The 72089-nt window shown below is 32.1% G+C and overlaps 3 protein-coding genes across 8 annotated transcripts; all 3 read right to left on the reverse strand.

Annotated features, from left to right (window-relative positions):
• Positions 1-16406: 16406 nt before the first annotated feature.
• LOC120074206 (putative membrane-associated kinase regulator 4) lies at positions 16407-18106 on the reverse strand. The gene has a single exon (XM_039027257.2). It carries the CDS (start codon positions 17983-17985, stop codon positions 16810-16812), a length of 1176 nt encoding a protein of 391 aa, XP_038883185.2. The 5' UTR covers positions 17986-18106; the 3' UTR covers positions 16407-16809.
• Positions 18107-27946: 9840 nt separating this feature from the next.
• On the reverse strand, positions 27947-48253 carry LOC120073830 (uncharacterized). 5 transcript variants are annotated; one of them, XM_039026694.2, is made up of 18 exons: positions 47703-48253; positions 47248-47466; positions 47011-47106; positions 46647-46699; positions 46370-46466; positions 46211-46284; positions 43814-43928; positions 43499-43609; positions 42534-42610; positions 41132-41201; positions 32761-32826; positions 29848-29955; positions 29587-29717; positions 29364-29430; positions 29182-29246; positions 29003-29096; positions 28714-28781; positions 27947-28587 (listed from the first exon to the last, which is right to left on the reverse strand). In XM_039026694.2, exons 1-18 carry the CDS (start codon positions 47856-47858, stop codon positions 28206-28208), a joined length of 2049 nt encoding a protein of 682 aa, XP_038882622.1. In that variant the 5' UTR covers positions 47859-48253; the 3' UTR covers positions 27947-28205. The 5 variants fall into 5 exon arrangements, with proteins under 5 accessions (XP_038882622.1, XP_038882623.1, XP_038882624.1 ...); XM_039026695.2 differs by having other exon boundaries at positions 41132-41198; positions 47703-48241; XM_039026696.2 differs by lacking the exon at positions 47248-47466 and having other exon boundaries at positions 47703-48241.
• Positions 48254-51250: 2997 nt separating this feature from the next.
• LOC120074034 (phosphatidate phosphatase PAH1-like) lies at positions 51251-56778 on the reverse strand. Of its 2 annotated transcripts, none has more exons than XM_039027012.2 (11): positions 56519-56778; positions 54744-56285; positions 54068-54654; positions 53897-53970; positions 53605-53689; positions 53445-53531; positions 52888-52960; positions 52557-52600; positions 52337-52465; positions 52151-52249; positions 51251-51580 (listed from the first exon to the last, which is right to left on the reverse strand). In XM_039027012.2, exons 2-11 carry the CDS (start codon positions 56107-56109, stop codon positions 51527-51529), a joined length of 2598 nt encoding a protein of 865 aa, XP_038882940.1. In that variant the 5' UTR covers positions 56110-56285; positions 56519-56778; the 3' UTR covers positions 51251-51526. The 2 variants fall into 2 exon arrangements, with proteins under 2 accessions (XP_038882940.1, XP_038882941.1); XM_039027013.2 differs by having other exon boundaries at positions 54744-56296; positions 56519-56719.
• Positions 56779-72089: the final 15311 nt, after the last annotated feature.

Genomic DNA, 72089 nt, shown 5'->3' on the forward strand with positions numbered 1-72089 from the left:
ACAATCGGGGTCCTGCCTTCTCATAATAGAGAGGGACATGATTCATAAGTAGTATTATGAATCAAATTATTCATTGGAGGCTCAGTGGGAACTTAAGAAACAAGATGTATTTATAGGGGTAAAACTATAATTTTGACTCAACTGTAATTACGAACAACCTGTGAAGGATCGACTTACTAATTATGGTTTATATGGACAAAAATATATCTACAGTGAGGAGAGTGCAACTATCAAGCTATAGTGGTGTGTCTTGATAATTAACGAATAGTAATTAATTTGATTAAAGAGTTTTAACGAATTAATTACAGATTGTTGGAGCTCATGATCTGTAGGTCCATTAAGTCCCTCTACTAGCTTATTAAATTGGAATAACAAATTGAGTATTGATGTATGAAATTAGGATTATGAATTTGAAATGTTCAAAATCATTTCTAGGGTTTTCGATTGATTATATATGATACAATTAAAAAATGTTTAATTTAATTGAAATTAAACGAAATTGGAAAATTAATTAACACTTAAATTATGATTTAAATATAAAATTGATTTATTGGTGAAATTGATATTTTATTAATTTAATATTTAGATATTAAATTAATATTATTTTAATTAAAAAGTTTAATTAAAAATGAACTAAAATTAGTTTTATTTAAAATATTTTTTTAATTAATTTTGTAAAACCAATTTAAATAACAAAAATGAAATGATATTTGAAATCATTTTTAAGTTAATGGATTTTTCCAATTTTTGGGAAAAACTCACTAACAAATATGATGGATTGTCAACAAAATCTTTTTTTTTTTTTTTATGATCTTCAAGCGGAAGTTGCCCTTCATGCAACCCTGTATATTTGCATGAATTCTACTTATATATAGAAGGTCCATGCATAAAGATCATTAAGCATTTTGATTTTTACTTGTTGAAGTAAAAAGTTGAAAACCCTATACACCTCTCACTTGTTCTTCATCAATTCAACTTGATTTAAGTGTTTTCACCACATGTTCTACTTAAGCATAATAGAGAAGATCTTGGTGATAGTCATCTTGAAGTTTTAAGCTCTATCTTGGTGGATTTCAGCTGAATTTGTGAAGAAAATCTTCAAAGGTAATATGTGTTTCAAACCCTCTTCTGAATTTCATGAACAACATGCTTAAAACTCAAATTAAATGTATAAGTGCTTATTAATTATGAAGTCTTCCATTGCATGATATTTCATTCCTTCATAACGCTGACGAACGTGAACGTTGACAGCTCGGTGGGCTGGTGGCAGACTGGCAGTGAACGGTGAAAGCGTGAATATCGACGGCTCGGTGGAACGTTGACGAACATAAACGAACCGTAAAGACTGATGAATGTGAATGAATCGTGCAGGGGAGCCAGCAGCGGCAGGGAGCTTATTCAGATGGAGATGGAGGCTGTTGCCGTTCGATTGGAGAATGGAATGGATAAAATAATGATAGTTTAAGGTTTTTCTTAGTTTTTAGGTTTGGGCTTGGCTTGGGAGTTGGGCTTGGAGTTTGGATTATTAATCTTTGGGCTACAATACATTAATATAAATCAATTATATTATCTATTATAAATATATATTTAAAAAAATATAAATATATCAAACCGGGATCAGGGTTTAAGGTTGGTCGGGGTTGGGGTTGGAGTCGGGGCGGGGATACCGTCCTCGTCCCCACCCCATCCTTGGACAGGAACTCGAAAACATTCCCCAGTTTGACCCTACCCCCCAGTCAAACCAAAGAATCCCTGATCCGAACTGGTCTGGGCCCCGCGGGGACCCACCTCTGCTGGTTTTTTTCGAACCATACCTATAGGTTTTACCCCATCAGGTTGATCTACAAAATCTCAAAGCGAACTAAAGCATATAGACTCCATTTCGAGATTCATAGCTTTGATCTATTCATCTTTGTCAGTATCTTCTATTGCCTTCTTGTAAGACAATGAATCCTCAACATCTCTATTAGCTACCATAGCTAGGATTTCTGTTAAACCCATGTAACGGACAGGCGGGTTCACAACCCTCTCACTACGTCGAGGTTCCTTCTATTGGAGTTAGCATGCACTTAGCGGAAGCAAACAGAATCATTAAGCACTCTAATTCATCAATTTTAGCAATTAAGAAAACATGTTTATAACAGAAAAATTAGGGTTTGAAGATATACTTTTGAAAATCTTCTTCAATCCAAGAATTCATCTTCAATCTTGACTCCAAAAGCTTGTAGACCACCACTGGATCTTTCTTGCTATTCTCTTGGACCTTAGATTGAATTTTGGAAATCAAAATGAGCTTAAATTTGAAGGAATTTTTATAGTTTTTCTAGTTTTGTGTACAAACGTTGAAGAACTCTTCTTCAACAAAGCTCAGCCCAAAACCTCTTTACATGTCCACCTCTTCAGCAAATGAATTGAGTTTTTATTCAATTCCATTATGCAATCTTAAATTGATGTGAAGATGACACCAAACACTTTGAATTGAGTGGATAAAATGGTGTCAAAAAGTAGGGGGAAAAATCAACTTTGCATTTTTAAATCAATTTAATTGAATTTCTAATAAAATTCTATTTTAATTTGATTTTCCAAAAATAAAATTTAAAAGTAAATTGATTTAAAATTTGAATATTCATAAAATTCAAAAAATAATTTTATATAAAATTAATTCAAACAATTAATTTTAAATGAAATTTATTTAAATAATTAATTAATTAATTAAAATAATTTAATATCCAATATTAAATTATTAAAATACCAATTCCACAATTAATATTTAAATCAAATTTAAATATTATTCAATTCTCCAATTCCGTTTAATTCGTCAATTAAATTATAATTATATCGCATATAATTATTGATTTCCTCCATTTGAATTTGAATGTTTCAAATTCTCTCATCATGCTATTCTAAGGTTTTAATCCGTTTGTGAACTAGTAGGGAGACTTAATAGACCTACAGATCATGGGCTCCAATGATCTGAGATTAATAGAAACTCTTTAGTCCGAATTAACCAACATTCGTTAACTACTAAGTCACTTCACTAAAGCCACGTAGTTGCACTCCCCTCACTATAGATATAATTGTGTCCACTCAATATAACCATAATCAGTAAGTCAACCCTTCATAGGTTGTTCATAACAACGATTGGGTCATAAGCTGTTTTTCTTTCGAGATACATCTTGTTTCTTAAGTTCCACTGACCCTCTAATGAACAATTGTTTGTGATCCAATCATTAAACTGAGTCCCTCTTAGGTCAGTGAGGGGGTGGGGCCCCTTGTTTAAGACCCGAAGTGAACACTTAAGAGAACAACCTCTCTACTATCCCTAAAAACAGGTAAGAGTTAAATTTCAACTTGCACCCTAGGTCCCCAGCATCTTGCACCTTAGATCCCCAGCTATCTACTCAATCTTACCCCTGAAATGGGAGGCTTATTGAGCTGACGCTGTTGAGTCAACCCTCACCCATGCAAATCTAAGAATAATCCCAAATAAACAGAAGTTCATAATTAACTTAGGATTATGGTCAAGTTACCTAGGTCATCACTTTGAAATAGTCAGTCTTAAACAATAAACAATGTTATCAAGTAAAAGTGTTATTCCTTGGTTTGATCTTATACAAACTCTTTGCATATGACATCCCCACTTGTTCTTAGTCTTTTTTTGTACTACGAGAAATTTGAGATAAAGATTGAAGCCTCCAAAGAAAATGAGTTAAATCCCTTAATTAAGTATTCACAATTTATCTTGTCTTGCATATTAATGGTTGATACGTGGATCGGGTCAGATCAGATCAACAATGAGGGAAATCAACTCCTTTGCTTAACTAAGGCTTTTCTTTCTTTTTGGGTGTGCAGGCTTAGTGGGCTTGGACTCATAGGCTCATCAATTTGTTAGACCATAACATTAAGGGATATTTAGTGATACAGCACTAGTTACTCTTTCATTTGGAAAAATAATAAAACATTGAATTATTTTGAAATATGGCAAAATTCGTGTTTAGGACGTGAGTCACTTTTATGGTAATCCTAAAATATCATTATCAGCCGTTTTAATGGTATTATAAATAATTTGGCGGGCTCTAATTATATCCTTTCAAATTTTCAACCTCAACTAAGTACCTCTTTCCATGCGGTTAATTTGCCATAAATTTATTGATTTAATTTGAAAATAATTCAAATTAGCATCTCAATTGTCTTCTATCTTCAAAAGTTGTTTTGAATTCTCAAATTTTGTAGATCTTCTATCTTCAAAAGTTGTTTTGAAATTTAAAATCTTATATTATATTAATTTTTCTAACTGACTTTCTCATCATCCTTTTAAGTTACTATAATTAATCCGACAACTTTCTTAATTAGACTAATTAATTTACCAAATATATAATGCGGGATCTACTGATATCCTTTCAGATTTTTAGAGTCAACTAGGTGCCTCTTTCATGAGGTTAATTTGCCATAACTTTCATGATTTGATTCGAAAATAATCCAAATTAGTATCTCAACTTTCTTCTATCTTCAAAAGTTGTTTTGAATTCTCAAATTTCGTAAATATTTTATCTTCAAAAGTTGTTTATCATATAGACAAGAGAATCAAATCTAACTTTGAGTTGATAGTACAAGTTTTATATCAGTTGAGTTGACATTCATGACATTTAATCCCATACATAAAGGCGGTCATATATCAACTTTCTGTTACACAACTTAATTTAAATAAAATGATCAACAAAAACATGAAGGTAGGGGACCAAAGCTATACCCTCAAACATAAGCCATTAATGTTAAAATTAAGGATGCTATGAGATTCAATGACATAAAAAAGGGTGAAGTGGGGGAAAGCAAGAAAAAGCTGTTTTTTGAAAGAGTTTATAAGCACATGACACTACCAAAATTCAAACCAAATTTCAATGTAATCTAAAACAGCCACTCTCTTTTGTTCTCAACTCTGAAAACTTTTTACACTTTTTTAAATGATGAATGGACCTTTATATTGTACTATCTGACCATGAAGTTAAAATGGAAGTATTTGAAAATACTTCAAAAAGTAACTCTACACCAAATCAAACTCTCCCATCCATAGTGTGGGACAGCTTCTTGTGGTTGAGCTGTGTGGATGGAATATACTTGGAAAAAAAAAAAAAAAAAAGGTAAATATTAGGTATGCTTGTGGGTAGAGGCGGATCTAAAAATTTTGTTGACGGAGGGTTTTATATAGTTTAGTAAAAATAAATGCAATGAATGAGGCTTGGACCTAAGTCTAAAGGGGGCTAGCTAGTGATTTTGATACTATGTCCATTATATATATAGAATAAAATTGAGGGGGGCTCGAGTCTCCTGGACCTATACTAAATCCGTCCCTGCTCGTGGGTTGAGTTGAATTAAAGTACTTTTTGACCCAATTCAATTATTCAAGTTGTAAGTTTCTTCCACCCAAATAACTCTTATTAAATAATGAATTCAATCCAACCAAACCATGAAATATTTAGGTTTGGTTGGTTCGGGTGCAAGGGTTATTTAGTTAAGTTTTTATTCTAAAAATAAGTAAAATGTTAATATGTGAAAAAGTTATTAAATTAGGTTCATTTATTGAATCAAGATTCATCAATTTCAATTTACATTATGAAATTTTTTTTTCCAAAGTGCTAAAAAATTATTTTTAGAAGTTGTTGGAGTATAAATTATATAAAAAAATCATGAAATTGGATTGATATAAATTAAATTAATGTATTTATGGTTATATCATAAGTTTTTTTTTAAAAAAAAAACATATTTTTTATAACTAATAACGCATTCGGTTGGTTCAGGTTGATTTAGGTTATTTTAAGTGAACCTATGAACGAGTCTAACTCATAAAATTTTCTTTTATTTTAACCCAAAGCAACCCAAATCGTACAGATTGGATTGGATTGATTGAGTTTTTTGAATACCCTTAATAAATATGTGTATGCTTTTATTTTAGAGAGAAACTTGGTCTCTATTTTTATTACATTTATCAGCAGGGATTGATCTAGAAGTTGTTGGCACAAATTTATATAAGGTTAAAAGTTTAATCCATCAATTTTTTAGATTTGTGTCTATATATAATTCTTGAACTTTAAAAGTTATCTAACAGGTCTTTGAATTCTTGGTTTGTGTGTCTTATAAATTTTAAAACATCAATTTTTATATCTAATAGGTCTCTTACTTATTTGAAAATGTAAATAAATAAAAAATGTTAAGATGTAATTGCATACATTAAGATTTTTAGTACATACTACTAAATATTTAAAAAAATAAAAATGTATCAATTAGTTACAAAATTGAAAGTTTAAACAATCGTAAATAGATGTCATTATCGATATGTTCTTGACATCGATATGTGGGCTCCCATTTTGACCTGTCTTGAAACATGGATACAAGGAAAGTTAAACCAAATTTCAAATCAATAAACACAACTAGGACAGGTAGAAGGATCAAATTTGAGAATAGAAATGACATCTTCTAAAAAAAAATTATGTAGGAATAGCATTGGATTCAAAGGAAAGGGAAACAAGATGACAAATTTAATTGCATAGAGAAATGGGGGAAAAAAAATAAGAGTCCAAAAATCATATCTGCAAGAAAAAAATATTGAGATGCTTTGAACCTTTTAGTTTCTGACAGTCTCCACATGCTCTTCTGCCTTGGCTGCTCCCTAATAATGCCATCCACACAAACACATATCTCTTCTTTTCTCAAATATATCACCAAACTTCTTTCCTTTGCTTCTTTTCTACATTATTATCCCTCTATTTCCATCCATTTCAAACATCCTAAACATTATATTTTTATTACATTCTTCTCTCTCTCAACATCTTTAATGTACCCCAATTTGTTGCCCAAATGGTTTACCATTACGACCATTTCGTTTTTAGTTTATGAAAAAAATTACGTTATAATATGTGTTTCGATTTTAACTAATGTATGGTATTTGATAAAATAGAGTTTTCTTTTCTAATCTCCAGTGAGATCGATTGGAAGCTTTTGTACATAACATTTTATTCCGAGTAATTATAAATTTGGTCCATATGATTTGAAAAAACTTAGAGTTTAGTTTTTATGGTTTATAATTAGAATTAGTATCATGGTTTATAATTAGACTTTAGTCCTTACGGTTAATAATTAGAATTTAGTCTCTATGATTTGATAAAATCATCATAAATAGTCTCTATAGTAGGGTTATAAAATTCTTATCAAAGCATAAGTATTGTTTATGAAGTTTTATCAAATTAAAAGGACTAAGGGTATGTTTGGTTTAACTTTTCAAGGGTTTAATTTTGAAAATAAGTCGTTTAAAAAAATTTAAGTGTTTGATAACCACTCAAGATTAGAGGACTTGAACCACATATTTTCTAGTGATCAAAAGAATCTCTTATGTTATTGGAGCTATACTCACTTTTGTTATTTTCTTTAGAATCTCGTATGTTAGTTGAGCTATGCTCGGTTTTGGTATTAGAGTTAAACTTATGAGTATTATGAAAATTATATACGTGTAGTTTTCATTAAGATTATTGTTAAATAATGATATTTAATGAGCTTATTTTTCCTTGAAGTCTAGAAGCAAAGGATTGAGATCATGTTAGAGAACAAAATCTTATGGATGCTCAGAATCAATCAAATCTTCTATTTTATTATTAGGCAAAAGATTTTTGTTTTTTTTCCCTTTTGTTTGCTTATGCTGTTTGGTGAAAAAAATAAATAAATCAGCTTATCAGAAGAAGATATATATATATATATATATATATATATATATATATATATATATATATATTATATATATATATATTTATAATCTTTTATTAAAAAAAACAAATTTATATATTCATGAGGTGACTTGAACTGAAGCAAACAAAAAATATATATAAATATTATTTGATTGGATTAAAACAAAAACAAGTTTTGAATATCTTTTTTTATTTAAATGCTTTTCTTGTCTCGTGCAAATGGGGCACATAAATGATTATGAAGGACAATTTAAGTACTTGGTGTTAGAAGGACGAAGAAGAGATTAGGAGTATAAAAATTAAAAAGTATGTTAAAAAAAAAAATAGAAGAAATAGAGGTTAAAATGTAATATTTTAAAATTTTAAGGTGAAATGAAAACTATATTCAAAATTTAAGCACTAAAATAGTAATTTTCTTTTTTAAGATAGTCGAATGAATTTGTTCGTACCTATTGTCATATGAAATTTTCATATTAGGTACTATTAAATTTTTATGAATAAACTTAGATTCAAGGGTAATTGTTTTAAATAGTAAAATTATTGAAAATATTTTCAAATATAATAAAATGTCATTGTCGGCTAATGATATCTATTAGTGTCTTGTCTATCATTGATAGATAATGACATTTTTCTATATTTATAAATAAGTTGACTTATATATGTATATATATATATTTTTTTTTTTGTATTTTATGTTTTCAGATGTGTGTTTGGTAGCATAATTCATAAATTGAATTCTATTCTAAACAATTGTAAACTAATTATAGTTACCCACTAAATATTAGTTGACAATAGATTATTATTAATTTATTTATGAACATGTTTTATGTTGAGAAAATTGTTTAATTACTGATTTGTAATATTATATAATTTATAGGAAATTTTGAAATTTTGGTCGCTATGGTGTGGAGTAAGTTAGAATTTAAGTCTTATGGTTTATAATTAGAATTTACCTCCTATGGTTTGATAAAAGCTTCATAATAAATTGTCTCTATAGTAAGAACTATTTAAAGGATTTAACGAATCATATGGACTATCAAACCATAGGAACTAAATTCTAAATTTTAAAATCATATGGACTAATTTTTTAACTTTATCCAAACCATAAGAACCAAATTTGAAATTTAACTTAATTTAATTTATAGTACATTACATAATAAATATTTTAATTTTTTAAAAAAAAATTGAATTGAGTATATAACGTGACTTAATATATTTTTAAATGTTTTTATCTTTATTTAATAAAATTCTGAATTTTAAATTTTAAAATTTAAATTCTAGATACAAAAACATAAAAACGTTCTTTCAAAAATTGTATTTTTTTAGATAACAAAATTTGAAAACAATTTTTAGAAATAGAATTTGAATTGTCTGCCAAACACATATTTTTGCTTAACTCAGTAAATCTAAAAATACAAAATAGAATATGAATTACAAACCAAACAAATCGTAAACTTTCGAAAGTGAAATTTAGAACTCCCTAGGATTTCATTTTAAAACTATTGACGCATGACTTTTTGTGTGTAAGATTTTTTTTAAATTCAGAGATTAACGGAATATTAGAGACAAATAATGTTAGGAAATTTGGAATTACGTGGATCTTAATTTTTCTCATTAATATGAGTGATCTTTTTCCTTTCCCTATGTATATTATCACTTGTTTAAGAAGAATTACTTGATTTTTTTTTCTACTTTAATTTGACAAGATATTTTGAGGAGAAGAACAATGTTATTTAGTTAATTTTAAGTTGGTTGTAAATAGAATAATCGAGTGAAATTAATTATGTTTCACTCACAGATAATTTAAATGCTAAAATAAACATAATTCAATTAATATAAAATATATTAAATCTTTCTACAAGTAAATTGTTGTGCTTAAAAAAAACAGATGATCTAAAAACTCATCCATGAAATATTAAGATATTAACTTAAAAGAAGTATTACTTTATGATTTTAATTGTTAAACCTATAAGTTTATTATGGGTTTTATAATGAATTTTTTTTCTCCCATATTTATTCTTATACTTCTAAAACCTAACCTCCTCTCACCTTAGCTTCATTGAAATTACAATAAAAGTTGGACTAAAAGTTATTAAAATTAAATTGTCAAAATGAGTTTAGTTCAATCATAATTTACATGTTCTTATTTTTTAGGGATCGAAAATTTAATCCTCATATCTGCAGTTATGCTAAAAAAAACTTAAAATTAAACTATTAGAGCAAGCATGACTTAATTAGCATATTGTATGTATTAGTATTAAACAAAGTGGTATGTGGTTCAAATTCTTCCACCTCTATTGTACTGAAGAAAAGTAAAATTAAACTTTACTACATTAACTAGTCATGACATACATCTAAGTTCAAGAGGATTAGAGGTACAAATTCTCACCCAAAAATCAGGAGTTTCAATTGAAGCATAACTTAAACCGATAATTATGCCATATGTTGTTGAACTCAAATTAAAAATAAATAATAATAATAAAAGGGAACTATAAAGTTTTAATTTTTTTAAAAGAAAATAATTTATTGAATATTCCACATGTTTTAAATGAGAAAGATAAGAAGCAAAGAAAGAATTGCAGAAAGGCAGTTCCATAAAAAAAAAACAAGCAAACAAATTGAAGAAAGATGGTACAGAAAATTGTACCCAAAAAAAAAAATCTATACTATTTTTCACATTAGATCATGAAAGCTAGTGTTTGGAGATACCACTCTCACTTGCAATTATACTCATTTTCAACATTATTATATATATTATAAAAACAAATAATTGCCCAATGTTTAATGTCCTAAAAATCCTGTAACAATATTTATGTTGCCCATATGTCTTGTAGTTATTCATTCTTGGTGTCCATATAAAATCACATCTACTTGCCACTTTGCCTATAAATAGTGGCATTTAGTGGATCTTAAAATCACACACATTAGTGAGAAATCAACTTCAAATTTCAACTAAATTTTCATAATTTTAGTTATTTTATTTTATTATAATAATTTATTTATTATTATTATTATATTTTCTCCATATTCGTTGTGCTCTGTTGTGCTCCTCAATTTCGCAACATGTTATCAGCACGAGCTTCTCTTGCTTTCATCGCTGAAGGTATGTCCTAAAGTTAGGTCGGTTTGTTCCTCTTTATTATATTTAATAAAATAAATTTTATTTTGCATATTTAGTGCATATTAAATTTCTAATATAAATACAATATTTTGTGATAGTATTGCTATGATAAACCTTACAAAATTAGAATTCATAGTCCTTGACATTAATGGTATTAGTTATTTGTCATGGGTCTTCGATGCCAAAATCCACCTTACAATTAAATAAGGAAATACGATATCCAATTATGACAAAACAAAAACTATGATTTTCCTTCGTCATCATCTCCACGAGAGATTAAATGGAGTATCTTACAATAAAAGACCATGTATCTTGTGAAAAAATTGAAAGAAATGTATGATCATAAAAATGTTGTTGTTTTCTTTTATCTATTCTCATGTTTTTCAATTAACTTTTGTATATTTTAAGTGGTGTTTTTCTTATTATAATTATTTTCTTTTAATGAAGAAACATGGATTATTTTCATATGTTGGATGATTAAAAAATAAGTAAAGAATATCTATGTTTAGCAGACAGTGCAACTACAAACACAATACTTACAAATAAAAAATACTTTTCCAAATTGACAATGTTAAAAGCAAAAATAAATACAATATCAAGTTTTACAGACTTGATCGAAGGTTTTGGAAAAACAAATATTATTTTGTTTAGAGAAACAAAATTTACAAGTGATAATGCATTATTCTCTAATCAGTCAAAAAAAAATCTTCTAAGTTTTAAACATATACGTTGCAATTGTTATCATATTGAGATTGATAGTAAGAATAATGTGAAATATTTATATATTATCTCAACTGTCTCAAATGAAAAACGTATATTAGAAAAGTTACCTGTTTTATCTTCTGGATTGTATTATACTCATATACGAGTAATTGAAACATATGCAACAATGAACCTAAAGTTCATGAATCCATATATATTTGCTATGTGGCATGATAGATTGGGTCATCAAGGTTTCTAATGATGAGAAGAATTATTGAGAATTCAAGTGGACACCCATTGAAGAGCCAGAAGATTCTTCAATCTAATTAATTATTATGTGATGTTTGCTCTCAAGAAAAATTAATCATTAGACTATCACTAGCAAAAGTGGGAATTGAATCACCTACATTTTTAGAATGAAATCATGGTGATATATGTGGATCTATTAATCCACCAAGTGAATTGAATCACCTAGCAAAAGTGGGAATTGAATCACCTACATTTTTAGAATGAAATCATGGTGATATATGTGGATCTATTAATCCACCAAGTGGACCATTTAGTTATTTTATGGTACTAGTAGATGCACCCAGTAGATGGTCAAACGTGTATTTATTATCAAATCGAAATTTTGCATTTGCAAGAATACTTGCTCAAATAATTAAGTTAAGAGCACGATTTCTTAATTATACAATTAAGACCATTCGTCTTGATGATGCTAGTGAACTTACATCACAAGTTTTTTATAATTATTATAAGAGAACAATGAATTATGAAAATTATAAGAGCATTATTTATTATTACAATAATTTTTTGTTTGAAAACATAAAACTTATCAAAAAGTTAGGATGTAAATTCACCCGCACTTACGACACTAAGTGTTGATTTAAAACATAATCATGAAATTAAAAATTGTTGTGAAATTGAGGAGCACAATGAATATGGAGAAAATATAATATAATAATATAATAATAATAAAATAAGTAAATAAATAAAATAAAATAACTAAAATTATGAAAATTTAATAATATGAAAAAATAGTGGAAATTTGAAGTGGATTTCTCACCAATGTGTGTGATTTTAAGATCCATCAAATGCCACTATTTATAGGCAAAGTGACAAGTAGTATGTGGTCTGGACACCAAGTATGAATAACTACAAGGCACATCGACAGCATAAGATTGACACATGACTTTTAAGACAGTAAGCAATGGATATCTATTTATTTTTATAATATTTATAATATTTTTTTTAGTTTTCAATACTGATCTTGATTTTTTAAAATATTGGTAGAAAGTGAATAAAAACAGAGAAACTTATGGTAAAAGTGGTGTTTGTGAGTTTAGTTTTCAAAAAGAAAAACAAAAAAAGTGAATAGTGTAGTCTTGTTTATGAATACATTGGAATCAAATGTATTTGACAGACAACCTGAATTTCATTTATGAAGATGGTTTCCAAATTTCGTTATCAAAACAGTGCAAATTCTAGAAACATATTTTTATTTTTTTTATTTAATTTTTATTGCATCTAGATTTCTAATTTTAAATTTTAAATGCACAATTATATTAAATAAAGTTAAAAACATTTAGAAATAAAATATATTATGTTATAAACTCAATTTATTTTTTTAAAAAATATAATATATTATAAATTATACAATATTATAAAATTATTTAATTTTTTTTAACATAAATCATATTCGTAAATAAATTAGTAATAGTTTGTTGTCAACTAAATATTAGTAGGTAACTATAACTAGTTTTATGAATTATAAATGTATAGTGTGAAACATATTTTTTAAACAATTGTTTAAATAGAATCTAATTTCTGAATATGCTACCAAACACATATCTGAAAAACGTGAAATGCAACTATATTTTAATTGAATGATTTGTTTTCAAATTCTCTACCAATCGAATCCTAAACAATTTTAAAATATAAATACTATTTTCCTGTGGGAAAGATGATGTTTTGTTTTGTTTTTTAAAGACATCATTGATGTTTTGATTACAAAGAACTGAACAATTGATAGAAACAATACAAAAGTTAAAGAAGACTGAAAAAGGAATATAAAAATTTATCTTCTATGGACAACCATTCTATTTGTAAGTGATCAATATTGATAGTTATTTAATTCAAGAACCTAAAATAATAACTTAAACAACTAAAAATAACAATTTAACTAAATTTAAAAATAAAATAAAAACTTCAAAATAGGATTAAATTAATAAAAAAAAATTGGTACTTATTTAAACATCAATTATAAAAATGGTAGATAATCCAAACAAATCATTTGTCCTTCACATTCAAGAGAAAAGGAAACATTAAAGCAACCATATATTAATTACTAAATATTTATAATTAAAAATATTAATGTCATAGTCTCAATATGAGTTGTCAAAATATTAATAAATCGCACATAAATATCTAACAACGAAACTAATGAGCAAAGTTTAAAAATCTAAAAATTGTTCTATTTTTAACGACAGAGATTTAAATCTCCACACATTCACTTTAATTATAACATAACCTAATTTTTGTATTTTTTTTTTTTATTATCATAACACATTGAAGATCTATACCATGTGAGAGTAGTACAAGTATGGAAATAATCATAAACCAATGTTCAACTTTTTTTTTTTCATCTTTCCCTTTTTATTAAAGAGTAAGAATAAATATATTTTTAAAATTTTTTTAAAGTTGAGATTCATCAACTTTATTATGCAATTGGGATCTTCCATGGTTGATTATATGAGTGTCAAGCTGTATAAAGCTGCCTCAGAGTTTCAGATAACCATTTGGAATCTATGAAAAAACTCAGAGATAAAAAGTACTTGTGGTTTTTTTTAAAACTTTTATTTATTTATTTATTTTATTTTTACTCAGTTCACAATGATATATACAATGTTTACTTTTGTATTCTTTTTAGCTGTCATTGGGTGGAGAGGAGAAAGAGTACTTCTCTAAAACTATGATAATGATACCAAAAAAAAAAAAAAAATTAAAAAAAAATGTGTTTATATACTTTAAATTTGGTTCAATTTTAGTTCTATGTACTTTCAATTGTTTAATTTTAGTTCATGTACTTTTAATAAATCTTAAGTTTAGTTTCTCAAAGTTAATATTTAATGAAATTGATTAAAAAATAATTATAATTTTCATGCAAGAAAATACAATACGTGAGTATATTTTCAAAATTTATAGTAAGAATAATTAATAAATAACAACTATAAACTAACAATGAAGACTACATTCTAAATTTATTGAAAGTATGGAGATTAAAATTGGATAATTAAAAATAGAAGGATTAAAATAGAAAGAACTTCAAAATATAGAGATCAACATAATATTTTTTTTTTTAAAAAAATAGGGCAATTATCAATTTATATCATTGAACTTTGGAGTTGTATCAATTTAAACTTTAAACTAATAATTGTATCAATTAAACTTTGAATTGGGAGTTGTATCAATTTAAACCCTGAACTATGCTATATGTATCAATTTAAATCCCAAACTAATAATTGTATAAACCTTGAACTTTTCTAAGTGTATCAGTTTAAACCCTGTACTTTCATAAATATATCAATTTAAACCCTGAACTTTCATAAATGTGATACACTTATGAAAGTTCATATTTAAATTGATGCAACTATTAGTTTAGGGTTTAAATGAATACAATCTCCAAACTTTAAAGTTTAAGTTGATATAGTAATAAGTTTATGGTTTAAAATAATACAACCGTAAAAAAGATATAAATTAATATATTTTTTTTTAGAAAAAAAAAAAACTATGATGATGGAAAATAGGAAAAGTGAAGGAAGGCAAAATTTAGAGAGCTTTTTTGGTATTGGGGAAGTACTTTGGAGAAGAGGGAGAGGGTGTCCTTTACATTTGGGTAAGGCTGTCCTTTGAGATCCCATTTTGTCCATTCAACTTTGTCAAAATCAACCTTTCAATATAATGCCTTCCTCTCTTGTCATTTTGATGACTACAAAAAATTATCCCTCCTTTTTAGTTTTAAGAAAACTTGGGTAGAGTCTTCATTACCTATGTTTATTTTATTAATCTTTCTTGTTTTTATTTAATAAATGATCAAGGTGGTCCTCTCGAACTTCTGACATCAAAAGAAATATATAGGATTTTAATTGTTCTTAGCTATATTCATGTTGGCGTAAATTTGTAAGTTTTGAAGTACCTAAAACAAAATTTCTTAGATCCTAGTTGTTATTATACGCCCAATCATAAGTTTTTTTTTTTTTTTTATTTTTTTAAGTTAATTTGAATAAGTTAACTAATTTAAATAAATTTAGATTTTTTCTTTTTTTAAGTTCATTTGAATAAGTTAACTAATTTACATAAATTTAGATTTTGAGATCCATCGCTTTACATAGGTAAAACATAGACTATACATTTTAAACATTTCAATCCTAGCGTGTAGGTCGGAAGTCTTAAAGTGATATTTAGAATCAACTTTGTAGTTTGGACCAAAATTAAGAGAGGTCACTTCTCTTGTAACCAAATTTTATTTCACTTCAATACATATCGATAAAATAATTTACCTAATCAATTTTTTTACATCAATTGCCCCTTCAGTTTACATGAATGTTTAACACATGCTATTCAATTTTTGCTCAATTACAAGATAGTGTTCCAACCTTACATAGTTAATCATTCAAAACTTGTTGAAACTTCTATGCTAGTTCAATTTGATTTCAAACTCACTAGTGATATGGTATAAAATGATTTTAATTTCTTGCAAAAAAAAAAAAACATTTTGCAACAGTATCAAATCATAAGTAGTGTGTTTTTCAAAGAAAACTATATATATAATAGATGTTTTAAGACAGTAATTAATAATCTAACAATCATTCATTGAGGAAGAAATGTTTGGAAATAAATCAGCTGAATCTAACAGCTTACAGCATTCACCCAAAAAGGAAAAAAAAATATTAATCAAACCAAGAGCTGTTTGATTGAGGACTCAAACAACTATACAATTTTATACAGAAAGAAAGAACAGAAGAAGAAGAAGAAAATGGCATATTGAATGATTTTGAACAGCCTAGTTACGATAATATAATTTTAAATCAATCTTCTTCTTCTTCTTCTTCTTCATCATCATCCTAAAGCTGAATCTCCATTGTTGAGCTTCTTTAACTTTCTCAGCTACTTCAAATCCACAATCAAACTCAGAAGACCCTCCATTAAAAAAAGAAAGAAAGAAAAAAACAGGATATCCATATTGAAGCATCATCAAATCCTGCAAAGTTGTGAACTTTTCTGATCCCCACAAGGCAAAACCTTAGAACAAGTTTGTGGTTGAGTTTCACTTTCATTTTTCTTCGAATTATCAATCAGCTTTTGGGATTGTTTACAGTGAGCAATCGCCCCTTCAATGGAGTTCTCTCTCTCCGAATTGGAACTGATGCTTCTCTTAAATGATTGCAGATCACAGAACCCATTTGAACTAAAAGAAAATGATGAAGACAAAGATGAAGAACCTGAAGAAGAAGTTGAAGAACAAGATGAACAAGAAGAAGAAGATTTGTTGTTGTTGCTGTTATTATTAGTTGAAGAGGATGAAGTTCTCTGGATTGCCCCTGAAAATGACCTTCTGTGATTGTTAATATTCAAAATTCCACCATAAAATTCCTCAGCTTTTTCTTTCTCTAAAGCATTATTTGGAATCTGCCATTTGTTGTAATCAATTCTACCAAAAGGGGCTTTTTTGGAAACTTTAATGAACTTTCCTGAACTTCTCTCGCTCTCAAAAATGCTCTGTGATTCTTCATTGAAAACAGAGTTAACAGAGGATTTGTTGTTAGTAGAAGTAGAGCAAGCAGATTTCCCAAATAATGCTTTGAAATAAGCTTGTGAAGATTGCTTCAATTGCTTCACTTTCTTTGACCATGATTTTGTTCTTGGTGGGTCTCTACCAACAACAAAATCCTTAATAATTTCCCCTCTAAATCCCAATAAATAATCATCTGGGTTCAGCTCACAACTCGCTCTGCACGACTCACTGGGTGAGACATTGCACGACTCGTGAGGTGGAGCTTTAATGGTGATGAAAGGCATCTCGAAATTTTCTGAAAAAGATTCGGTTTTTCTTGATGGGTCTTGGGATTTGGGGCTATGGAGAAGCTTTTGGACCATTTGCAAACGAGGAGGGAGGTGGAGGGGGAGTAATTTTCCTTTGTAGAACAGATCGTCGGCCGGCGAAGTTATCGCTTCTGTTTCGTCGGAAAATGATGTCATTTGGAATTGGAACTCGAAATCTCTCGCCGCTGACGCCGCCGGCGGGGACGGTGGCGTGGGGGATCTAATGGAATAGCAGAATGAGTTGGAAGATGGGGAAGAGGTGAGTTCCATGTCAATGTAGTCTTCTTCTGCAGGTAGTGCGGCGAATGGAGCTTCGGCGGTGGCCATGGCGGTGCGTCGCCGGAGAGATGGGCGGAGGAGAGAAAGGGAGAGAGAGAGAGGGGCAAGGCAGAAGTGTGAGATAGTTGGTTTTTATTAGTAAATTCAAATTTTCTTTCCGAGTGTTGCAGTGCTAATGAGAAAATGATAAAATAATATCTTGATTAAATTATAGATTTGAAAGGTGTAGTTTGAGTTAAATTTCAATTTGTTATTTATGTGTTTTTTAAAGGTCAAATTGCAAAAATTACCGAAAATATGATTGTAATTATATTATCTAATTTTCAATTATAAAAATCAAGTCATCAAACTTATAGAAATGTTAAAATTTGACTTTCAAACTTACATAATTGTAAAAATTGTAACAATAATTTAAGATTGAGGATTCGGTTTTTATCATTTTTAGGCCCAATTTCTATAACTTTTATAAGTTTGAGGGTCTAATTTAACATTTATAGAAATTTGAGGGTTCAATTTTTGCGGCTGAAAGTTTGAGAGTGTGTAATTGCAACTATCACCATACTTTAGAGGCAGTTTTGCCATTTATCATTTTTAAAATTTTGATTAGGCTTTTGTGGGTTAAATTATCTCTATCAATGTTAATCTGTATCTATTTGAATAATTGTGTTAATCAACTATATTAAGATTTAAGTTGCCATTAATATATATGAGATGTTGATGGGTGAATTTTGGATTGACAAAATAAAGCCAGAAATCAAGATAAAATGAAATGAGATAAGAAAAGATTTGATATAGCTTACTTGGGATTAGAAAAAACCGATATCTTAATCCTAAGATGTTTAAGAAACACTATTTTAAATCTATTATAATTACACCATTATTATGGTTCCACATGAGATAACTTAAATTTCTTACTTCTTCTTTATTCTACAATCACTACAAGAAAAAGAGGCTCTCCCGATGCCTAAAATAATTGTCGGGAGATATATCGTTGGGAGAGAGGATCTAAAACTCCCAACGCCATATATAAGTCATCGGGAGATAGGTCCAAACTCCCAACAAATAGACAACAGGCGTCGAGAGTTCGAGAGATGGAAGCTGACCAAACTCCCAACGATTTAAGTAATTTGTTGGGAGTTTTGTAGGAACTCCCGACAACTCACGATAGCCATCAGGAGATGAGTTTTAAAACCCCAAATCGAATAAGGCATATCCAGATCTACCTTCTTCATCTTTAACCCTAGCAGACCAAAGAACAATGCCACGATTTGTTTGTCCGTCTTTCATCTTTCGTCGTTCGTCCATTTGTCCATCTTCCAGCGGTAAGTCGATCATTCGTCTGTCGTTAAGTCGTTCGTTCATCCGTTTGTTCGTCATCTGGTAAGCCTTTCTCCATTTTTTTAATTAGACCTTAAATGCTTGATTTATTTACCAACTTCACTGTTTAGAAGAATGTTAGTTAAGGTAGTGACTTCTGATTGCTCTATTTTTCATTTTATTGAGCCCTAATGTAAGATTAAAATGTCTTGATTTTATGAAAATATATGTGAAAACATTCATGGGAATGAATTGATATTTGTACAAGAATGATTTTGTTAGATTGGATTTATAATTCTTCCATTTCTGAAAATATCAGTGGAAACATTAATATGTGGATGAACAACACATAGTATCACTTTAATAATTGGGTCTTTTTGTGATTATGATCATAGTTTGATTTTGTTAGATTGGATTTGTAGTTTGGGGTCCCTTTTTTATGGGTTTTTTTTTTTTAAAAATGTTATTGTATATTCTTTTATTCTATTCAGTGAAAACCTCAATTTCGTTTTATGAGTATATGTAAGCCTCTAAAAATTAACCACCATTCATTATGTACAGAACACAGGTCATAATTTGTTTTGGATTACAAGTCGAGTAAAAAAAGGTTTATTTTTAAGGATGACTAAAGAATGAATCAAACTTAGAAATATGTTGTCGGTCGAGTATAGAGAAGGAGTATCTCAATTTTTAGATGTGGCTAAGTTTCATGTTAATAATTCTAGACGAACAATATGCCCATACAAGAATTATATGAATTCAATGTAGGAGTCATTAAAGGTTGTGGAGCGACATTTATTAACATATGGAATATCCCCCTCATATTATGAATGGGTATACCACGAAAAGTCAGTCAACTTATCTAGAAGTTTTGAAAGACATACAACTTATTCAATACATAATGATGAAGAAACTAACATAGAGTATAATGTTGTTGAAGAAAATGAAATGTTGAATCTTATAAACAATCTACAAGTTCCAATTGAAAATGAAGACACAAATGAAGAAGGGATCGAGAAGGAAATGTCCTCTAATGGTCAAGAAAGAGATACCACAAACTTATTTGAGGATTTAATGGCTAAAGCACGTAATGAACTATACCCTGGTTATTTGCAATTTTCATTCTTGAACATTTTAGTGAAGTTGATACATTTCAAAGTTTTAAACAGCTAGAGTAACAAATTGTTTGACATGTTGTTAGAATTGTTAAAAGCAGCGTTTCTAGCTGGCACCACTACGTACTTCCTTTTATGAAGCTAAGCGAAAATTGCATGAATTAGGAAATTTGTATGTTTATGGTTGTTTATGAAATTTGAATGTTGTGTGGGGTGGGTTGAGATTGGTTATACTTGTTTTGGAGTTCAATTTGGAATTGTTTGTTTGTTTGTGGAAGTTTATGAATTTTGAATGTTGTGTGCGATGGGGAGATTAATTATACTTGTTTTTGGAGTTTAACTTGAAGTTTTTTGTTTGTTTGTGGAAGTTTATGAATTTTGAATATTCGTGGAAGTTTTATGAATTTATGAATTTTTTGTTTCTTTTAGAGTTCAACTTGTGTGTTTGTGGAGGTTTCAGGTTGAAAATATATAGTCGTGGAAGTGTGTTCATTTTCTTTGTTTTGTAGTGTTTGATTGTGAAAGTTTATGAATTTTGAATGTTGTTTGGGATGGGTTGAGATTAGTTATTCTTTTTTAGTTTAACTTGTGGTCTTTGTGTGTTTGTGGAGATTTCAGGTTAAGAACATGTAGTCTTGGAATTATGTTGATTTTCTTTGTTTTGTAAGATTGTTACTCTTTATTTTGTAGGATTGTAGGATTTTCTTTGTTTTGTAGAATTTGTAGGATTTACTTTATGGCTTTTGTTTGTTTTGTAGGATGTTTAGAGATGATGTTAGAAATATTATTGGAGATGATGTGTTGGGGATCATGTGTTGGAGACGTTGAGAATTCTTTCTTCTATGTATTTGTGAAGACATATTTCTTTTGTAGACCATTTTGCCAATTTTTCTCTCTTTTGTATAATAAAGAATACTATCGACTTTCTTAGTTTGTTTTGTTTGTTATGTGAATATTTTTAAGTTGCTTAATAATGTTTTATATTTTAGGTTATTCAAATCAAATTAAAATTAAATAAAATTAAAAATTAAAAAAATGACTATCTCCCGACGAAAAACGTCGAAATTTTTTTTATCTCCCAACGACTGGTAAGCCATCAAGAGTTCAAATTCAGATTTTGAATTTCTAAAATTGAACTCTTGACGATGTCTATACATGTGTCGGGAGTACCAAACTCTCGATGTCTGTACAAACTCTCGACGGTGTGTGTTGCCACGCCGGGAGTTGTACTCCCGATGGATATATCCCAACCAAACTCTCGACGACTAGTTTGTCATCAAGAGTGGATTTCTCAATGTGTTTTTTTTACCATTTCCCGGTGATTTGAATCGTCAGAAAAGGGATGTTTTCTTATAGTAAATTATGATTTCTAACTTTAACATCGGAACTTTTTTTCTTTGTTTTACAGGTCATCTCTTTCCTAAATTATAAATTTACCGTTGTTATCAAATGAATGTTAAAAACCATCAACTGAAAGATTAGATGTTGTTTAATTAAAAACAAAAATTATATTACAGTTCAAGTTGATTTTTTTTTTAAATAAATAAATAAATAAGAGGTGAATTTTTCAGGTGAAAAAAAAGCTGAAGTCATTTTTTAAATAACATTCTTCAATCAACATCCATCTTTCTCATCACCTTTTTCGTTCTTATTGGTATAACTTTTCTTCATCAGGTATGATTTAGGCGTATCAATATTTTTTGTTCTCTTATAAAATTATTGATAAATTTGTAGAATTTTTTTTCTTTATAAGTTTGAGAAATTACTAGCTATATTGAAAAAATACGTATAAATTTTTAAAATAATAAGGACTCATTTGATAATCTTTTCGCTTTTAAAAATCAAGCTTATAAGCATGTCACAGATTAGGAGACAAGCTTCCATTTATTGTGACAGTGTAAGTTGTTAAAGAATATTTGATGGGTAGGGGTAGATGGTCTTCATTGGACTACTGGGACTGCTTGCAAAGAGATAACAGTAAAGAGGATTTGAGTAAAAATATGATGCTAATGAATGGCATTTGGAGTTACCGTAACATTATCCTCCTGGTCTGAGTCTTTTGATAGAAGGTTGCCGACTCAAAGTTCGTCTATGGTTGTTGGAAGGCACCAGAGAAGGGGTTTTGGAAGCTTAACGTTGATGCCACTCGGTTGGAGAGCTCCCAGCGTAGTGGAATTGGTTGGGTTATTCGAGATTGGAATGAATTGATGCCTAATTAGTGGTGATTTTAGGTCGGTAAAAGTCTTAGAAGCTAAGTCGTTGTCGAGGGCCTATTGAAGACAAGAGAGATGTGGAATAGCCAAAATCCCCTATTCATAGTTGAGTCTGACTCATTGGACGAAGTCATCAATTTCTTGAATTGTAAAGTCTCTAATTTGTTTGAGGTTTGTTTATCTATTTATTTGTGGAAGAGGCTTTGTTTCTTCCTAAGTTTGCAAATGTTTCTTCTTTTTGTAAAATCCCTAGAGAGGAATATAAAATTGTCCATAATCTAATAGCTTTGACTTCCTCTCCAAGGTCTTGAAAAGAGATATTTCCTTCAGTGTTATTTTCCTCACCCTCGAGAGAGCTAAGACCTTGGTTGTTAGTTTTGGGTTTGATATATTATTTACTTTCTATCTATGTATTAACTAACTAAGCTATATTTTAATAACTAAAGGAAATAGTTATTATTATTATTATTATTATTTTGAAATTTAGGTAAGAATTCAAATATTTATTTAAGAAAAGTGAACATCATAATAAATAAAAACCTTGAAAAACTAAAAATTAAGAACGAGGTATAAATTATCTCAATTTAATCTCAAAAGTTTCAAAATAATTTTGGAGTCAATTTATCATAAATAGAAATAACAAATTAAAAAAAGAGATGACAATTCACATGTAAACTAACTTAGTTAATATACTAGACAATAATGATTATCAAGGTTTTTTTTCTTTCTAAAGTTTAATTTAAAGTACAATCATTTAAGTCCAATATTTTTGAAAATGTTTAAATAATTGTCCCTCTAATAAATCATTTACAAGAAAATATGAATTGATATATGGATGTAGCTTAGCTCACATCACCTTTTTCAAATTTGTCATGCAATTTTATTTTCTTTCAAACAATTGATGACAATTTGACTTGAATAACCATTTAAAACTTCAAGAAATATATTGAACCCTAAAAAGATACTTTTTACATGGAATTATCATTTTAGGTTGGTCTAGAAGGTTTTTCTTTTTTTCTTTTTTTCTTTTTTTTCAAGAAAGGGGTAATACATCATAAATATATAAAGTTAAATTTGAAAAAAAAAACATTTATTTTTTATTTTTTATTTTTTGCAATTTAAGTGAAAATGTAAGGTTTTCTTTTATGCACACACATATATACATATACATGCATTGAATAATACTTCCAATGACTAAAATGTTGGTGAAAAAGACAAGGAACTTTTTCTTTTATTTATTATTGGCAGCAATTCAGCCATGTGTATAAAGCTCATGCTAACAACAGAAGCCCAATTGGGATTTTTTTTTTTTAAAAAAAAAACAATAATAATAAATTTTAAATGCTAGGTTTAATAGATTCTCTTTCTTTTTCTTTTTCTTTTTCCTTTTTTTTTTTTGTAAATTAATATAAATTCTCATTTGAGTGCATAGTTGCCCATTGATGAAATGCCAAATGTTTAAAACATGGCCTTTCTAAGTTCCAAAAGATGCTTAAAAGGTTAAATGAATATTGTTTTATTTATTTATAATTTATATGATTTTGTTGTTAGGTTATTCAAATTCTGCCCAATTGAGTTTAGTTCCACATTTAACTTAACATATATTTCTTTTCTAAAATTTTAATCTTTAATCTTTATAATTATTGAACCCAACAAAACAGAAGAGATAGATCGTTCTAATTAGTATTTGATATTTGATTTCTTTAAAAAAAATTAAATTATTTAAAAATGATGAATGTAGATATCAAAAATAAATATTTGATTGCTTGAGTTTATTATTTTTTTTTTATGCCACTATAAGAAAAGTGCATATTTGAATCTCCAACCTCAAAAGAAAGTGTATGCGTCAATTTCCATTGAGTTAAGCTAATTTTGACAATTTATTTGGATTAAGATTCTATAATATCCTATCGACCATCGTTATTATACTACACCACCGTAAAAGTAAAAAAGATATTTAATTTAGGACATACTTAACAGGAGTACATTTTAATATTTTTATGATATTTTCAAACATTTGGAGAAGAGATATTCTAGTAGATTAAGATCTTTGATGGGTATCTCTCAACTTAAAATTACTATTTTTTTTCCCTCCAACAACAAAATTTCTCGAAAAATAATTAATTATTTATTGCCTGCTTCCTTCCCATATCTGAATATCAGAAATATATATAAATATAGAAAGTATATTAAAAAAATATATATGAGATTTGAATAATGTTTACATAGGCCTTATCAAATCCAAGGGCATATGGGCCTCCTCGTTTTGACCTAGTCAACATGTCGGAAGATCAAATCTTCCTTTGCTTTTTAATTAGTTAATTAATTAAAATTTAAATACTAATTTTGGCTTTTTGTTATTTTAGTCATTGTAATTTTAAATGTTCTTTTTGTTCTCTATACTTTTAACATTGATTTATTTTGATCTTTATACTTTCAAAATATTCATTTTAGTCCTTATACTTTCGGTTTTTGTTCATTTTGATACTTGAACTTTAAAAAATAACTATTTTAATTAAGAGTCCAAAATGGTCACTTTTTGAAAATATATAGACCAAAATGAATCAAAATTAAAAATACATTGACTAAAATGAATATTTTAAAAGTATAAATACCAAAATAAACAAACATTAAAAATATAAAGACTAAAATAGTATATAAACCATTCATAAAAGTTTAATATTAAATGGAGAGACAGAGAGGGTGAACTTCAAAACTCTTTACAGTTCTCTCTCATCCACTTTGCAAATTTCAATACAATTTGCTTCAAAATTGGTTAGTTTTTGGTTGTTGGAAAGTTTTATTAGTTAACCAATTTTATTGTTTTTTCTTTCATCATTATCAATTAGTCACTCAAGATATTAGAATTTCAAGTTGATAGATATATCGATAAAATTTAAATATCAACAAACTCTATCTTCAAATAAATTTGTTTTCAACCTTATTTTAATAGAATCGAAGTATCATTTAATACAAAATATGAAAACTTTTCATTCATTCTCTTAATTTAAAGGATCGGTCGAACCAATAACAAAATATGATGTTACAAAAATTAGTTCCATAGTTTCAACTTTTTAAATTTGCAAAAGGAGAATGTTCTAAAGGAAATCGACACAGATGGAGAGCAACCAAGTACACATATTTATATATTTGAAAATGAATGTTGATTGATGACTGACAACTTATTAAAAATGAATGTGATTTATGTGTGATAGCGTTACTGATGTACTTCAAATTTTAATATTTTTGTTTATTGATGCCTATAGTCTACTCATATATTCAATATTGGAGAAATTTTTGTCAACATAAGCAAGACACAATTAAAAGTTGAGAAATATCCCGTCGACGAAAATCAAAAGTTGAGCAAAGTCTTAACAAGAGTAAAACCTCAGAGAATATCGAGTCAATGGAAACAAAAAGTTTAATACATCAATTGATATATGATAGTTTACTGACGTACTTCAAAAATTAGTATTATTGCTAAGTGATGTATTGTTGATCGATATATGATAGCTTGTTGATTTCTTCAAAAGTTTAATATATTGTTCGTTGATGCGTGATAATATGTTAATGTAGGGAAAAATTGGAATAGGAGTAAAACCTTATAGTATATCATCATAATGGAAATCGAAAATTTATGTACTGAATTAGTGCTTCATAGCCTACTGATGTATTTCAAATTTAAGGTTCTCGCTGAGGGGTGTCTAATAGGTAGACGATGTACCGGAAAATTTAAATTTAATTCCTTTTCAAATTTTATTTTCATAAATGTCCATTTTTTTTTTTTCGTATATAAGATTTAATGAATTTTTGAGATTAGAATATTCTTGAATGTGATGGATGGCGGGAGAGAAATTTGACACTGGGGGAATTTTTCTATATTGACGAAGCATTTTTAATGTTGGAGAGAGAAAATATATTTATTTGTTAAGATTTTGTTATTTTGTTTAATTGGAGAGTTAAAATGTATTTATTTATTGAGATTTTATTTCTTTGGTTAATTAGAGAGGAAATGCATTTGATCAAATTTTATTTTTTATTTAAGTTAGTTTTACGTATCAACTTATTGATTTTTCTAATGGATTTATGGTTATTTTAAATATATCTTAGAACATTTTATTAGGTATTTAAAATATTTTAATCAATATATGAAATATACTACCGTTTATAAATTAGAGATTGATTCAATGTTTGACATAAATTATAGCATAAACTAATATATGAAATATACCACAGTGTATAAATCTCATATTGGCTTATTGTTCAATATAAATCATAATATATATCATAAATTTTATTTATATCATATTATACATATAATATATAAGTAGTCAGAGAAGGTGAAGAGACGGGAGATAGAGAGAGAATGATTGACAACTTTGAAAAAAAAAAATTGGTTGAATTAAATCTTGCATGTGCATTGAGGGAATTTTTTAGTTTCTTTTTTAAAAATATGTATAATTAATTATAGGCGGGAGATAAAAAGGTAATTGGACCTGTAATTAAGAAATCATTTGGACATTTTTGAAAATAATAGTAAAGCTGCATAAAAATGAAATTTATAACTTTTATCAAGGTCATGTGTTGTTATCCTAAAATTTAATATATTTATTGATTGAGGTCTAATAGCTTGCGCATTTATTTGAAAAATTAACATACTTGCTGATTGATACATGATAACAGGATGTTGATTGGACTCGAAAAAATATTTTTATATGCGTGATTTAAAAAATAAAAAAATTAAAAATTAAAAAAAGAAACTTAAAGACACGCATGCAATTTTCATAAGTTCGATTGAAAATTTGAGTTTGTATATATTTTCATAAAGAGAGAAAAAAAGGGGTTATAATTGAATGAGGTGCTGTCACGTGGTAAGAAAATAGGCAGTGGGTGTCTTTTTAACACATTTGGCCACAGCTCGTTGTTATTGGTTACGAAGTGATGAGCCTCCACATGTAATACATGATTATGATGATGATGTAAAAAATCCCCTACTGCCTGTGGCTGTGGTTACTACCACTTCAAATTGGAAAATTTTATACTAATGAAACGTCAACATACTTTTAAAAATAAAGTAGACTAACATTAACTTGAGATCTACATCTATTAACATTTACGTAGACAAAAATTTATAGAGTAAATAAAGAAAGTAAGGTGTTTGGAAACCACTAGAAACTTTTTCATTCAAATATATTTTGCTTCTTGTGTGTGGTGTGTACTCAAAAACTGCATCCTCCAAATAAGTACAGCACAACTGGACCACTCTACCCACCATAAATCATTGTTCCATTTCAGCATAAAAGACAGTACATAATCTACAGTACACAGGACATTCTCGATGGCTACTGCCCACCCACAAAGCAATAATAATAATAATAATAATAATCAACTATAAATATATTTAATGATTGTTTCATGGTAGTGTACTTGTACATACAAAATTTCATCCATAGAGAAAAATTTACACTTGTATTATTGCTTCAGGAATCTTCAACGTAGAATGATAACATTTTTCTATCACAGGCCATAATCATTTAATGCAAGGTTCTTTCAAATTCCTTCCAGTTGATAAAGAATATTGAATTATAAACATATTTGAACACTGACACACCAGATGGAAGTTTCATCTTCTTTGGTGGTTAGATGCTGAGTCGTAGTCTCTTCCAAGTTCATCAAATTCCCAGTCATTTATCTCCTCATTTGAGTCCATTGTATCTACTCCTTCATCCGTATCTAGTTTTGCCATTTCTGCTTCCATGCTGAAATTCTTTGTTCGTTTTGCCAAGGACTCGTCAATTTCTTCGAAATTTAGTCTTCGAACTTCGGCTGTCTGTTCCGGCGTGAAAGCTGGACTTGAATTTACTATATGTGGCTTTTCATTGACGGGTAACTCTGGTTTTCGCCTCACAGTTTCAATCAACAATTTTGGTCTCTTGATGGATTCAAATTCTTGTTTTATTTTTTCAAGCGCATCGAATGTCTCTTGTACTTTCTCGTCAAGATTCCTGGATCAAAAGTGTTCATTGTGTTGCCAAAAAAAGCGTAAATTAGTAGTCAAGGGGTGATAAAGTAGAAAACATTGACAATGAATGCTATCCTATTTCCTTGCCTAGTCAACACTATTTTAGTACCTGACAACTCCTTTTGTTTCATAGAATTGCATCCTTACTGTATCCACAGTGCTTAAGGTGGAAACAAACTGGCCAGTTAAGAAAAGCAAGGAAATAGACAGACCAGAAAATTAATTAGATAATACAACAAAGAGCACGGTTGAAAGACTAAAAAGTAAACACTAGCAACAAATTAAAGATTGTGAATGGCAAATGCAACATAATTTTGAAGTACAATGTACCAAATTGACACCTTATGAATGAAAAGGAAGTTACAAGCATTCAAATAGTACTATCAATACCGATATACCTTGGATTCCATATCCAAATATTCCTCTTCAAGCTTTCTCCGTTGTTTATGGACATCTAAACTTCTATCATCTATATCGGGTGAAACATCTGACCTGAGGAAAGTTGGTCTCAGCAGCCTGGTTAATTATTTCACAAGTATTCTCATAAGAATAAAATGTTTTTTTAGAAGAACCATACTCTTTCATCGAACTCAAGTTCTCCTCAAGTTTTTTGATACAAGAAAGTGAGGGCTCCAATTTTCCCTAAAGAGAATAGATGGGCCAATATGCACGACAGTTCAGAAAACAGTAAACCACATCCCACAGAAGCAGTGGATGGCAACTAATGAAGATAAAATCAGTAAACTAGATAGCCTTTACCTTGTAAGAAGAGAGAAGGTTGATGACCAACTTCACAAAATAATCTCCATATTTTTCCAGCTCACCACTTGAAAAAGAGAGAAGAAACCAACGCCAAGCAATTTACTCATACTAGAATAGAGTATAACTTAAACGGAAAGACATGGTAGCTGATTCCATTTATTTGGTTCCAAAACAAGCAACGTAACTCAAATAATATTCTAGGCAAAAACAATTAACATACTCGACATGCTCCTCCTTTAATTGTCTTAGGGATATCTGGAGGTTCCACATATGCTCTAAAAAGTTTTTACATGCATTTACGGCACTGGCTTCTACTTTATATGAAGCAACAGATTTGAACAGCTCATCTTCCTATAACAAAAGAAAATCAAAAGGGAAAATTAAAAAAAAAAAAAAGAAAAAGAGAGAAAAGACCTTCAATTTGACACGTTATTGCAGGATGATATTAGTTCAAACAAGGCACAACCTATAGCTTGATTACCTTTGTCTTCAAGTGCACAAGTATCTGGTTACTTGCTTCATCAAAATGCTCTCTTTCTTCTCTTGCATTATGAAGGCGCATACGAGCAGCAGAGAGCAAAGTATTGACCTGAAACAAAGCATACATGCCCACAGAAGCTGATAAGTAAAAACAGAGTTCAAGTATCATATTCATGGTGAAGGTCGCACCCCAAAGAAGCAGAAAACTTTACACACTGAATATTGGATAGACTGACACTGAAAATCCATTGATGGTTTTTATACTCATATTTGGAGGGATACTTATCTAAAAAACAAAGTTCTTCCTCTGGGAGCTCAGTTATTCGAGCATCAACACCTCGAGATGTCCTTTAGAAGAAATTCCCTTGGATTTACTTGTCTCCAATTTGCTGCCCAATTTGTTAATCTTTAGCCATAAGAACAATTAACACCAATTTCTTGCTTAACTCTGCGTGGAGATCTGCATTTTGAGTCGTGGAAGTGCATTTCATTTTCCCATTGCTTTGCTTCTTGTTGGGCCATCCATGAGATGATCCTTCTTTTGTTCCCTTCAGGCTTCAACTTGATATTCTATGAAACCTTGTTAAAGGCCTGGAATCCTTGTGCGGCTTTGTTAAATTAGTCTCTCATCTTTTGGGGTATTGTATCATAGCCACAACAAGATTCCGGGTCTTCGATTGGGTGGTTCTCAATGTTTGTTTAGAGCATCGCGAGAGCTTGATTAATCGGTTTCTCATTTTCTTAGTTGAACTAAACCTGTTATCATGATATTCACGACTCTTTTGCTTCAGAAAATGCTAGCACTATTTTGAGAATCCTTACTTGTAAGAGCTGCTACAGTCGCCTATGTGCTTAAATCTTCTTTTCCTGCTATTGCCTTGATTCACTAGTACAGAACCTTGTGTTCACTTGTGTGAGCTCTTAGCTTTCATGCTTGTGCATTCTATATCTTTATTCATTTCAGTGAACGCCGTCCCTTGCTCATGCAAACTTGTTGGCAACTTATTCTTTGCTTGCTTTTTTTCTTAATTTGCAGTCTCACTTGTACGTTGCTAGTGTGAGACAAATGCTTCTTGAAGTTTTTGACTTTTTTTTAATGTGAAGATGAGTACTTGGGTTGAGTCCATTCTGGTTTTTTTTTTTTTTTTCCAGCTCTTTCATTATTTTCGAAAATCTTTCAATCAAGTCACCTAAACTTGATCTTCGATTTAAACCCTGGGGCACTCTTAATAACTCTATGGAGCCTATTGCATGTTCCTACTAAATTATGAAAGATGCCAACGAGAAACACAATTTCTCAACATATGCATAGTGATATTCAGTAATAGTGGATGAGAGCACCAATTTCAGTCACTCAGATAGAACTCTAGCAATGTTTTTGTAGAGACAAGATGTGAGGCTAATAGGTCTATAGTCTCCAACCCTTTAGCATCAATTTTTTGGGACTGAGGCAAATGTAGGTTCCCTTGAGGCTAGCATTTCCTCGAGTGAAGCACCCTTTCCATGTTGAGAATATGTTGCAATGACCCTTGCTTCCCTTGCACTTTGTATTTGGGTTCCTTTTATGAGGAAATGCCTTGTCCTGATAGTAAATCTTTTTGTTTGGTTAGCGTGAAATGGGTGGAACATTTGAGACAAGAATTTCTATGATTGAGAACGAGATGTGGGTCTATGAATGTTGTGTTGACGGCATGTTGCAAGAACATACCAACGCCACTCAAAATTTCCACTACCAAGCCTCAACCTTTCTTGGCAGATAAGCTACAAGAAGGATTCCTTGAAAGATACACAGAAAGGCTTGGACAACATGCCAGCATTATACCGGAGACTTTTCTGAAAATGGAAGACAAAATGGTGCAACACGGAGAACATGCAAGATGACAATGACTAAATTTCAATCTACTGAATGCACCTTGTACATCTCTACGGCTATGTGACCAGGTAGTGGACCCTCACTTCAAAGAGTGCTTGGTTTTGATGATATTTTAGAGTATAACAAAACAAGGGAGACATATTTTACCCATCTGAGACATGTATCATTAGCCAGAATATGTTTGACTTCAAAATGTTGTGTTTTTGTTGTTAGCTGCAAAGGGATGCAGTAAATAATTTTAGTTGCTACCAAAGAATAGGAAAAGTTTCAAACCATGAAGCATGTCCGAAATTTTTCTGGGTCTTGCCACTTTTTATAAAAAGTTCATTTGTGGTTTTAGCCCCATCGTCACCCCACTAATCGGTTGTGTCAAAAAGGAAGATTTCCGAAAATTCAAGTGGCTGAAGCTGAAGCAACTACTTTCAAAGTAACAGAAAGAAAAGCAACGACTGGAGTGGGAGAGTCAGAGTCGAAAAGAGGATTCCTCACTTCTCCCTCATTCAAAACCATACATGAGACTTTCATCTCGCATGGCTCCTAAGCTAAGTGATAAAACATATTGCCAACGAATTTACAGTAAGTCCCCATTAACCGCTTAGGCATCGACCCGGGAAGAATCAATTCCAAGCTTATTGATAATCCATGATCAACTTCCTTTCGTTTTGAACGCACGATGAAGATCTATTTACCACAACAGTCTTGGTTTTTACTAGATTTCTCACCTGTGTGAAATTCCTGTTAGTGCCTGGACTGGAGTCGGTGTCATTCTATCTTTATGGAGGGAGAAGATAAGGAGTATTTATAGTTGACAGTTGAGACATCAATGATTCTTCATCGAACACATACTAGAGCAACCCATGAAAGTATACCAACTTCCCATTGGAAAAAATATGGTAAAAAAAATAAAAATAAAAGCACAACAAATCATCATAGAAGTAAGAAAACTAGACAAGAGAGGGAAAGTGCGAGATAATAGATAAAAGAAAGAATTTCAGTACACAAGAATGAGCCTGCTGAACATGGCAGAAAAAGAAACCCAACCTTTTTCAATTCAGCTTCCAGTTGATCCTTTTGGTTCTCAAGTTCTCCAATATCATCTGTCAATTCCTGAAAAATACCATGAAGTTTGACTACAATAAGTAATGAAATGGATCACTGTACTAGCACAATCGCGATAGGAAGCACTTGTAATCCAAGCATGCTACTAAGTTGTTGTGCCGAATATAAATAGAAATTTCAAACAAATATCATTGATAAATATATATACCAAAAGGGGAAACAAGTAAAAAGAGGGGAAGGAGCCAAACTAAAATTCATAATAGTAATATAATCCCATAATTCCTCTTGGAAACATTTTTCATCATCATAAATTGGAAAATTTGAATAGGAATTATAATTTTCTAAAATATTTGTAGATACTTTTCATATAACAAGATTATTATTATTTCTCTTACAAGAAACTGAGATATATTGATTGAAAGGAAAATAACAGCCAACCCCCCTATAATAATTATTAGAAGACGATAATTACAAAATTATATTTTGGCTGCAGACATCATGTTTATATTTAAAAGATCATTTTTATATTTAAAAACTATAGTGAATCAACTCTTTTTAAAAAAAATACGATAGTCATTTATTAACATCAATCGGTAATCAACCTACATGATGATTAACTATAATGAATAATAACAAATATTAATATCAATGGACTGGAATCACTTATTAACCTATATACTCATTAACCTGCATATTTATTATGAGTAAAAACTTATTAACCTATATAATGATTGAGCACAATCACCATTAACCCACATAATAATTACGTGGAATGACTGATATACATGTTTTGATTTTTGCTATATTTTATTTTAATTATGCTAGATTTACATTAACTTCTTCCATTCCAATCAAAGCTTCCAAAAAAAAAAAAAATGAAATAACATAAAACCACGTAACCTTCCATTCTTTCTTAATGGAAAGCCATAAATCAGCTGATAAATGAACTCCTTTATTATTACTCGATCCAAAAAAAGCAAGGTTGGGGGGGGGAGATTGGTTAGAGAACAATATGAATCTCTGCTTTCAATACCAACACTCGAAGATAACTGACCAAAATAAGATGTTACGCTTCTCAGGGCTTTTACATTTCCAAACATGTATACACAGGCCTTGGAGGAATGTCTGCACCCTTGTAGTGAGGAAACCAAAATAGGAACTCACAGAGAAGGACCAGAACGATTAAGTTTCCACAATCTTCAATCTAGAGTCCAAGAAAAAATTATATCATCCAGGTTTGCAAATAAAGCACCTTTCTCAATTTCCTGATCTACTCGACTTAAAATACAAATTAATCTAAATTAACAACTAACCTACTATTAACTACATTATACAAATAATGCAACTAATCTCCCCCATCAATTTACATGTTAATTGGATGAAAGGTGAAGTTTGAAAGAGCTAATTGGTTTTCCAATAAAAAAACACGAGCTTTAAGAAAAAGACTCAAGGAAAGGAGCATGAAAAAGATCCAAAGCAATCATTTCCATATTTCCGCCATTAGCAAAGAGTAAGTGAAAGATGGTTTCGAATAGTGACTTGGGGGGTAAAGGTAGGCCAAGGGTTGGAGAGCAATTTTCGGGAAGTCCCGGTTTCTCGTCATCTCGACGTAAGTTTATTGTAGTGTTTCTTTTCTTATTTCAATAATTTTTTCTATCATATTTGTGTTGGAGCTTTTGGTTCCCATTAAATTCAATTTGAATTGCAATAATGGGCTATTGTTGGAAAACCACCATAAGAATTCTGAAGTGACAACTCCTTTTGTACTCGAGGATTTTGAAATTTGATAGAAACTACGAATTCAAAATAGAAATTGAAAGTAAATGTTATTGATATAAGAAGAGAATTACAATAATTCAAACACCTAAAGGGGCTTGGATTAGGTTCTCCCAAAAACTGCTAAAAAATTGTGGCTGCCTACGACCCCATAATCTCACTCTAGTTATAACCATCTTTCACTAACCAGCTCTTTGCTAACGACACATACCCTCCCAATATCTTAATAACATATCTACTACTTCCCTACTTATATTCCTGACAAATTTTTAAAAGAGCATTCCCCTTAACTATGTTTAGAAGTTCTTTATTATTATCCATTCCTCTATCAAACGCTGCTCTTCTCGCCCCTGTGTTAGCACAACCTTAATGAGCTTTTATGGGCTGAAAAAGATTGAAAGTTCACAGCAGGTAAATAGTTTATTGTAAAGTTGGAAATAACATAAACCAATAATAATGAAAGAGGCTTCCTGTCACCACTTTAACTATCACCTGATCAAACTTCTATTCCTCTCCAAAGGCACAGAAGGAAATTCCTAAGAATAAGTGCTCTAACCATCTTCCCTTGTTAGCATCTCTGTTCCCCATAAAGCTAGGGACAATTGGGTTTTGAGTTTTTCTTAACAACGGCAAAGCCAGCAAGTCAGATAACATGCTCCAACCATCACTCTTTCCAACTGAGACATTAATTCTTCCTTTCCTCACATTGGATTCAAGCTTTAGATCTTCTACAAAGACTCCTCTTCCCATTTCCTCTTTTTCATTAACCCATAAATCTTCTGTTCTTTGATTGGCAAAATATGGAGGTGAGAAAAACTTGTTTGTGATTGGTTAATTAAGAGGTGATATTTTTTTTGAAAGAAGGAAAACGATGGCGGTGAAATCTCTATAAAAAGCAACAAATTTAGAAGAATTATTGCACGGAGGTGCCGTGAGCCTTTTTAAGAAGTACAGCTGAGAGCCACTTGAAGTTTATTTTCTCTTCAGTAATTTATGTTTGTGCAGTAAACCTATTTGAAAAATACAGTGTGTATTTTTCTTCTTGTTTCTCGTATTGTTTATTCCACGCTATGAGTTATGGTACTAGACTCAAATAGTTCTTGTTGGGCTATTCGGGGAGAGATTTGTAGCACAAGTATTGGGTTCTTTGCAATCTCTATCATAGTAAAACCTGCAGTTGCAGAAAACATGACGTAGCCCCTAGTTTTGGGGGAACCATTGTATTTTTCAGTGTTGTTCTCTTTTTCCCTTATCATCTTTATTTCCAATTTTATACCAATTACTTATTTGACTTTAACCTGTGAAGTAGGAGTTTGAGATATAATTTAGTTTATTCTGCATTTATTTATATCTCGCATGAGTTCCCAACAAGTGGTATCAAAGCTTCTGGTTTAAGAATCATGGATCAACAGAACCAAGAGGATTTGAGTGTATCATAAAATTTGATAGGACAAATTTGGATATTGGAAGATGCAGGTTAAGGATTTCTTGACTTACAAAAAAATGCATAAAGCATCCTGAGAGGAATGTCAAATGAAAATTGGGAGAACCTAAATGAAGAAGCAGTCACAGTCATCAGAATGTGTTTGTCGATGGATGTTGCCAGTCTTGTAGGCTTGTAGCCACTGAGACTAGTTCAATCAAATTGATGGAAGCATTTACAAACAGGTACGAGAAATCATATGCTAATAGTAAGGCTTATCTCTTTAAGAAATATTTCAACATGAAAATAGCTGAGGATGTTTCTGTTAATTCATATATTATTAAGGTTACCACTTTAATTAATCAGTTAAAGTCTATTAAGGTAGAATTTACTGATGAAATGTATGCTATTCAGTTATTGATATCTTTACCTGATAGTTGGGAAACTATGAAAACAATAATGTCTAATTCATTTGGGGATAATACATTAAAGTTTTTAGGAGTTTATTTAGCTATAGCTGAAGAAATTCGTAGGAAAAACAGTAGTAAAGAATCTATTGTAGGTTCAACTTTAGTTGTAAGCAAGGGTAAAAACAAGATAAATTCTGAAAATGATTGACCGAATAGCAGTATGAAAAAGTGGAATAATAGGAACAAGGAAATAAAATGTTTTTCTGTCACAAAAGGGTCACTTCAAAAGTCAGTGTAGGAAATTAGAGGAAGATCTAAAAAGAAAGCAATAGGTGAATATAGTTGAAATTGATGAAGAAATAAATGATGTTTGTGTCTGTGTTGAGAGTAACACATAAAGTAGTAGCGACTCATTTGAATGGACAATTGATAATGCAACTTCCGTACATATAGCTCCAAATAGGAGTCTATTCACATCTTTCACATCCGGACACTATGGCCTAGTAAGGATGGGGAATGGTAGGGCTTCCAATATAGTTGGAATTGGAGATATTAATCTGAAGATGGAGTTTGGAGAAAAGTTAGTACTACGAAATATCAGGTTTGTACCTAGGATGAAGATAAATCTGATCTCTGTTGGCAAGTTGGATGATGAAGGTTACAGGTGTGAGTTTGGCAATCCCCAGTGTAAACTAATGTTTGGATCCTAGGTAGTGGCAGTTGCCACAAATATTCTACACTGTACAAATGTCAATTTAATGTTACCAAAAGAAAGGATCAGTGAGATGGTGGATGCCAGTTAAAGCTGCAGATGGCAGGTATAGAGTTATAGTTAAGGCAGCAGTAATGATATTCAATTTCGATCAATTGGATCAAGATCCCTCACAAAAGCAATCGAGAAATCCGAGAGAGAAAGTTGATGACCATCACGAAACCCCCAATTGTGACGAATGGATCGATGAAGTCGTTAAGCCGAGTAAGTGCATCAGATTGGAAGACCAAAGCAGTTGCTAGGGTAAAAAAATAGAGTCTCCAGTTTGGCAGCAGGCTTGAAGGAAGGAGTCAAGCCACTTACAGAATGTGTCTTTCTTCAAAAACAGGTGTTCAAGATTGAAGAAGATGTCAATTGATACCACTTAGCTGAAGTGGGAGTACGGACTATCTTTTATATCTAGGGGACAGTTCCACGTAGTTGTTCGTACCTCAGAGCAAGCACAGATTATCTACAGTTATTTTATGATAGTTTCCTATTTTGTTACTTTGCTGATTTTACAGGTTCTATGTTGAACCTTGGAATTCGCCAAGAAAATTAGAAATAACAGACGTAGTGGAAGCAAAGTCTTGGAATTTACCAAGATCATAAAGTTTTGTTGCAGTGGGAGGCAAGATCGTCGTTTTGTCTCTAAGTGGGAGATTGTTAGGAAAGTGGAGACAAAACTTTATCTATTCTTGGAGCCCAAACAAAATTAAAGCACGTTTCCTCTTTTTCATTAACCAATAAATCTTCTGTTCTTTGATTGGTAAAATATGGAGGTGAGAAAAACTTGTTTGTGATTGGTTAATCCAGAGATATTTTTTTGAAAGAAGGAAAACTGTGGCGGCGAAATCTCTTAAAAAAGCAACCAATTAGAAGAATTATTGCACAGAGGTCCCGTGAGCTTTTTTGCTAAAGAAGAAGTACAACCGAGAGCCACTTGAAGTTTATTTTCTCTTCAGCAATTTATGTTTGGGCAGTAAACCTATTTGAAAAATACAATGTATTTTTTCTTCTTGTTTTCAGGGTTTCTCATATGGTTTATTCCAAGTTACCAAGTTGCAGTGACGGTCAAATCTAACCCTTTTCTTCACAGCCCCAAGTTGCAGCCGTCGCCATGGTGAAGTATTCTAGAGAACCAGACAATCCCACCAAGTCCTGAAAAGTCCGTGGCTCAGACCTCAGAGTCCACTTTAAGAACACAAGGGAAACTGCACATGCTATCAGGGATTTGCCACTGGCCAAGGCCAAGTTATTGAGTTGTGGTACTGGATTCAAAGAGTTCTTGTTGGGCTATTTGGGGAGAGATTTGTAGTGCGAGTATATGGTTATTTGCAATCTCCATCATAGTAGAACCTGCAGTTGCAGAGGAGTAGACGTAGTCCCGAGTTTGGGACGAACCAGTATATTTTTCGGTGTCGTTCTCTTTTTCCCTTATCCTCTTTATTTCCAATTTTATGATCGATTACTTATTTGGCTCTAACCTGTGAAGTGGGAGTTTGAGATATAATTTAATTTATTCCGCGTTTATTTATATCTCGCATAAATTTCCAACACCAACAACCTTGCAATCATCACTCTTTTGTTGGCAAATGAACTCACGGAGGATTAGAAAGAAGATGAAAATATATATCTCTCAACCCAACAGCATGAGTACAATACATGGATTATGAGAAAGTTAGCTACACACTTCAACCAACCTAACTCTAAACTTCCCTCTCTCTTGAATAAATGAAGCTGTAAAAGAATTATTTTTATTAACAAAAAATGATAATAATAAAATGTACATATCTCAACTATAGAAGCATGAATACAATCCATGGGTACGAAGAAAAAGGGAGAGATAGCTACCCACCTCAACCAACCTAACTCTTCTCTCTTTCTTCAAAATTTAAGGTCTTGTTTGGTAACCACTTGATTTTGATTCTTGAAAATTAAGCTGATAAACACTACTTTTACCTATAAAGTAGTTTATTTTGTTATTCACTTTCCACTAGTGTTTCAAAAACCAAACCAAATCTTGAAAACTAAAAAAAAGTAGTTTTCAAAAACTTTTTTTTTTTTTTTTAGAGTTTAACTAAGAATTCAAGTGTCACTTCCATAAATATAGTATGAAATTTAGGAGAAAAGAAGCATAAATTCAAAAACTAAGGCCTCATTTAGTAACCATTTGGTTTTTCGATTTTAGTTTTTGAAACCTCTTTCACCTCTAAATTTCTTACTTCGTTATCTACCTTTTACCAATGTTTACAAAAACCATGCCAAGTTTTTTAAATTAAAAATAATATTTTAAAAAATTTATTTTTGTTTTTAGAATTTGACTAATGTTCAACTCTTTTCCTTAATAAAGATGTAAACTAATGTAAGAAATGGAGAGAAAATAGGTTTAATTTTCAAAAACCAAAAACCAAATAATTACAAAATGGGACCTAAATTGTTACCAAATGGGACCTCAAAGATTTACTTTCAAACAATAGGGAAAAGGGCGATGACACTTCTAAAGGAAGAAGGCATATGGGTGGATGTTCATGGCTTCTCGGCCTCTGCCCCCATTTAGTTTCCCATGACACTGCACGGAGATCAAGTTCTCCGAGGGGAATTACTTTTAAAGGGGGGCATATGGGTAGGGGATGTTCATGTTTAGTTTTTTTTTTCTTTTTTTTTTTTCAAATCAATAAAAAATTAATTCCTTTATAATATTTTAAATTTTCTTTAAAGACAATAACAAGCCAGGGATTGAACCCTGGCCTTGGAACTATTAAACAATACCAATGCCACTTCCGACCACAGAAGCAACTTTTTCCACACAAATTTTTCATATAAATGGGTTAAATTCCTTATGGAGAATCTCAATTTAAAGAGGAATTTCTTAAACATCCTCATAGAAATAAAATATATTACCTTTCATATTAACTTATTATCCATACATAGTTCAAATGATGGTTCAAACGTAATTATCCATGTTATTAAACAATAAAAATATAAATTTAAAATTATATATAACAATGATATTGATAATAATTTTTTATTTAAAAATTAAAAAAAAAAAAAAAAAGAAAAAAAAAAAGAAGGGGAGAGAGGGTGGGAACAGGGACAGGGAATGTTCCTCATCTCCATCCCCATTTAGTCATGCAGATTTTTTCCCCCCATTACCCACCTAAACGAGAGTTCCCCATGGAAAAAAGAACATCCCTATGCAAGGGTACGAGTTTTGTTTCCCATCCCCAATGGGTTAATTGGAGGATTTATGGTTTAGGAAATTTGCCTTTGGGGTGTGACCTTAGATAGCCTAAGTTTAATAAAACCATATTTAAAGTGTGGGTTTAAGTAACCTGGACTAAAAGAAAGTTATGTTTGAGTGCAAGTTTATAAAACTTGAGTTTATAAAGTCTTATTGTATCTAACATATATGTTATTTTGTTTCTAAAAGTATATTTTATTTTTAAAATTATTAATTTTTTATTTAATATTTTTCATTATTATGTTATTTTGTTTAAACAAAACTAAATGTACATGTATATCGCTATATTTCTAATTTCTACCAGAAATATTTTTTCCTAAAAATGGTACTAATATTATATGAATATTTGATTTGTATGAATATTGTAGCCCAACCGTTACTATACTAAAAGGTAGGAGGTTAGAAAAGCATTTTTTATTGATTTTATCCAAAATGCTCAACTGATCATTACAATAGAGCCATTAATGTAATTTCTTTGTAATTTAATTAATTAATTGTATAATTTACCTTCGATTGATAATTAAAATAATCTTTTTACTGAGGAAGAGAAAACAAGTAGAAAATTGGCACAGCAGAAGCGTCAGGAAGTTGACAGAACCAGAAACTCGATAGCAAGATATCCAAAGCATACTATGCAAACGAATCTATATAGCTCAAAAGCGAAAGTTCTTACCTGTAGCTTTCTGATATTTTCTGATGGGTTTATCAACTTCTCTAAGGGATATTATCTCTTTTAGAAGGAAAATTACCTTCTCAGCTTGGACCATTTCCTTGGACTTAGCTACCCGAAAGTTGAGTGCCTCCTCCTTCTGCTCTCTGCTAATGACATGCAGAAAAAGATAAGAAACGCATTCAACAAGAGAGCCGGAGGTGAATCTCCACTTTAAGACCCTTATCAACAAAAGTACCTCCGTATACTTATGACGCTGTCACAAGAGAAGTATAATGTACCAGCTTTATAATAAATCATATCTATTCTCTCATCCTTTCACAATCGATTCTACTTGACATGACAGTTGAGATTTTTGTAACAGCATAATATTTTAGCATGACAAAAAGGTAAAGCTTAGAGATTCACTGATTCATTTGAGGCAGCATAATATTCTTTTTTCATTTCAGTGCTTTATTTTTGCATTAAAAACCAAAATGGTCACCTGCCTATCAACAGATCATCAGAAATATCAATCATGAGAAGACATTTATACGTATTTCAATACAGATAGAGTTTGTATCTTTTGAGCATTAGCCTCTTTTCATTACATTAGTGAAAAATTTTGTTTCTTGTTCAAAAGAATTTAGGGTTGAGGGAGATAAAAGGATTAACATTGAGGGTAAAGAAGGTAAAGTAAGTTCTATTTTGGGCTCCCTCTTTTCCTCCTAGTCAGGGTTTTTTTTTCTCCTTTGAACAATCATTGATCTCTAGGCCCAAATTCCCAAACTAGTGCTTAGACAACATATAACATGCATCCACAATATACTATTACCTTCTTGTAAACCAAGTCTGAAAAAACATTTGGGTAATTTTGCTTCGAGGCTTGAGTTGTCTATTTTGTAAGACGACTTCCTATAACTTCTCCAGTTTTCCCCATCTTTTGTGCAATTGGATGAAACATACTTTTATTGACCCTCTTATGCAATGGGGGTGTTTGATACTACACATCTTCAGAATATATCTTAATGTTTTTCTTATTAACCCACAATACGCAAAGCGCAAGGGAGCAAGTTCCTGTTCCTTGTGGTCACTCCTGAGAGAGGGAGAAGTCCTTTCAATCAATGTGATTAAGGGTTTAGTTAGAGACTTTGCTTAGAAGGAACTAAACTTTCCAAAATGTCTACAAGAAAAACGATGTTTTCGGGGAAAATAGTGAAAGCTCTGGCATCTCTTTGGTGCTCTCGTAGTAAATATTATTGTAACTATTGTCTTCTGTTTCTTAGCCAATGGGAGTGATATTTTAACTCCTTGACCTTGAAAGAGGATCTCTTGTCCTCACCTTTTGTATTCTTTCATGAGTAATGGGAGCGTCAAATTTAAAATAATATCACAAAAAATGCCATATTGCACATGGAACCCTTATAAGAGCAAAAAAAACATGAAAGCAACAATTAACAAATACGTGCAAGCCATAAATCTGCATTAGTATTATATTAAACCTGTGGTCTACAATACGCTTTTCAGCTTTCAAGGTGGAATTGGCCAAAGATTCCGATAAAATTCTCAGTTTCTCAACCTGCAATATAAATTGATTGTGGTTGTTTAACGGTAAAAGCATACAAACAATCAATCCATAAATAAAGAAACTAGAATTTGTTTCATTAACAAACTTTCTTTTTCAAACAACTACCAGCTTGAAGAACATCAAGAGCAAAAACATAGTTTTTGCAAACATAACCATGATGGTGCATACTACTACTGATCTTCCATTAGGACTATTATAGTGCTAATATTAGTATTATAACACTATTGTAAATATCTTTATCATATTGTCCTTGATTGTCTCTTTACCTTCTCCTACCTGGGTTAACACTTGTACACTTTATCTCTTCAGTGAATGGAATAAATTATTATGATACCCCAACCTTAGTGTTTACAAGGACCAAAGATTCTTACATTGATTTTCTCCTGGTAACCTTTCTAAAATCCCATTCTTATTTAAATAAATAAAATAAAACGAAAACACACCTACTTTACAACACCAACAATTCTTCTCTAGAGTATGTCTATTGCAGAACATGTAAAACCGTGTAAGACTTAAGACTCTAGATTTTGAAGAGAGAGAGAGAGAGAGAATAAAGTAAATCTTATTCAGCAGGCCACAAATATTTCAACTCATCAGTTACTGCAGTCAGATATCTAAGGACTAAATCCCCGACACCTCTATCAAAAAATTTGTTTAATAAGTGAATGGTATTAGTGAGAGTTTAATAAAGTTGATATCACCGTATGTGGAATTTTTAAGATTTAATTGGGAAATATAAGTACTGAAAATGGCAGATGTGCTTAAAATGCATGAAGTTTGTTATATGCAATCTAGCTCCAGTCAACCAACCAAAAACATCAGATTAGTTAGTTCCCTTATCCCATTCTCTTAACCCTACAGCCAGGGAGAGGAACGGACCTTTTCAGCATGAAGCTGTGGAGAATCCCCGTTGTTGAACAGCTTCTTCTTTAGTAGGAGCTCCTCCAACTTGGAGCATAATTGAACTTGTGAAAGTATTTCTTGTAGAATCTGTAATTTACATTATGAGATCTAATGTGACTTATACTTTCTTAAAACTCAAAAAGGAAAGCAAATAACAGAAAAGATGAACAAGTACTTGCTAAAACATTAAAAGTTGAAGCAAATAATAAAAAATGGTTAACTAGAAAAATGACCACATTTAATACATGGTTCATATCTATGTCTTTAGATATAAAATAAAGTCATAACCACCTTAGAAGCTCTAGTATCATCATCAAATGTGTTATCTCCGTCTCCACTTGAAGGTGGCATCTCTTCATGATTCTCATCAAGTGTTTCTTTCAAACTACATGCTTTAGCATCTATTCTGAGAGCAGAAAATTGGAAGAATAAATAAATTTGTTTGAAAAAGGAAATTACAGCGTGAATCTGCTAAATACATAACTACTAATTAACTAATATTACAGAGAAGATCAAATCCCACATTAGTGATCAACTACCCATAAGATAATTATCTGTAACTTCCCGTAACTTTATACCCATAAATTCCCAAATTAATATTTTCAGCCACTCTCTATTTTCCTTATCCATCTTATGAGTCCCACACCAAGTACCAGTAAAACTGGATTCGAGGATTATCAATACCCACACAAATAGATCACCGCGTCCTTGTGGTGGAAAAACTTGGAAACTGAATAGCAATTTTTGGCTCCCAACTTGTTTCCTTGATACCTTGACCCTCCTACTGAATAAGAACCTCTAGAGTGTTATCTCTACTTTGTCACACCAACAAAACTAGTTTTTCTTCAACTGCTCTGTTAATGAGCCTGCAAGCTAGCACGCAAAATTTCAGGGGTAACAACTGCTCTGTTAATGAGCCTGCAAGCTAGCACGCAAAATTTCAGGGGTAACCTATAAGACCCAAAAATCCTTTTGGTTTTCATATGCTTCGAGGCAATGGCCAAGAAAGCATTGCTCGGTTGTTCACTATATCATCCTTTACAACACCTGCTGAAATAAACTAGTTTAAAGAGTATCCATTCCATTCTCCTTCAATTCACCAAGCATCAGCATTACCAGATCATAGAATCAAAATTTACGATAAAAAAACTGAAACTACAGAACAAGGTCATAAATTGAGATTAAAGTCAGATGCCTAGTATCAATTTCAGGAGGACAGACTGGGTTTGACTTTGATATGCTTCTAAATATTGTGTTCTCAAGAACTTATATGGTGGCTCAATCAAAAATAAAACGAACACTAAGCTTTAGAATAAAAAAACAGGAAACTGGCTTTCGAGTTTGAGAAAAAGTCCAAATGATTGTCAAAGTGAAGGGGCGAAAAATGAGCCCTCAAAATGTGTTAGATGGAGTGTTCCTAAACAATAAAGACAAGCTTTGGTCATTGGAGCGTTTAGGAGAGACCTACTTTTGCAAGGATATTTATTAAGTCAATAGCTGCTGGATTTTATCAACCATGTATAACCTTCCAAAAAGACTAGCCACTCCAAAATGTTCGCTTTTCTCAGACCCTTTGATTTCCATGAAGCATGATACAGCCATTTAGGCAACAAAAACCACAAACTCTTTAGTCGAAGATTGCAGAGGGATCTAACCGAATTCTTTCGTCCTTTCATCTACTCAATAAGAAGTCTTCAATAAATTGTAATAGTTCACAATAGTCGTCCACTACTTTATCCTTCAAATTTCTTCTTTGGAAAACTTCCTGCAGGCTATTACTTTCCTCACAAGCCTCAAAACCAATAAATATCTTCCTTTGAAAGGTCAAAATTTCTTGGGTATCTTGCCGCCAAAAGGTTGACACGAATCATGCCAGAGAAAATCTTGATACCGTTACTAGCTTTATTGAAGAAAAATCTTAAATGTAGTTTCAAGCTTTTCATGATATTCCACAAAAGGCTTCTTGAAATTCCTATCCTTTTACCATTTGTGAATCACCCAAAATTATCTTTTCCAAAAATACGATCTAGTTGGAAGAACTTAGTTCTTTTATTTTCTGAAGTCTGCCTTTGTAGACCTTAAATCCTTGAACTCTTTGATAATTTTTCAATCATTAGTGACAGGTTTTGCATCTTATTAAAAAAAATTAAGAATAAGAATAGGAATAAACCATTACAAGTTTACATAGAGTATATCTAGAGCACCACCGACATGGATCATATAAAATGGAGCAGCCAGGAAGAATTAAACATCAATAGAAAAACTTACAAGCTTCAGTGATATGAAATTGGAAATCAGAATTAATCAATCAGGCTAATACAACCATCAGTGTATTGAAGCTTTTCATAATCCTTTCATTCAGAGTGGGCTGTTACTTTCTCTTATGGTGAATCTTCTACAGCTAATCCCACTTTCTTCACCGGATAATGACAAAATTGAGGTTATGAAAAAGTTTGATTGTATGCTGTCTTAGGACAATTAACTCTAGCTTCCTCCAAGGGCATTCCCTTTTTTGTCATACATACTTGAAAGTCTCATTAGAGCTAACACCAATTCACCCTCGTTGTATAGATTTCAATTTAGTTCAGTTGTAACTCTATCCATACAAATCCATGCATGCATAATGTATCAAATAACTAATTGATGAAAACCAATGAATGTAATATGAAAGATATGCTTATTCACCACCTATCAAAATCAGCATTTATTTTCAGCCCGGCAATTGCTTCTTGGACATATTGCAGCAATTCTTCTCGTTTTACCTAAAAATGGCAGCGACAGAGGGAAGTGACTGCTTTGCCCATGCTAATTTTATGCTGAAATTAATTCATGCCTTCATGACATTACCAGTACTTCATCTTGGTATTCTGAAAATGCATTTGCCAAATTGTGTACACTCGTCATTACCGCTTGACGTACTTCCTTCCCTCCTGAAAGACAGAGCCTGAATATAGCCATGATAAAGGGAACTTAAAGTCTAAGATATGAGTGGGAAAATGATCATGAGGCGTAGAAGTTTCTAAAATTGTTTCTTCTCGTCAGGAAAAGTAAAGTGAGAAAATTTTCTGAAATCAGCTGCAGAGCATAAAGAACACGTAAGGCCTAACTGAGAATGAATATTCACCCATATATCTCTAGAAGTAGTGATTCTTCTTCGTCATTAGGTTCTTCGAGAATCTGAGTCATAGAAAAGAGTTAACCTGCGGTTAAACTCCATGATCAGCAAAAACAAAACCCACAAAAGTAGTAGAGAACAAGAAATCCCTCAATTCCCGGGTGGGGGAAAAAGAATGCCAACAAATTACATATAAAGTGAATACAAGTTAAAATTCTAGGCCTTTTATGCCTATCAGATTATTACATCATTCCAACAGAGACCGAAGTAAATGAAATATTAATATATCTGGAAGTTGGAACTACCTAGCATATTTTCGTATACCAATGTTTTGCAAACAAAAGGATATCGACATGCACTCAATTCAACTTACCATAGATAACGTAATGCCTTCTAGAGCTTGGCTTGTAAGAAATACATCACGAAAAGTTCTTAGCTCGCCTCCCAAATCTGGGTCCACATAATAGACCTGCGCAAGATATCAAGCAGCATTTCATGACGTTCAATGCTGAGGAAGAAAACGAACAAAAAAACAACCAGAAATCCTTCAATCAAATCAGACATGCAAAAATGTTCAGGAAACACAACACTAATTGATTGATATACACACCAATGTAGGTTTTTTCGGAGAATCTTTATTTTCATCGTTAAGCTGGTCTGTCGGACTATTTTTACCACCCTCAATTGAACCTGGTGAAAATCTATCCACCTCTTTGAGGGCAACTAGCCACCTTCTCAATAACTGAACTCTCTCTATGCCTCTAGACGAAACAGATATTTCTTCCAGCCTTTTTACTGTCTGTTTAAACCCCTGCATATTCCTCGGTCCCTGCCTCAAGAATCAAACCCTAAACTTAACTCGTCTGAGATGCAGAAATCGCAACAAGTAACAAACGCGGATACAAAGAGGTAAGTAGTAATGCCTACAGATGTAAACAGAGACAAATACCGTACGGTTCCATGCCCTAGAAGTAAATGTTCAAAGATTCATAACGATACCAACTGAATGAACCAAACGCCATTAAAAGCAAAGAGAATTGAAAGGAAAAGTGAGAATGAAATTACAATGCGGTCTTGGATGATCTTGGCGCCCTCCACAACAGCGTTTCCTGCATGGTAAACGACGGTGCCGGCAACGTTACGGACAGTGCGGGTGATATTATCCTTCCCTCCAGCACCTGCTTCCACTGCCCTGATCACCGCTGCTCTAAGCCACGACATCTTCGCCCTTACCTCCCCAGGTCTCTCTCTCTCGCTCTCTCCTTCTTTCTCTCGTTCTAATACACAAAAACGAGATCGACACTGAATCTCTCAACCTCGAATCAATGTTTGAATAGTTTCTTTCACAATTACAGAAACTATTTCTCCAATGCCGGTGGATGATTTCCGAATAATCGGAGAGCTTGTTGAAGCAAAACGATCGAACCACAACGATGAAGATTTGAGAATGCAGATGAAAAGAGATGGAAATCGATACTGTCCGAGAAAGAGAGAGAGAGAGATCGGAAAATGTAAGAGAATGGGAGAGGGGAAGAAGAAGTCAATAGGAACCGCGTCCCAGTTCAACGCAATTCTTCTCTGAGGCAATGGCTCGATTCCTCTGCCAGCAATTTCGCTCCAAAATTTATAACGATTACCAGAACGGTCCCTTGCAAATCACGCTACCTTCATAAATTGGGACTCTCTCTGTCTTGGGCCTAATCTGAGCCCATTACCGGAAATAAGCCCTATTGGGACGTTAAAAACGTTTGATTAAAAAACACGTTTCGTCCTCAAATTTATAACATTCTAGTTCTTTGATTTGTAACAATTAATTCTTATAATTTCAATTTTAGAACAATTTAAACCATAAACTTTAGCCTATAACAATTTAATCTTTATATTTTTAAATTCATAATAATTTAGTCCTTAATATAGACAAAATTATCATACTTATATGTCAATTTTTATTATTTTAATGATGTAGATTTTGTATTTTATAAAAAATATTGAGTCTCTAATTAGTTTATTGGTTTATTTACGTAGAAAATCCCATTAAATATTAATTCTAATTTCTACCATATGGACTAAACTGTTACATAGTAAAATTCAGGAACTAAAATGTTACAAAATTGAAAGTTTATAGACGAAATCGTTACAAACCAAATTTCAGGAACTAAGTTGTTACTTTTATGAAAATTTAGAGACTAAAAGCGTTTTTTAACCAAACGTAAAATAGTAATTTTAATTTTTTTTGGTCAAATATCAATTTATACCTCTAAACTTTAGAGGTTGTATCAATTTAAACTCTAAACTCGGTTGTATCGATTTAAACTTTGAACTTTAAGAGTTGTATCAATTTAAATATTGAACTTTCATAAGCGTATTAATTTACACTTTCATTCAAATTTAGTTTGAAAAATATCATGCAAAACATTTATGCCTCGTTTGGTTTTTTCTTAGATTTAGAAAATTAAGCCTATTGTCTCCTAATTTTTTACAATGGTTTGCATCTTTCTTAATTACAATGATTGAATTCTTAGCTAAATTTTAAAAATTAAAACAAGTTTTAAAGGCTACGACTCGGTTGGATAACTATTTTGTTTTTGAAAATTAAGCCTATAGATACTACTTCCATTTTCAAATTTCTTCATTTGTTATATATTTTTCACCAATGGTTTAAAAAATCAAGACAAATTTTGAGAACAAAAAAATTAACTTTCAAAAAGCTGTTTTTGTTTTTAGAATTTAGCTAAGAATTCGACTATTGTACTTAAGAAATATGCATATCATGGTAAGAAATGTGGATGAAATAATCTTAATTTTAAAAAACAAAACAGAATACCAAATAGTTATCAAATGGAACCTACATTTTTTAGTTTTCAAAATTTGGTCTTGTTTTTTAAACCATTGATAAAAAGTAAATAACAAATGAAGAAATTTGGAGATTGAAGTAATGTCAAAAACAAAAATCCAAAACCAAATGGTTTCTAAATGAGGCCTAATTTTTTCAATTAAACTTATAAATTGTTATAAGTGAGTCGACTTAGAACCTTTATTATGATTATATTTAAAAATCGTCAATGTACCATGTGTGTGTAAACTTCTGTCGATTTTACAAAAGTGACGATTATAATTTGAATGGACAATCTTCAAATAAGTCTTAGTTAAGAGTCTAGATTGATTCTCTTATATAAGTTTAGAGATTTAATTCATAAAATTACAAGTCTCTCACATTTATAAAAATAAATAAATAAATAAAAAATAATAATAAAAAAAATGGAGAGTTTAAGTTGATACTCATGAAAGTTTGAGATTTAAATTGACCCAAATTTTAAAGACCTTCAAAGTTCAAAGGCATAAATTGATATTTGCCATATTTCTTTTTTAACAATATTTTAATAAATATTTATAAATATTAATAAACAAACAAAATACATGTGCTTTAGTCTTTATTATGATTTAGTTTTTCCCGAATCCAACTTGACCTTGTCAATAATTATAATTAGGGTGTATTTGGAATACGTGTTTAATTTAAAAAATAAATCATTTTGAAAGAAATTTAAATGTTTGACAATCATTTAAAATAGTTTTTCAAATGTGTTTTAATTAGTTTTTATAAAAAAATGTTTAAATAAAAATGAATTTTTTGAAAAACATCTTTTTCTCAAATCAATTTAAATGGATCCTTAAGCGCATGGGTAATAACTAATAAATACAAGAGGTTAAAATGTGATATTTGCGTGTTATTTTACATAAAAAGAAAACAATAAAGAACTGGTTTTTTAAATAGACAAAGAACTGAAAAATTATCATCAATAAATTGCAACAGAAGATTAATTAATAATTAATAAAAATATGTTAGATTTCCTTTCTTTTTATTTATTTACTTATATATATATATATATATTTGCGATTATTATATTGTCATGATCAATTGAATAAGTTTACATTTGGCAAATTATGTTTTTTAGTGCTTACATTAGGTTAAATATTAATATTTTAAAATTCTATTTTTTATAGAAAATATTTATAACATTTTCAATGCAAGGAAATAGTTAGAGAGAAAAAACATGAAATTGAGGATAAAATAATTATCAATCTTAGGTACTTTTTAGAGTTTAATATGGGTGAGAGATTCAAATCCATTCTTTCGGTGGCCAAGTTTGAAAGCACTTTTCTTCAAAATTAAACCTAGGATAAAGTATTTCTTTGAACAGAAAAAACTTTGGTATGGTTGCCAAGTAACATAAAAAAAACCATTAAAAAAAATCATATTTTAATCTTGCCAATTCACTTTTCATTTTAGATAAGTTTACATATTTCTTATCTTCCTCATAAACGGGTGTCTTATCTCTAAACTAGGTTGAAATTATCAATTAAAAAATATAGTTGAGAGTAAAAATCATCTTTTTAAAAATTACTCTTTACCATATTAAATTTATTTTGAGTGATTAAAATTGTGTTTCGACGTATATTTATAACCATTACATTGATTTATATAGCTAAATTTACCTAAATCCTGACAAATAAACAAAAACTTGTTTTAAGGAAACCATAATTACATTGATTTCGCGTTAAAGTGGGAAAAAATATTCTAAAAAAAGTGGGAAAAAAGTCATTAGTAAAGCGGATTTAGGGTAAAAGAATAATCAGATTTATAAATGTTTTTAAGTTACAACAAATATGACAATATTCACTATAAATAAACTTTATACAGAAACAAAATATTGAACTCTAAGATATATATTTATGTGATTTTGATTGATTAATCTTAACATTACCCAAATGTTCTATTAACATTTTTTGGGCAAAGATGCAAACTTCTACCATAACAAGCTTAACAAAGTTTTCTTGTGGTTAAAGAAATTTTTTTATCTCATATTTCCTAACTAATGTAGCTGGTGCTGCTAATCAACCTCAGGTAAAGGCATTTTCCAGTAGTTCCACTCATTGAAATCTTCCTGCAAGGGAAAAACTAGTGATAAATTTTCTGAATGACTATAGAATAACAAAATGGGAGTGTTTGCAAAGCGGAAAAACTACGAAAAAAGTGTATATAAAGAGAAATTTACAAGAGATGAATACATGTCGATATTAAGTAAATTTTGTTTGATAACTATTTCGTTTTGAGTTCTTGGTTTTTGAAAATTACGTTTATAAATGTAACTTTTCTTTGTTTTCTAGCTCCTTTACAAATGTTTGAATGTTTTCAAAATCCAAACAAGTTTCAAAACCTAAGAAAAGTAGTTTTCAAAAATTTTGTGTTTGTTTCTGAATTTTGAATTTTGGATAAGGACTCAAAAGTTTCGATAAAGAAACATAAAATCTATGATGAAGAATTTGTGGGGAAAAAAAAATTACAATATCAAAAACCAGAAAACAATAAAACAAAATGATTATCGAGAACAACCTCAGTGGTAGAAATTGCTACGAATAAGGTATTTGAGGTCAAAGCATAACATTAACCACACACGTCTACTTCAATAATTAGAGGCACTTTGTCACAATTAAAAAAACATGCGCATTCATACCTGTTCGACTGACAAGGCCGGTGGAAATATTTCATTGACGAGTGCGAGCAAGGACGTATATGATTTCGCATTGTTGCTATAACTGTTCATCACCTCTCCCTGCAAAAATGGTACAAATTTTCAGGATCAAAATGGAAGTAACAGAGTTGGTATAAAATCATATACTTAAACTGTCTTAATATATACCTTAGGATTGATTATAAATATTTTGCCTTTTGGGATCCCCATCTTCATGTAACTTAGCTCGTCGGTATCTCGGTTACCGAAGCCCGCATAGAACGGGTTATGATCAGAAGGGAAAAGTCTTCTAATCTCCTGCAGAAAAATGGTAAGTTAAAGAACTTGTACAGAAGAAACTGTTCGAATGTAACTTCAAAGTTGGAACATTTTTCATCATTTCATTTACCTCTAAACAGGCAATCTTAAATTCGTGAGGGGTTCTTCTAATTACTGTTCATCATCATAAAAGAAACAAAATAAGTGCAACAGAAATATCAATAGAAAAGCCGAGTTATAATGATTATTAAATTGACAAAAATGTCGAAGATGTCAACAGAAACATCGGTATAATGTCCGAGTAAGAATGCTTGAATGTAAGTAAAATTTAATGTTGTATATTATTTCCTATCCAATGCCAAACCTTTGACATAAGAATGAAAATTTTATTCTACGTTTGGAACGACATGTCAAAGTCTTATGGAAGCATGACCGCTTCCACTAACAAAAAAATATTTTACCTTCACGGTACAATGAAGGAAATAGTCCATCTGGAGAAATAACAACCGGGCCATCAGGTAAAGCTTCTCCATCCTGCAATGGCAGAATAATGATCCGTTTCATTCGTTTGTCAGAAAGACTACAAATGAAGAAACAAAAACTAGAGCGCCATGAGAAAAGTGATTTGAATTAAATTTTCTGTGTTCTCTTTAGATGATATTTGGCAGTTCTTCAATACAAGATATTTGTCGAAGCTGGGATGTTTTTATTTCTCCTGTTTAGTGTTTTCTTCAACTTTGTTACTGCTTATTTTCAGTTGTTGTTCTTTTATGGTTGTCCTTTGTTCTCTTTTATTGCTTTTCTATCTCGGTTTGCTACTTTTATCCTTGTATTTTAGAGTACTAGTTTTTTCATTTCCTTAATGAAAAGTATCACGTCCTTTTCAAAATATATATATATATATATATAAATCTTTGTTTAGACCAATAGAACATTCCCATTGTCCATTTTACTGTCGGAAGCTAGAGACTCTTATCAGAAAGATTCTTAGTAGCATTTATAAAACGATAACCGATACCTGTTTTAGGTTGAGCAAAAAACTTCGTGTCAAATAGGCCTGAACGATTGCACGGGCACTCAAAAATAGTAGCTGATATCCATTATCCTGTAGAAAAAACATAATTCACAGTGAATAACTAAAAGTTGGGTACTTTGAATGATTAACTATGAATATACACCTTAATAGCCGAGAAAAGTCTAGCGACCCCAGATTGTGTCCAGTCCATTCCAACCAAAGGCATGAATTGGCCTAAGACATCAGATCTGAGAAAAATGCATGCAAAGCACGAGTTATATTTGTTATCCTATTAGTCGCAACACAGTCAAAGACAAGAATTTTAGTCGCTATAAATATTTCAAGTTATAAACGAGATTAAACAATCCTGAAAACAAGTTGCAAATTACGATAACTCGATTTACATCAAGCAAGTTGTAGAGTGATTGTTCATTAGCTATAAAATTTAGCCTTACTTGGTTATCGTCCCGTCGACATCTGAAATTACAATTCGTGCATTCCACTTCCACAAGTAAATATGAGCATCAACCTGTAAACGCATCCCGGGTTTAGTGCAAGTGTAGGAAGATTCAGGAGTCAAAGATAAAAATGTAGACTATAGGTATATGTACTACAAAATGAGAAACCTTTTGCACTCCAAGAACCTTTGTAGGAAAGGTGAATTTGATCCTATTTTGACCTTCTTTTAAATTCAAAGATGCTATCTGCTCAGTAGTTGGAATATATGTCCTTGAAATTTGCTTGCGAGGAGTATCGATGTCACATTGGGATGTTAGAGTTGGACTCGGGAACTCAGATTCTGTGTCAAGAAACACCTCCTCGTTAGATGTGTCATCGCCGTTGAGCTCATTTTTTTTAACCCTCCGAAATGGAGTAGACCAAAGTCTCCATCTATTTCCAGATGGAGTGGAGATATTCTCAGCTTCCTCGTTTTCAGGCCTAGTTGAGTCATCTTGTTCCACGGGAATCGAATCCTTGGTATCCACAGGTAAATCCATTCCAAATGCTGCCATTCCCAGCACTACTGGAGCCACTTTATCCCAATGCCAGTACCTCCCTCGAGATCGAATTACTAGATTTTCATTCCGTATAATTGATGTGGCAGAGCTTCCAAATTCCTGAGCAGATACGCGATGAGCATCAAATGCTTCAGCCGCAGCGCTCAATCCCATACCCGAACAAAGTTTACTTCCACAAAGTGAAATTTCAAACTCTGTTTATTATTGGCATAAACGGATTAAATGAATATTCTATACAAATGAATCAGCAGATGAATTACTAAGCCAGCAACAGAAAGCTTACTCATGGGTTGGGCACCATCTGTCCTTTCCTTCGATGAGCAAGATTTTGGAAGCTCACGTTCATATTCATTCTTGAGCACAGATCTTTCTAGTTCTCCACCTTCATGATCAATCTTCAATTGTATGTGATCACTGTCAAAATAAAATGATGGGTCAGTTTGATCCATATTTTTTGAGTTTGTCAGCTTCTCAGCTGGGATGCCTGTAACAGGTAAATCTGGAGATGAACAGGTGCTCAAGGAATCACAACCACTTAGTTGTGATAACTCATTGTTGATGAATGCAACAGCACGCTCTTTTACAGTTTCAACTCTTGGAGGATTTTCATTGCCTTTGGCTTCGGAAGTATCAGCTGCCAATGATAATGTGACATTTTCTGAATTGAATTGACCACGTTCTGCTAGTTCCATACAGGAGTTAGAAACCCAATCCATATTGCCTCCACCAGTGATATCCACCTGGTTTTTTGAATGAAAAACATGTTCGTCATCTCCTTCACAAACTTCCAGCTGGTACTCGATATCGTCAGTATCATTGTTGGCACTGCAAATGTTATATAAATCAACATCACTTTTGGATGCATTAAGATTATTACAATTACAAGGCCGAGGATCATCCCCATAATCGAACTTCTCATTACCTTCACTAAAATCCATCCTATTACCAAGAGCATGTTGATTTTGAAGTGGATTTAATTGCATTTTCTCCGTAACCTTTTTTGAGGCTAAGAAATAAGTTGGTGCATGACCATCCACACTCCCTGAAATGACTTCCGACTTCTCATTGTGTGATTTTACAATTTCTATATTTGTACATTGATTTGACCTATCATCTGAAATCTCAACCAAATCGTCTAATGGAGACTGTTCATCTTGGAAACAAAATATCCTCTCGCCACCAGATTCTGCCATCTCGTTTCTTTCAGAGTACAATGTACTCGGTTCGTCTTGCATTTGCACACCGGAATCATCCGTACCATGTTCTTGTATACAAGAGTCAAGAACATCCTGGTTTCCATTATTCTTGCAATCACCATTCGTCCTATCATCTAAAATCGAATCATTCATATTACCATCACTTCCTTTGCTCGAATCAACTTCTCTTGTAAAATAGGCCTCGCCCGAACTATCAAGATACATATGAAAATCAGCCTCGACGCCATTAACAGTTATACGAACCTTCTCCGCACCCTTGAGCACGCCCTGAAACTTACCAAATTGAACGTGCCACGGCGTGCTCCGAAAAGTTCCATCTCGCTGCTGAACCACAATTACATCAATGGCTCCTCCAAATGGATGGAAAGGGACAGCAATTGCTAAAACACCTTGAGTGATTAAATTACCAACTCTCCCCACTACATTCATCATGCCCAACTCCAAGAAACTCAAACCAAATTCCCAGAAACACCAATAAGAAATCAAGAACAGAACAAAACTTCCTCCCCACTCATACACCTTCTTTCAATCAATCAAAATTCCCCATAAGTAACTCCAAATTTCAACTTCTAAGTTCCTCTAATCCAATTCCCATTTCTTTAACTTATCTGCAAGGCATCTCCAAGATAAATCAAACACTAATTAAAACAGAGAAGCACCTCATTTCAAAAACATAAAGTCACAGCCACCATTTTTAGACTCAAAATCTATGCATGCGAGAAGATGCAACAAAACCCAGAAACTTAACTTCGATTCTTAAACATCCAAATGATGAAAAGTTAAAAAAATATGGCAGAAATTTACCCCAGACCCAGAAAATTGTAAAGACTTAGGGACTCACCAGAAGAAGAAAATCTAACAAATACGCTGAAAATCCGCCAATAATCAGAGAAATGGAAGAACAAACAAGCAGAGAACTCGAATAAAAAAGGTTTTTTTCGTCTTTAATTTTCTACCAATTGAATGCACACGAGTTTTCGGTGGCTTCTTCAGAGTTTGGACTTTAACCAATATATCTGACTGGTTGGTAATAAAGAAGGCACAGGAAGTTTTCAAGAAGAAGAGCCGTAGACGAATAAATAGGTAATGATGGGAAAATTTGAATTAAAATGGGGTTGGGTTTTGTTTATATTACGAGATTGGTTTCGGTAGAGTGGTGTAATTATGTAGAATTAGAAGGGTAATTTCGGGATCGAGAAATGTTTGGCTGTTCGTTGATGTTTCCGGCTTCTGGCATTTTCGACTACGTTCGTCAAGGTCAACTCCAGCCACGTATCCAAATTGGGTTCAAAATTTATTGATACATGTTTGACTATGAAACTCTATTAAAATGCCACTAAAGCTTCATATTAGCTGGAAATAAAAAATTGATATATAAATGAGGTTAAATATCTTCAATGATATAAGACTTTTTCGATGAAACAAATACTTAATGCATGTCTAAAATATATAGTATTATATTATTATAAAGATATTTGGTATTAGAGTCGTGCTTCTAATTTAACTATGCTAGAAAATTCTTAGGTATCGAATAAATAAGTGGTGAAGTTCGACAAATTTAGTCTTCATGCCCGATTCATGGTTGAGCTCTATAGGATAGGCAACGTGCTTCATTGATGAGGAGTTTGCTTGGACAAGAGTTAGATGGATGGATATCTTTATTCGAGAGGAAACTCTATTAGATAGCTAATATGCTCCACTATACTTTGTTCGAGGAAAAGATTGTTGAGATTACTATCAATGTCTCACATTAACTAGATAAAGGGAAAATCATTTATATAAGTGGGAATGACTCTCTAACGATATAAAAGTCTTTAAGGTGAAACTAAAAATGAAGTCATGAGAGTTTATATTTAAAGTAGACAATATCATACTATTAGAGATATTTGAAAGGGTGATGTCCCTAATAAACTCCATAATTATTTGTCAAACTAAAATTAACTCAACTTTTAGATATATATTCGTTGTTAAAAAAAACTTTTAGATATATATATCCAAAATGAGCGTAAATATGATAATTGACATGCACTCATTTTCTAGGCATTGAAAATTCAAATTATCATGATATTTATTGTACTTAAAAAGAGAAACTTGTGTTGGATATATTCATTGGTTGTATAGCCAAGTTGGCAAGAGAGAATAGTCTGACTGGGGAATGATTGTCTGATTTCCATGATAATTTCCTTCATATAGCTGAGAAGGGACATTGTTCAAATACTACTCATGTGGCTTTTTAATAAGATTCCCATTTCAAATAATAATAGTAATAATAATAATAATAATAATCGTTATACATTACTTATTATAACGTGTAAAGTATGTATCATCGATAAAAGTAGTTTGAATATTCCAACCCATATTAAACTAGATTTGATTAACATTTCTATCGATACTTACTAATTAACTATCATTCTCAAAATTAAAAACATTTCAATCCTATACTTATTGTTATAAAAGTTCCATGTTAACATTCTTCCGACCTTTAATTTGTATAAACAAAACTTTCCCTAACATTCATGTTAAAAAGCCAAATTGAAATCAACTTAATAGTGAAACTATAAAGTTATGTACAAAAGAAAATAAATAAATAATTAGTGTAGAAGGGCAAATTTTTTCTCTAGTTTTCATCCCTCTCACATCTCTTGTTTCTAAATCTTTTATTTACACCTTAAACATGCATGATTAAGTAGAGCGGAACTCATTTAGACATGTACATATCAATCATAAGGTCAACATATCAATCATAAGGTCAAATGTTCAAATCTTTTAATACTGAATATTATCAAACTAAAAAACATCTTATATCGTTTAATTCACCTTAAAAAAAAAAACTATTTATGAGTTCTAACTTATATTTTAACGTACCCATAGAAGAACACGCTTAACTTTGGAATTCTTAGGATTGAACAACCGGAAAAGAAGGTACACCTTATTAGTATAGATAGTAACTTTCAAATTTTTAAGTCTTTCTTAACCATACTTTCATATCTTCAAGAGTCCTTTCATTCAAATGTGGGTGTTACATATATATTTATTACTTCAGATAGATTAATAAATAAAAAGCACAGTGCCTATTATTGTTCTTTGTTTTTCTTTCCCAAATTATTGTAAAAGAAAATCCTTGTTATTTTAAAAGTTGATAGTTTGATTCCAATCCATACTCTAGTTAAACTAAAATAATAATGATAATAATAAATAAGTGGAAAAAAAAATGTACTATTGTAGACAATGTTGGAATTAAGACCTTGCCTACAAAATGGAGAAACTTTTAAAATGGTAGAAGATAATTAAAAGGTTAAAGTTACTGATTTAATCTTAAATTTTTAAGTTTTTTTTTGGTTAAAAATTTCCATTCATCTTTTAAAAAAATGTTTAATAATTAACAAATTTTCAATTTTATATCTAATGAATTTTTAATATATTAAAAAAATTAAATAAATAATTTTATTAGATTATATATAGGAAAATTTTCAAAAATAAAAAAATAAAGGAAAATATTTACACAAATAAAAAATTCATAACCAAATTGGCTAAAAAAAAATTCGGGTTGACCCAACCTAACTTGAATTATATATATATATCTTTGTTTAAAGTTTGATTAGTATGTATTAATTAATTTGTGATTTTTTAAATAATTTTCTTTTAAATTTGTTTTGATATTTCCCTTTGTTTAAAGTTTTCAATAAATATCATAAATATTTGGTGTTTAGCATTTGAATTTTATGAGATTTTAGTTATTAGTTATATAAATTTACATATTTTTAATTAAAAAGAAAAATTAAGTTATAACCCGACAACCCAACCCAACCTATGTACACCCCTAGGTGGACTACTATCAATAATCTATCAATAGATAATGATTTTGTTCATAATTTTATTTTCATCAACTATACACTAGGCGTTGTTATCGAATATGAAAAATTTGTTGCTTCCTCCTCTTCCTCCTCCTACTCTATTTATAATGATAGACAATGAAAGGTCAAATTATAGACCAAGTTATGGTATTTTTTGGTAGTTTTATTGTTAGTTCCAAAATAGTAATTAGAATGATAATCATAAACAATGGAGGGCTAAGTGATAGACCAAGTGATAGAATACTATCATCGTGTTGGAGTTAATGCCCTAAAGTCTCGTGTCCTATAGTTTGTAGATAGTTTGTACGAATGCTTGGGTTATTAATATATGATATTTACTTCACATCTTGTCTTTTGCTCAATTACTTGTTTTATTTGCTTTACTACAAACCAATAAACATAAAATCTCTGGTTATCTGTATGTGACTCAAGCATGTATGTGGTGACATACAAGTGGATCATGTCTTGAGAGATAACAAAATGGTCTATAGTATATGGATATAGGAGAGAAACCTTATCTTGGTAACGCTACAGATGCGACCCGCTTTGTGGAATGGTCACAAGTGTTGTGACTTGTCACAGATGGTATGATCCTGATCATTCGTGTTGGGGACATGCGAACAAGGGCATCCTATACAAAGAGTTTGTATAATACTTGGCCACGAAGTGTTAACGTCTCATTATATAGCATCGTTCATGACAGAGACTTCACTTCACTAGGATAACCATAGATAACATGACCTCAATCCTGAGTGAGTTGGAAACTTCTGCCATTGAGGGCGGCCCTTTGATTTGTATGGGTGCGAGTGGCCAAATCGCCGATTCAAACCTACCATTTTGGGGATTTGTCTGATTTGGGAGCTGGGAATTCAGCACACAAGATGGAATTCACTCCTTCCCCGAGGTAAGGGTAAGTAGATAGATAGCTCCCTTAAGGGCTGATTCCGGGGCTAGAACGATGTGGCGCCACGCACCTTCTCTTGGCCCGAGAGGTGTTCACACATAGTTGGACTATGTTGTATTGTTCATTAGAGGAATCAGTGGTACTTAAGGAGTGAGATGTAACTACAGGGGTATAACGGTAATTTGGTCAAGCTGTACTTACGAGCATCTATGAAAGGTCATCGTACTCATGATTGGTTATATCCAATGGACATAGAAATATATCTGTGGTGAAAAGAGTTTAGCTGTTAGTCTTTAGTGGAATGCCTGACAGTTAACGGATGGTGGATCTCGTGGCTAAAGAGTTTAGTCAACTATTTACGGACCGTTGGAGCTTCGAGCCACAGGTCTATTAGGTCCCTTGGGTAGCTTGGATAAAGTCGAGAACCAGTATTTGGGTTAATTTGAAATGTTCAAATCGACAAGAGGAAGTTCGATTATATATGATATAATTGGACTGGTTAATTATATATGATATAATTGGCTAAATGTATGAAATACATTATTTTTTAGGAAATTAGATATAAATATGATTTATATCAAGTAGATGAGAAAATACTATAGTAGATATGTGATATCAAACTATAAGGTAAAACTATAATATGATTATATTTATTTATTAATTAATTGATTAATTATATGATAATTAATCCAAAATTCACGTTCGGACTTGGGTTAGTGGGGCAACGTCGGTTATTGTAACCGATGAGTTAAAATGAAAATGTTTTCATTTTGAATTTTCCGTCGTTCAATCGATCGCCCAAAGAGAAAAAGAGCAAGCGCGCGTTGGTAAATGCTAAATGATCGCTTACGTAAAATGAGAGCCTATGCGATAGTCCTCTCCGCCTAAATGATCGTCTACCTCGCGCCTAAACGATCGCACACTATCACATACACGATCTCATAGCTTCTCTAAACGATCGTATAGTGTGTCGATTTAGCTAAACGATTGTATATATTTTTCTAAACGATCGTTCAGTAAATCCTATACGATCGTGTAGCTCCTCCTAAACGATAAGCATTTCTTCTATGCGATAGTGTCTTTTTCCCTCCCACTTGCTTATCGCCTACACGATTTGTATTTCCTCCTTCCTCTACCAAATTCATCAAAGACCACCCTTTGGGTTTTCACTCTGAGAATACCCGAGGCTCTTTAGTGGTGGTGTCGTCCCCCCGGCGTTCGTGTTCGTGCATTGTTCATGCTGCTGTTATTGACACTATTGCTGGGCGTTGGTAGATCGCTTGTAGGGTTCCGCTGCATTGGAATTCCGAAGTGTGAAGAACATCTTCAACTGGTATGGAACTCTTTCCCTTGTTATTTTCTTGTTCTTAGCATGCCATTAATTAAGATTTGTTTGCATAACTGTATGTTGAATGTATATTGTTGTATTGCGGTCACTGTGAGATTGGAGCGATCCGAACGCGCTCATGGAACTCTTTTAGATATGAGATCCTTCACATCTTTCATGTATCACATATAGATACTGATAGTTGTCTATCACTATCTACTTGTGATAGAAAATGATAGTTTTCTATCACTGTCTATCAGTGATAAACAATGATGAACTATTATCAATAGATAATGATTTTGTTCATAATTTTGTTGCCATCAACTATACACTAAATGTTGCTATTGAATATGAAAATTTTATTGCCTTTAGATAGTTGTGATAAACATTGTTATCACTATCAATCACAGATAGACATTGATAGTAGTCTATCACTGTCTATCAATGATAGACTACTATCAATTGCTTATCAATAGCTAATTATTTTGTTGTTGCTAGTTGTTGGTAGTTTTTTTTTTATTTTTTTTATTTTTTTTACTTTTAGATAGTTTATGATACATGCATTACACATTTTTAATGAATTTTTTTTTGCTCTTAGATAGTTGTGATAGACATTTTTATCATTGTCTATTAGAAGTCTATCAGCATCTATCAATGATAGAAATTGATACAAGTCTATCACTGGAAGACGTTAATAGAGGTCTATCGGTATTTATCAGTGATAGAATATAACGACCCGACTCCCTAACACTTAAACTAGGCCGTTACTATAGACATGCATACATGAAATTCAAAACGACATTTTTTCATAACTTAGTAAAAACCAAATAAAAAATGTAAATTAAATAAACTCATTAAAACTAAATAACCGAAATTCAAGTAGCAGGGTACCTATAAAATCATAAAAACAAATCCAGAAAATTTTCTTAAAAATCTAAAATGCGAATACTAAAACTGCAAGTTCTAAATGTCAAAACTAGGAATTTAAAACATAAAATCTTGAAAACATGAGCTGAAGCATATGACTGGTCCCAGTAACTTGATCACGGATTCTGCTTGTTATTCGCTGGCGCATCCTTACCCTCACCTGAAAAATAAACATGAGAAATGATGAGCATAAAATATTCAGTAAGTAACCTCACTACTGGGGCCAGGTTAAGTATTTATGTCCTCTTGATGCCATCCTCTAGCGGGACGTACATATTCCTCTAGTTTGAAGGAAATCGAATTCAAAATTTTCATGAGCAGCAGAAAATAGACCATTCCAAATTACAATCATGAATGAACATTAAAAATTCAAGTCGTAAACAAAACATACAGTTAAATCATGAATGAACATTAAAAATTACAGTCGTAAACAAAACATACAGTTATGCAATCAGTACAGAAATTACAACATGAACAATCAAATAAACAAAGAGAATGCTGCGAACGTTTGTCGACTCGTCTCCACGCTCCTTGTTCACGAATGCTCGAATACAACAACCTCGAACGCTCGAACAACATGACCGCAACACTGCACGAACACTTCACGCTCATCCTCGATGATCGTCTTGATCACGAACACTCCAGCAACACGAACGGCCTCCACAGAACCTCGACGGTGTCGAGTTGAGTATGACACCACCAAGAAGGTTACCTTAGTATTCTCGGTGTGAGAATCCAGAGGGTGAGCTCTGTGTGGACTTGGAATGAGGCAGATGAAGGAGAAATAAACAATCGTGTACACAATTGGGCAAGTGGGAAAAGGCAAAAACCTATCGCATAGGTCGATGCCAATCATTTAGCTAAAGCTAAGCGATCGTCTAGCAAAAGCTAAACTATCGTTTAGCTCATCGTTTGGCTTAGTGTCTATCTCCTACAAAATACTACACGATCGTTTACTTCGCTCAAGCTGTCATTTAGTAAATCTGTATTTACTTGACAAGCTTTCATGAGATTTCTTTTTCGAGAGAGAAAATCCAAAATCAATTTTACCAAAAATTTTGTAAAAACCTTACTAAAATTAGGAAAACAATTTTCCTTTTATCTCACGATTACCATGAACCACCAATAACCTCCCACTCAATTGGTTATTAGAGAAAAAAAATTTAATTATCCAATAATTAATATTATTATAAATATAAATGATAACCAACTTATCATACTATATTTATAACCTATAGTTTTAATATTTCATCTCATGAAACATATAAACCATAGTTATTTTATTATTCCATGGTACTAAATGTAAATCTTATTTACATCAATCCTCCACTAGATGTATCTCATACATCATATCAATTATATCATATATAATTAAAATACCTCTTGTCAATTTGAACATTTCAAATCAACACCAAGAACTGATCCTCAACTAAATACATTGAGCTACCAAGGGGACCTTATGAACTTGTAGCTCGAAGCTTCAATGGTATGTGAATAACTGACTAAACTCTTTAGTCACGGAATCCACCATCCGTTGACTGCCAAACACTCCACTAAAGACCGACAACTGAATTCTCTTTACCACAGATATATTATGTATCCATCTTAACCAATCAACAGTGCTACAACCCTTCACAGATCGCTCGTAAGTATAGTTCGCCAATAACCATTATGGCCCTGTAGTTATATCTAACTCCTTAAGTACCATTGATCCCTCTGATGAACATAAGTCATAGTCCTACTATGACTGAGTCTTCTCTTCCAAAGAGAAGCTGTGGCCACTATGTTCAAGCCCCAGAATCAGCCCTTAAGGGAGCAATCTCTCTACTTATCCCTGCTTCGAGAAATGAGTGAATTCCATCTTGTGGATTGAATTCCCAGCTCCCAAATCAGACAAGTCCCCAAAAAGATAGGCATGTTGAGTTGGCAATCTGACCATTCTCACCTATACTAATCAAAGGACCACCCCTCAAAGGTAGAAGTTCCCAAAACACTCAGGATTGAGGTCGTGTCTCCTATGATCGTTTAGGTGAGATGCAAGTCTCTAGTATGAACGATGTTATATACAGAGTCTAATCATCTCGTGGTATAGGTCTTATACAAACTCTTTGTATAGGACACCCCCACTCGCACGTCTCCACATGAATGGTCAGGATCTACCATCTGTAGTAGTTTACAACACTTACAAACCTCTACAAAGTGGGCCGTATCCGTAGTGTCATCAGGATCAGGTATCCCACCTTAATTCTTATACTACAAAATTATTTAGGTTATCACTTAAGGCATGATCCACTTGTACATCACATATACATGCTTAAGTTCACATAAGATAACCAAGAAGCTTTGTTTATTAGATATGAGTAAATGCTAGAATTAAATAATACTTATTTTATTCATTAAACAATGTGTATCTTTACAAAACAACGAGACTCCGAGAGAATTAGGACACCAATCCCATCAATCTCCCACTTGTCCTAATGACTTAGGAGATTATTGTACAATACAATATAAAAATGTATAATATACAATAAACTAGAGCATACCCAGTATCATCTCCCACTTGCTCTAGATAAGATGCTGCATGTCCTACAGACCTAGACTCTCCAGGTGACCCTCGAACACTTTAACCATGAGGGCCTTTGGAAAGGGATCAGCAACGTTGTGCTCCGATGCGATCTTCGTGACTATCACATCACCACGATGCACAATCTCCCTGATCAGGTGATATTTTCATTCGATGTGTTTACCCTGATGATGGCTCTGATGTTCCTTCGAATTTGTCACAGCTCCACTGTTATCACAATAGAGAGTGATAGGCAAATTTGGAACAACTTCCAAATCTGAAAGGAACTTCCTCAGCCAAACAGCCTCTTTAGCTGCTTCATAAACCGCTACATATTCGGCTTCCATAGTGGAGTCTGCGATGCATCCTTGCTTGATGCTTCGCCAGACTACAACCCTTCCATTCAGAGTAAACACTGACCCTAGTGTCGATTTGCGAAGATCTCTATCAGTCTGAAAGTTAGAGTCCGTGTATCCTGTAAGGATCAGATCCTTATCTCCATACACAAGCATATAGTCCCTCGTTCTCTGAAGATACTTGAGGTTCGTCTTGATTGTCGTCCAGTGATCAAATCCTAGATTAGACTGATACCGACTGACAGTCCTTACTGCATAGCAAATGTTGGGTCTAGTACACAACATTGCATACATCAAGCTTCCTACAACAGAAGCATAGGGAATCCATCTCATCTCCTCAACCTTTTGAGGTGTTTTAGGATATTGATCCTTAGACAAAACGATTCCATGCCTGAAGGGTAACAAACCCCTCTTGGAATCCTACATCCTGTACCTGATCAACATTTGATCAATGTACAATGCATGAGACAGGGCTAACCGTTTCTTCTTACGATCCCGAATAATCTGGATCCTTAGAACATACTGTGCCTCACCAAAATCTTTTATTTGGAACTAGGCAGCTAGCCAACTCTTAATGTCAGTCAAATACCCTACATCATTTCCAATGAGTGTGATATCATCCACATACAGTACCAGAAAAGCTACTGAGTTATTGATGATTTTCTTGTAAACACAAGGCTCATCAACGTTCTGATCAAAGCCAAACGACTTAACAACAGTATCAAATCTGATGTTCCAAGAACTAGATGCTTGTTTCAGCCCATAAATAGACCTATTAAGCTTGCAAACTCTTTGCTCTTGATCTGGAACTATGAATCCCTCTAGTTGAGTCATATAGATGGTTTCCTTAAGATTACCATTAAGAAAGGCTGTCTTGACGTCCATTTTCCATATTTCATCATCATAAAATGTGGCTATGGACAGAAGAATCCGGATAGATTTAAGCATGACAACAGGTGAGCAAGTTTCCTCATAGTCAACTCCTTCGAGATGGGTATAACCCTTTGCCATGAGTCTAGCCTTAAAGGTTTGCACCTTTCCATCTACACTTCTTTTTCGCTTATATATCCACTTACACTCAATATGTCTTACCCCATCAGGTGGATCAATAAGCTCCCAGACGTTATTGAAGTACATAGACTCCATTTCCTGGTTCATGGCTTTAACCCATTCATCTTTGTCGACATCCTCCATTGCTTTCTTAAAAGACAACAGATCCTCGATCCCATCATTGGTAATGACGTTTTGGGCTTTAGTCAAACCCATGTAGCGATCCGGTGCATTCATAACCCTTCCACTACGTCGAGACAGTCTCAACTCTTAAGCTGGTTGACTAGATGTTTCGACCTCAACAACTCTTGTTGAACCCTCAGCAGTCTCAGTCTCACTAGAGATCTCATGTAAAACGAGCTTACTCTATGGCTTATGATCCCTCATGTGATCTTCTTCCAAGAAGATAGCATTTGTAGAGACAAACACTTTGTTTTCACTCGGATTATAAAAGTATCAACCTCTCGTTTCCTTGGGGTAGCCTATAAAGAGGCAAACCTTCGAATGCGATTCCAACTTCTTTGGGTTAATCGCTAGCATATGTGCCGGATAGCCCCAAATCCTGAAGTGGCGTAAACTACCTTTACAGCCTCTCCATAACTCAAAAGATGTTTCAGAAACACTTTTCGAGGGAACGTTGTTCAAGATATAACATGCAGTCTGCACTGCATAACCCTAACACGAGTCTAGAAGATGAGCATAACTCATCATAGACTGAACCATGTCCAACAAGGTTTTGTTTCTTCTTTCTGATACACCATTCTACTGAGGTGTATCAGGGGCCGAGAGTTGGGATGCAATCCCATGTTCTATCATATAGTTTTGGAATTTGAGTTCTATATACTCTCCACCACGATCAGATCATAGTGTTTTTATCTTCTTACCTAACAAGTTTTCAACTTCAGCTTTATACTCCTTGAACTTGTCAAGGGCTTCAGACTTACGTTGCATTAGGAAGAGATACCCAAACCTTGAATAATCATCTATGAAAGAGATGAAATATTCATATCCACCCCGAGCTCTAACATTCATCGGACCATAGAGGTCTGAATGTACAAGCTCTAAGGCTTCCTTGGCTCTGTAACTTTTCCAGTAAAAGGTCGTTTAGTCATCTTGCCTTCGAGGCATGATTCACATACCGGCAAGGAGTTTTCTTCTAAACTCTTTGGAAGTTCACTTTCTTAATCCTATTGAGGTTGACGTGACCTAACCTAAGATGCAAAAGATTGGCATTTTCCTTAGAGAAACCTTTGGTCTTTTAGTTGTTGTTGTCGTACTGAACATTACAGTGTTAAACAAAGCTTTTATAACTAACGACCTTAGTACATATAAGTTATTTTCCATTGAACCATAACCAATCTCCATTCCATTCTTTAAAATAAACACTTTATTCTCAGAAAAGGAGACAGTATACCCTTGTTCAATGAGACAAGAAACCGAGATTAAGTTCCTCTTAATATGAGGAACTATAAAAACATTATCCAGTAACAGATAACGTTTCTTGTCAACAAATAACTTCAATTTACCCACTGCAACAGCTGAAACAACCTCACCCGTACCGACTCGAAGAGTCATCTCTCCCTATGGTAACGTTTGCCAGGAATTAAATCTTTGGTAAGAGGAACTGACATAATTGGTAGCACCTGAATCAAGAATTCAGGCAAAATCATCATTCTCTACCAGACACGTCTCTAAGACCAATAAATCATATTTACTGTCTTGTCTTCTATTGTGGAGAGTAGTGGGATCGAGGTCGTTTGCCACAAAATTTGTTTCACACGATTCTTTCCATTGTAAGTAATCGATCATTTTAAAAGCTTTAAACGGAAATACTAACGAGTTGCTGAAAAGAAAAACACATTGACCAATGTTAGGTTTTGAGCAAATACCCGTTGTAAAACAAAATAACATCCAATAAAGTTTTAGCAAAACTAACATGAACCCCGTGTGACATCTAGTTTTGCAATGATGCTTCAAAGGTTTAGGATAAAAGCCGTCGAAGGGAGGTCAGTTATCCCTCCTCTGAATTGAGAAGTTCTCAACCAATCATTAACACTAGAACAACTCTTGTTCCTATAATGACTAGCCATCATTAATTTGGCAAAAAGATCATTAACTTACTTAACAATCTCTCATAAGTGTGACCCACCATTTTAAGACCTAGAGGTCCGTCCCAAAAGGCCAATCCGTAGGGAAAAAATCTGATTGGGGCAAAACCTAAAGCGACCTTATCCATTTCTGGAGTTCATCTTAATCTTGACCAACTGCAAAAAATCCATCCGAAAGGGGACACTCAAAGGAGACACAAGGGAGTACAGAATGATCTCACAGTGTGAACCAATGACAGAGACTATAGGACATGTTGACACACACCCTTCACCCACTTACTATAAACACTCTCTCCGTTGACCTTGATATTGACTCATGCAAACACCATCCGAAGGTGGATGTTTCCTGGGCACCACGAGGCCAAGCATGAATCTCACGGTATGAACATATAAGGAGAAACGTGAGTGGAATCATAGAGATATCTGATACACCTCTTCCTCCCACTGAGTATTTTATAACTTAGGGTTTAGCTTACTTAGAAAAATACGGCTAAGGATTTTAACTAAGTGACTTTTAGGTTTGCCCAAGAGTAACATTTATCTTGGATAGTTAAATGACTTTTGATCATCATCCATTAAACTCTTTAATGGAATCTTTGTCCAAATCGTCGCATGCTTATTGAAAATCTATCTAATTCACCTTTTCAAGTAGGTTCCCAGGTAGGGGTGTTACGTTTCTGTCAACTTAAGAACCCCAGCCTAGCCAGAACCCGCCTTAGACAAAAGGTCCCTTATAGATAAGTTTACAACAAATTTAATCTTTTATTTCAACCAATTTAATCCTATTAAACCGATTTTAAAAGATTAATCTAGGTTGCTAAACCCTTTAGAACCACTTGAACTTAGGTCTATCTCAATCCAATTTTAAAACCCTTTTAAAAAACTTGAGTTCACCCTAAGTCTGAATGAAACTCTTTCTTATTGATTTTAGGTCTAATTTCCTTTATAACACATATAAACGGAAACAACCACCACAATGCGAAGCTAACACATGCAAGGCATTCATAACGCTTATAAACATCCTAAGTGTCATACTCAATGCATTGTACATTCATTGCTACTTCTTTTATATAACACTTATACAAAACAACAATGAAACAAGCAAAAACATGCTTCCATTCACCCTTAGACTATAACACTTATAATAAAAGGATGATGCATGATAATGCTCACTGCATGTAAAATATAACTCTTATATTTCATGATGCATACACATGCTTTCAAGTAATTTCTTCATGCTCGATTATAACAATTATAATACATGATGCATGAATAATTGCACAACCTAAGGTGGGTTTTGAACTATATGTCAAACACTTTGGCATAGACACAATACATCACATGCATAATAAACCAATGTTAATGAACCGGGTGAAATTGCCTTAAAAACACAAAAATAAAGCTAACTATTACAAAGACAAGGAGTCTATGGTTCAAATAGGTGAATCAAGTCCTGAACTGCTCGGGCAAATCATCGCGTCTCTAACAATCGTGTACAAAGTACCCCGTGATCATCTACACGATAAAACAAATGCTTTGCTCTATCGCTTACCAGCGTTCCCAGAGCTAGGCGATCATTTAGCATTTACTACACGATCATTTAGAAAAATCTAAACGATCATTTAGCTATTACTATATGATTGTGTACCTTTTACTAAGAGATGAAGCCTGAAGTACACGATCGCCTAGCGCGCTCCGCACAACGCTCATCTTTCGCAATCGTCTAAACAACTACGATGTTGTGAAGCACCATCGCCTAAGCGATCGCTTAGCTAATGCCTCCGTATCGCATACGCGTGATCATGTAGGTAGTAACTAAGCGATGAAGCTTGCTAACTACACGATCATCTAGCGCACGTCTTTTACTAAACGATAAGCATCACATGCTCCCACTACGATCGTCTACCTCCAACACCTACACGATCGTGCAACCAACACTACGCCATAGAGTAAACGATGTACCCCATCGCTTAGTATTAGCTAAATGATCGTTTAGAAAATACTACATGATCGTCTAGAAAGATCTAAATGATCGCTTAGTTAAATCCCAACGATCGTTTACCTGAACCTACACGATACGACCAATGTCTGGTCTTCTTCTTCGTTGAGAACCGCATTTTCATGCTTCGAAGCTTCATCACGAATGACTCAATTAACTCAAACTCTTTGAATTATAGACTCGATTGCAAAGTTAATTATGCCCAAAAACACAGGGGCCCTTACAATTAACACTTTGTAATTACATAAAGCTTTAATTAAAAAGCAATTAATCCCGAAACATTAATCAAAATAACCACAAATGCAGAAAACGATTAACCACAGATGCAGAAACCCACCGTGACTGTCAAATGAAGTTCAAAACAGAGTTATAATTTGGAATATCAGAACAACCTGGCTCTGGTATCAATTGAAGGAAATCAAATTCGAGATTTCTATGAGCAGCGAAAAATAGATCATTCCAAATTACAATCATGAATGAACATTACAAATTAAAGTCGTAAACAAAACATACAGTTATGCAATCAATACAGAAACTACAACATGAACAATCAAATAAATAAGGAGAATGCCACGAACATTTGTTGACTTGTCTTCATGCTTTTAGCTCACGAACGCTTGAACACAGTAGCCTCGAATGCTCAAACAACACGACCACAACACTGCACGAACACTTCGCACTCGTCCTCAATGATGGCCTCGGTCACGAACACTCCAGCAACATGAACGGCCTCCACAGAACCTCGACGGTGTCGAGTTGAGTATGACACCACCAAGAAGGTTACCTTAGTATTCTCGATGTGAGAATCCAGAGGGTGGGCTCTATGTGGACTTGGAATGAGGTAGATGAAAGAGGAATGTACAATCGTGTACACGATTGGGCAAGTGGGAGAAGATAGAAACCTATCAGATAGGTCGATGCCCAATCGTTTAGCTCATCGTTTGGCTTAGTGTCTGTCTTCTACAAAACACTACACGATCGTTTACTTTGCTCAAGCTGTCGTTTAGTAAATCTGTATTTACTTGACAAGCTTCCATGAGATTCCTTTTTCGAGAGAGAAAATCCAAAATCAATTTTGCCAAAACCTACTAAAATTAGGAAAAAAAATTTCCTTGTATCTCATAGTTACCATGAACCACTAATAACATCCCACTCAATTGGTTATTAGAGAAAAAAAATTTAATTATCTAATAATTAATATTATTATAAATATAAATGATAACCAATTTAACACACTATATTTATAACCTATAGTTTTAATATTTCATCTCATGAAACATATAAACCATAGTTCTTTTTCTATTCCATAGTACTTAATGTAAAT

The sequence above is a fragment of the Benincasa hispida genome, chromosome 3, assembly GCF_027475165.1.
Source record: "Benincasa hispida cultivar pf3 chromosome 3, pf3_genome.v1.1, whole genome shotgun sequence".
In the NCBI taxonomy this organism is placed as follows: Eukaryota; Viridiplantae; Streptophyta; class Magnoliopsida; order Cucurbitales; family Cucurbitaceae; genus Benincasa; species Benincasa hispida.

What these genes read in the sequence shown, in the direction of transcription:
- LOC120074034 (XM_039027012.2), bottom strand. Translation starts at nt 56,109, where the DNA reads ATGATGAATGTAGTGGGGAGAGTTGGTAATTTAATCACTCAAGGTGTT. An exon ending in GACTTTTCTCGGCTATTAAG is followed by an intron (nt 53,532 to 53,604) that starts GTGTATATTCAT and finishes TTTTTTCTACAG; the next exon opens with GATAATGGATATCAGCTACT. An exon ending in TATTTATAATCAATCCTAAG is followed by an intron (nt 52,250 to 52,336) that starts GTATATATTAAG and finishes CCATTTTTGCAG; the next exon opens with GGAGAGGTGATGAACAGTTA.
- LOC120073830 (XM_039026694.2), bottom strand. Translation starts at nt 47,858, where the DNA reads ATGTCGTGGCTTAGAGCAGCGGTGATCAGGGCAGTGGAAGCAGGTGCT. An exon ending in CTCCGAAAAAACCTACATTG is followed by an intron (nt 47,107 to 47,247) that starts GTGTGTATATCA and finishes TATCTTGCGCAG; the next exon opens with GTCTATTATGTGGACCCAGA. An exon ending in AAGGCATTACGTTATCTATG is followed by an intron (nt 46,700 to 47,010) that starts GTAAGTTGAATT and finishes TCTATGACTCAG; the next exon opens with ATTCTCGAAGAACCTAATGA.
- LOC120074206 (XM_039027257.2), bottom strand. Translation starts at nt 17,985, where the DNA reads ATGGCCACCGCCGAAGCTCCATTCGCCGCACTACCTGCAGAAGAAGAC.